At 34.6% G+C, this 63,317-nt stretch overlaps 5 protein-coding genes across 6 annotated transcripts; 1 reads left to right on the top strand and 4 right to left on the bottom strand.

Annotated features, from left to right (window-relative positions):
• Positions 1–8,502: 8,502 nt before the first annotated feature.
• On the bottom strand, positions 8,503–10,241 carry LOC132300055 (3-oxo-Delta(4,5)-steroid 5-beta-reductase-like). The gene is made up of 2 exons (XM_059796996.1): positions 10,066–10,241; positions 8,503–9,891 (listed from the first exon to the last, which is right to left on the bottom strand). Exons 1-2 carry the CDS (start codon positions 10,102–10,104, stop codon positions 8,761–8,763), a joined length of 1,170 nt encoding a protein of 389 aa, XP_059652979.1. The 5' UTR covers positions 10,105–10,241; the 3' UTR covers positions 8,503–8,760.
• A 2,521-nt stretch (positions 10,242–12,762) lies between these two features.
• On the bottom strand, positions 12,763–15,839 carry LOC132300053 (pentatricopeptide repeat-containing protein At5g02860-like). 2 transcript variants are annotated; one of them, XM_059796993.1, is made up of 2 exons: positions 13,140–15,839; positions 12,763–13,042 (listed from the first exon to the last, which is right to left on the bottom strand). In XM_059796993.1, exon 1 carries the CDS (start codon positions 15,679–15,681, stop codon positions 13,216–13,218), a length of 2,466 nt encoding a protein of 821 aa, XP_059652976.1. In that variant the 5' UTR covers positions 15,682–15,839; the 3' UTR covers positions 12,763–13,042; positions 13,140–13,215. The 2 variants fall into 2 exon arrangements, with proteins under 2 accessions (XP_059652976.1, XP_059652975.1); XM_059796992.1 differs by having other exon boundaries at positions 12,763–13,039; positions 13,140–15,838.
• Positions 15,840–17,064: 1,225 nt separating this feature from the next.
• On the bottom strand, positions 17,065–21,816 carry LOC132300056 (uncharacterized). Its single transcript, XM_059796997.1, has 2 exons — positions 21,405–21,816; positions 17,065–17,483 (listed from the first exon to the last, which is right to left on the bottom strand). The coding sequence occupies exons 1-2, from the start codon at positions 21,723–21,725 to the stop codon at positions 17,364–17,366; spliced, it is 441 nt and encodes a 146-aa protein (XP_059652980.1). The 5' UTR covers positions 21,726–21,816; the 3' UTR covers positions 17,065–17,363.
• Positions 21,817–31,544: 9,728 nt separating this feature from the next.
• LOC132300052 (classical arabinogalactan protein 9) lies at positions 31,545–34,384 on the top strand. The gene is made up of 2 exons (XM_059796991.1): positions 31,545–32,240; positions 34,101–34,384. Exons 1-2 carry the CDS (start codon positions 31,674–31,676, stop codon positions 34,182–34,184), a joined length of 651 nt encoding a protein of 216 aa, XP_059652974.1. The 5' UTR covers positions 31,545–31,673; the 3' UTR covers positions 34,185–34,384.
• An 11,086-nt stretch (positions 34,385–45,470) lies between these two features.
• Positions 45,471–49,303, bottom strand: LOC132300051 (uncharacterized). The gene is made up of 3 exons (XM_059796990.1): positions 48,400–49,303; positions 46,902–47,249; positions 45,471–46,808 (listed from the first exon to the last, which is right to left on the bottom strand). The coding sequence occupies exons 1-3, from the start codon at positions 48,841–48,843 to the stop codon at positions 46,185–46,187; spliced, it is 1,416 nt and encodes a 471-aa protein (XP_059652973.1). The 5' UTR covers positions 48,844–49,303; the 3' UTR covers positions 45,471–46,184.
• Positions 49,304–63,317: the final 14,014 nt, after the last annotated feature.

Below are 63,317 nucleotides of genomic sequence, written 5' to 3'. Positions count from 1 at the left end.
CTGCTTATCATAAATACTCACCATTGAAACTTGTTTTTGGTAAACAACCAAATATCTCTCACATACGAGTTTTTGGTTGTGCTGTATATGTTCCAATTACACCACCCCAACGCACTAAAATGGGTCATCAACGTAGACTTGAAATTTATGTTGGTTTTAATTCTCCATCTATTATTAGATATCTTGAACCCCTGATAGGTGATGTCTTTAAAGCACGATTTGCTGACTGTCATTTTAATGAGACTATTTTCCCACCATTAGGGGGAGAAAAGACACAGCAACAATGTGATCTTACTTAGAATGCCCTGAAATTGTCTCATTTTGATCCTCGCACAAACCAATGTGAGCGAGAAGTTCAGAGGATCATTCACTTGCAAAATGTTGCAAATCAATTACATGATGCATTTACTGATACAAAGAAAGTGATAAAATCACATATACCAACTGCAAAAATTCCAGCTCGAATTGCTGTCCCTGAGGGACCTTCTGTTAGTAATGCAACAAATGCATCTAAAACATGCCTAAAGCGTGGCAGACTAGTTGGTACAAAAGATACTGCTCCTCGTAAGAAGAAATCACAAAGAAAAACTGGCACTCCTGAAAAGGCCACCAAAGGAGCAACAGATATTATTAATCAATCTGAGACAATAGCCTTTGATAAGGCAGAAGCTCTTGATGAGTCTCAGGTACCTAAACATGATGAAATAATAAATATTGATGAGGTAAAGGCAACAGATGATGATGTGGCCCTTAATGAGGCACATGTACTTGATGAGGCAAAGGTACCTGAAAATGATGAGATTTCACTAAATTATGAAACGAGATGGAATAGAAATGAAATTGTTGTCGACAACATATTCTCATATCTCATTGCTCTTGATATTGATAAAGATGATCTGGAACCTCAAAACGTTGAAGAATGTCGACGAAGAAATGATTGGCCAAAATGGAAAGAAGCGATACAAGCAGAGCTAAATTCATTAGCTAAACGTGAAGTATTTGGACCAGTAGTCCAGACACCTGGGGTGTTAATCCTATTGGGTACAAATGGGTGTTTGTACGAAAGCGTAATGAGAAAATTGAAATTGTGAGATACAAAGCTCGACTAGTAGCTCAAGGTTTCTCACAGAGACCTGGTATTGATTATGAGGAAATATATTCCCCTGTGATTGATGCACCCACTTTTAGATTCATAATACATTTGGCACTCACAGAAAGATTGCATATACATCTAATGAACGTGGTTATAACATATTTATATAGATCACTGGATAGTGATATTTATATGAAAATCCCAGAAGGATTTAAAATGCTTGAAACAAAACCATGTAATATGTACTCAATAAAATTACAACGATCCTTATATAGATTTAAATAATCTGGACGAATGTGGTATAATCGCCTTAGTGATTACTTACTCAAAGAAGGGTATGTGAATAGTCATTTTTATTAACAAATCAGAATCTGGTTTTGTTATTATTGCAGTATATATTGATGATCTGAATCTTGTGGGAACATTGGGCAAGATCGAACAGACGGCCACTTATTTAAAGAAAGAATTCGAAATGGCATATCTCGGAAAGACAAAATTCTGCCTTGGGCTGCAGGTTGAACATTTTTCGAGAGTTATTCTCATCCATCAATCAACATATACAGAAAAGATTGCCATTTTCAAATACACAAGAATACTGTACTCTTTCTCCTTCGCTAGGGTTTTGTCCCATTGGGTTTTCCTTAACAAGGTTTTAACGAGGCATATTATTAATGTAGTATTGTGGACCACAAAGGGGAGTGTTATGTATATATAATGATGCGGGGTCCACAATGTATTGTGTCATCCATGACATCAAGGTTTGAGGCTTATAAAGGAAGATTGCATTTAGTGACTTCTTAGGGAAGCTAACCTTTGCGCCTATATAAGGTCATGCATGTGTGCTGCTTTGAGGTGTGTTGGAATAAAAGTTTTTCATTCCCCTTATCTCTCTCTCTCTCTCTCTCTCCCTCTCTATATGTGAAAGTTTTATTTCATTTCTAAAATAAATATTATCCTATAGGTATATATATATACATATATTTATTATACTTTCAATTTATTTGTCAAATTGTCACCTTCTTCTTCATTCACGGCCGCAATTGAATACTCTTAGGTCACTTTCAATTGGGCCCAAAGTCCAGATTTGGACCCAAGACTCAATTATTTGTGCCAGATATAAATACTAAAAATAATTTTTATTTATTTAAAAAGTATGAATGATAATGGATAATCATGTGCATTAAAAAAAAATCATGTGCATTAATTTTCAACTATATTTTTAAAAACAAGTAAAATTATTAGCTCCAGTTGGAGATTAGGGATACATTCAATATTGGACTTAATACTTAGACAATAATTAAAGTACAACATTCAATCAGTCAATATATTCAATTTTTGAATTATTTATCATTATTCAAGATTATATATAAATCTTCAAAACTAAAATAAAAGTGTACCACAACCAAGCTTGCGATTGCAATATAAAAAATCTCAATTCGTTAACATAATCAGTTTAATACTATTTTTATTTTTTGGAAATGGATCAGACTAATACTAGAAAAAAAGTTGTGTATCACTATTAATAGTAATAGTTTGGATTTTCTATGAACAGCCAGAAAAATCAGCCAAAAAAACATATCATATACTATACAAAACAATGACATACTCCTCCGTACAATTACAACCACCAAATAGATAGGATCATAAGACTAGGAAAAGATAACAACATAGAGCAAGAAAATAAAGCAGAGAGAGAAAAATAAAAATTGGACACTATAACGTGCAAGGTTAATCTTTTCCTTCTTTCTTGTTTCTATATATATATATATATATATATATATATATATATATATATATAATATCATTTAAAGCGTGACATAATGATCTGCCAAGCAATTCCTGTTGATGGAAAACAAAATCATCAGCTTAAAACATATTCGGTGATGCATGTGCAAGCCTAGAATTTCAAGGGCCTAATGCAAGTATTTTGTGTTGAATTATTTGCTGCTTTAACAAGTCCGACACGTCTTCGAACCATTATGCCGGGGTCTAAGGTTGAATGTTGAGGGTGATTTACTCTGGGTAGGTTTCTGTTATGAAAAACTCCCCTGCTTTTGTTATAAATGTGATTGTTTAGGGCACAATTTGAAAAAGTGCTCAGCAAACATTGACGTTTCTCCATCCAACTACCAATATGGCCCTAAGCTGCGAATTGATGGTCGTCCCGGCCGATCAATTCATAGTTCGAAGCAATCTCGCTCCAAGACTCAACCGCCAGAAACCTTCAGAGACAACAGAAGTTCTGTAGAGGCTGATGAGGGGCAATTTCGAATTTGTCCATCAATGTCTAATTCCTCTGACACCAAAGTGACCGAATTGGCTTATAGTCCACACGCATCCGCCAGTGCACATGGCCAGTCGCACTCTTTTTCAAACCATACAGCAGTGACGGTGGACAGTGTGACTCCCGTACCAGAGCGACATGTGGATTTTCACATGGGTGGGGATTATCCTACTAGGCTGGCGCAGAGTGGTCCGGTCATTTACTTAAATGGGTCAACCCATTTACCTCACTAGAACTTGGGCTGTCTTGGAGCCAGTACTATTTTTCGAAGTAGTAATCCTTTGTTATTCTCTACTGTTGAGGTTATCGAGCCCACATCTCTATCGACTTCTCTTCTTATCCCAACTGGATCTCTTTCACCTACTATCAATACTTCTCTCAATTTTGACACTTCTGTTGTCTGCAACTATTCTGTTCAGCGTTATTGGAAGAGGAAAGCTCAGAGTCAAATTGGGTCATTTTGTCCCTGTGAAATTGAAGGCTATGGTAAACGAAAACAACCATGTTTGGATTCAGATTCTCAAGCCTCGAAGCGCAGATTAGGTAGCAGGAAGGTGGCTGAGATGGAGGAAGATGCTAATCCTCTCCTTTTGGAAAAGGAGATTGTTGTTAGAACTAGTACTGTGGTGGAGAAAGCCAACCCTAAATGGCCCCACGGTGATCAATGAAAGCTCTAGTGTGGAATTGTCAGGGTGCGGGGAACCCCCTGACAATATCCCAGTTGAGGAGACTGGTGAATCTCCATTCCCCAACTATTATTGTGTTGTTGGAAACAAAAAATTGTACAGAGAAGTTGATCCGAATTCGTAATATTTTGGGTTCCCTTCATTTACATTTGGTGCCCCCTCGAGGCCTTTCGGGAAGATTGGCTGTGATGATTGCAGACGGAATTGATTTTTAGGTGGTCGAAAGTAATAAGTTTCAGATTACTTGCAGATTTAGCCATGGAGTGGCATCTGGTTTTTGGTTTTTTACAGGGGTGTATGCTTCGTGCGTTGACGCAACAAGGGCTAAACAATGGGATTACCTTCAAGAGCTGAAATTTCGTTTGGGTCCTTGGTGGATTATCATGGGTGATCTTAATGCAATTTTGCATTCCTCTGAAAAGAGAGGTGGCTCGCAAACAGAAGGGTGGATGCTTAGATCGTTCAAGAATTTCCTTTTGAGTACTGGTCTTATTGACCTGGGGTATAAGGGCTTCCCCTTCACCTGGTGCAATCAGAAGGGTGAGGGGAACACCATTTGGTCTAGAATTGATAGAGGCTTGTGTTCCAAAGAGTGGTTGGATTCATTCCCTCACAATGCAATTCATCATCTTTCTATGGAGGGATCGGACCATCGTGCCCTTCTATTATATCTAAATGAGGATCTTGTAAGAGTGCGAAAATAATTCTATTTCGATGCAAGGTGGGTTCAGCATCAAGACTTCAAAGAAGTGGTGAACCATGTCTGGGAATGTCCTGTTGCTGGCTCTCCAATGTTCACCTTACAAGAAGAACTCAAGTCTTGTAAAGGGCAGCTTAAAATCTAGAAGGAGTGTTGGGATAGCAATTCTGCCTTAAAAATAAGGAATTTGCAAGATCAACTGACAAAGCTGAAAGAGAATCTCAGTAACTTTGGCAAAGAGTCATGTTTCAGACTTGAAAAAGAGCTAGCAAAGGCTTGGCGGGAGGAGGAGTTATACTGGAAACAGAAATCCCGGATCAGTTAGCTTCAACATGGTGATAACAACACAAAATTTTTCCATCGAAAGCCCTTATTCAAAGGAAAAAAAAATAGTATTTATGGTTTGGAAGATGCTAGGGGGATTTGGAAAGATTCTAAAGAAAAGGTGAGACAAATAACAGAGCACTATTTTGGACAACTATATTCTTCGACATCTTTCGCTTCAACAAATGTGTCCTTTTCGCAGCAGATTCGTCCCATAATTACTGCAGATATGAATCTATCATTGACGAAAGAAGCTACTAAAGAATAGCTGCGTCCTGCTTTAAAGGATATGGGGCCCTTTAAAGCTCCAGGTCCAAACGGTTTCACCCCTCTTTTTTATCAAGTGAATTGGCATACTGTCAAAGTTGATCTGGTGAGAGCTTTTAATTCTTTCCTTCATTCTGGTTGTCTGTTAAAAGGCCTAAACCATACAAACCTTGCCTTAATCCCTAAACAAAGAAATCCCCCTAAAATGTCCCATTTTCGACCCATTGCTCTTTGTAATGTTGTGTACAAAAAAAATTTCGAAAGTCATTGCAAATCGCCTAAAACCCTTTTTAACACACCTCATTAGCGATTGCCAAAGTGCTTTTGTGCCTCACAGACTTATCCATGATAACATTATGATAGCACATGAAATTATGTATTATCTTAAGACTCACTCTAAAGGTGAGAAGAAGTTTATGGCACTTAAATTTGATATAGCTAAGGCGTATGATAGAGTAGAATGGGATTTTTTGCAACAAATGTTATATTGCTTGGGTTTTTGCGAGCAATGGACTAAGATGATTATGAGTTGTATAAGTAGGGTGTCTTATTCTATAATGGTGAATAGAGAACCTGGTGGTTTGATTTTCCCAACTATAGGTCTCAGACAGGGTTATCTTTTGTCTCACTATCTTTTCCTTTTCTGTACTGAGGCTCTCTCTATTCTTCTCCGCACCGCCGTTCAAAGAAACTTGCTGGAAGGTGTTTCCATTGGCAGAGGAGTTCCCCAAATTTCTCATTTGTTATTTGCTGATGACACTATACTTTTCTGCAGGGCCACCCTTAATCATGTATCTACACTGAAACAAGTTCTAGTTGACTATGACAATCTCACCAGTCAAATGATAAATTCTGATAAGTCAGGCCTTTTTTTCAGTGCTAACACGAACACTCATACAAAACATTGTCTCCCATCAATCATTGGAGTCACGAAAGCTCGATGGAATAATTAGTATCTTGGACTCCCGTCTCTTATATGGAGGTCCAAGAAAACCTCTTTTAAGTTTCTGGAAGACAAAATCTCAGCTCGAATCAAATGTCTAAAAGGAGAATTGTTGTCCAAGGCTGGTAGAGAGGTATTACTCAAGGCAACTCTTGCTTATATTCCTACTTATGTTCTTCAATGTTTTAAGTTAACTAGTCTGATGTCTGCCTTTTGGTGGTCTGGAAAGAAGGACAATGATAAGATTAGATGGGTTAACTGGGAAAAGCTGTGTGGCCATAAGAATGATGGTGGTTTGGGGTTCAAAAATTTGGCTGCTTTCAACATCGCCCTTTTGGCAAAACTGGGCTGGACGTTGGTTGTGGGTGAGGATTCCTTATTTAACAAGATTTATAAATCTAAGTATTTCCCCGACTGTGATTTTCTGGACGCTAGATGTGGATCAAGAAGCTCCTAGGTTTGGCGCAATATCTCAGCCTCTAAGGATTTACTCCGACGAGGAATTCATTGGAAAATTGCTACGGACTCTAAAGTTGACTGTTGGAATAACAATTGGCTGCCCGACATTTCAAATCCAAGGCTTACATCGGTTTGCAATCCAGGAAGTCCTTCTAAAGTTGCTGATCTGATCGATACAAATTTGAGGTCGTGGAAAGTTCATCTCATACAGAATATTTTTAATGCTCGTGATTCAAATCTGATTCTTCAAACGCCAATTATTGCTTCAGATTTGGATGATTATCTAAGATGGGGTCCTTCACATAATGGGAAGTTTTATGTCAAAAGTGCATACAAACTGGCTGTCTCAGAGTTTGTTAGGTTTAACGGTTATCAGTCTGGCATTGAAAGGGCTGAGTGTAGTCATGAGATGGAATTCCAAGGCCATTGGAAACACCTCTGGAAGCTTAAGGCCTACCGGAAGATTCAGTTCTTTTTATGGCAATGCGCGCATGATAAAGTTCCAGTGTTGTGTAACTTACGGAAAAGAAGCATTTCAATCATCACTACATGCCCACAATGTGGATTGTCGGAGGAAACTATTAATCATGTCCTCTTTAACTGTGAAATTGCTTAATTGGTGTGGAAAGCATCTCCGTTTAAGCTTAACTCGCTTGGCAATGATATCCCATGGAAGAGAAGATGGTTAAAGCTCTCATCTTGTTGGAACAACTCTGCTAATCCAACAGAGTGCTTCAGTTTGGGGGCGTTTATATGTTGGCAATTATGGAAGTGTCGAAATGACAAAGTCTTCAATGCGAGAACATCGGACTTTTTGGAGGTTTTGAACAGGGCTATGGACAAATTTGTTGAATTCAGGGATGTTTGTCAGAAGGATGCTAGGCTTACGGAAATGCCTGCGGCTCCTCCTAGGCCTGTGTTATGGTTCCCTCCGCCACATGGGGTGTTCAAACTCAATTGTGATGCAGCTTTTGATCAGTGTCGCAAGAGATGTGGTGGTGGATTAATTTTGAAGGACTCTTGTGGCAGACCGGTGAGAGTTGCTTTGTGCCTTTTTTATTTTGTCCACTCTGCTTCCATGGCAGAAGCTTTGGTTGTTCGTTTTGGGTTACGTCTGTTGTAAGTATGGGGTTACACCCGATCCATTGTTGAAGGAGACTGTAAGTGTGTTATGTCCCTTTCTCCTCCAGATTCTTCTTCGGCGATTGTGATTGAAGATATAGCTAAAATGGTTTTTGGTGCTTCTAATGTACCTACCTTTTCATTGAACTGGGTTCCTAACAGGGTAGCTCATGATATAAGTCAGTGGGCTCTTAAATGTAATCAAGGAGATCTTGCTTAGGATGTGTGGCCATCTTGGCTTTTAGTATCTCTTGAGGCTGATCTTCTTTCTGTTTCCAGTTTTTTTTTTTTCATGGCTTCAGCAAAAGAAAAACAAAAAAAACAAGTCCAACACGACTATCATAAAAAAATAAAATAAAATAAAAAAGAGAAAACAGAAAATTAAAAAATGGAGCAAGCCTTGTATTAGAATTTCTTGTCTCAAATCGAATCCCGTATGAGGATGGTCTTGTACTTATAAAAATGAGTAGACATGCATCCAACCCACTACAAGTGGCGTTGGAGCTTGACCCGATTCCTCATCCAGTTTAGTGATGTAAACATAATTATTGGTCTTTCAGAGAAGGATTAGTATCCATTTAGGCAGGGGCTGAACCAGAATGAATGGTTATTGTTTTGCCAAACAAACACAAAACACAAACATCTCAATAAATTTGTATCGCCAACAGACACAAAACCAACCTAAAATCTACAACTACTATTTATAGTTTGAGGAAGCAAATGCTTCTTTCTTTATTATTCTCTTCTTTCAACACATACCAGACATGGGGCTATCACCCCTGTTGTACAGTTTCTATATATTTTATACAATCATCAGAGTACGAAATATATATATCTATATATACATATATATAACAGAGATATTAACAACTCGATATCAATCTAAGGAACGATTCTGTTAGCTTTCATCTTATCGATCCAAGAAATAAACGATGATTTGGAGTTCCTAAATCCCAAGAACCCATGCTCTTTGCTCTTGTTCATACTATCCAACTTCAACTCACCACTCAGAATAAGATCAACAAACCACCACACTCCGACCTCTTCCAGTTTAGTAGGCAACAGACCATTCTCACTCACAATCTCATCCCACACTGGCCCTTTATCCTTCATCATCTCCTCTAAACTCATACCCAATCCATCCTCAAACTCGCAATACTCCACCCCGAATTGCTCAGCCAACACCTTCCACAAATGCTTCCACTTAAACACATCACCATTGCTACAATTGAAGGCCTCGTTCTGCGCATTTGGATCCACTGCTGCCCATATCTGATGCTCGGCAATCAAGTCCGCGTCCGATGCATCCGAGTACTCCTCCCACCCTGCCCGGTTCCCCGGAAACCTAAATGGAGCACCCTCTTGCTTACAAATTGCAGCATAAACACACAGGGAACCCACGAGGTTTATCAAACTATAGGGCGAAAACCCAAATATTATCGAGGGTCGATGAACAGACCACGTTAAGCCCTCCCTCTTCCCAACCTCTTCCCACATAATATCTTCGAGGGTATGGTAAAAATTGGGCACATCTAGCCTAGGAAGATCCTCATGAAACGGAGGATCATGGATTTGAGCTTTTCCCCACAGTTCAAAGGGACCTATATAATGCTTTCGACCTGTTTGAAGGCAAATATGCTGCAAATTTGGGGAATTGGGTATCACTGCATTGAGTACATTTCTCAACATTTGTCCATTTGCTGGACAATTTTCAATTTCAGTGTATCGATTAGCCCAAGTTACGTAGAAGATATGAGTGATGTCTTGGAGGGCTGAGAGCTTGGATTGGGTTTCTTCGGGGTTGGAGACGTCGCACTGGATGTATTCGATGGGGTGATCGGAGTTCCAAGGGGGGCGGGGGCGGCGGGCGACGCCGTAGACCTTCCATGGGCCGCCAGGGGTGTCGGAGAGGGGGAGGATCTCAGCTAGGCTGTTGCCAACGATGCCGGTCACGCCGACGATGAGACCAACGCTTTGGTACTTTGGTGGCCCATCGTCATCTTCCAATTTCTTCTGATAAATTAAAATGGATGAGATTATTGAATATAACAATACATATATAGAGAGAGAGAGTGAATTACTTGCAGATTTTTTAGTTCAAATTCACAAAACTATCAACACATGTATATATGTCTATATATAGAGAGAGAGAGAGGGAGAAAGGGATAATGGAACAGAATTACTTGCCTTTGCAGCGCTAATAGCTCCAGCCCACCACCAGCTCATTTTACTGTTCACCTGCAGCTATCTATTGTAGAAATGGGTATCTGTTGGGTGGGGGGGAGAGAGAGAGAGAGAGAGAGAGAGAGAATTGGAGTAGCTAACAGGCTGTGAGTGAGGTGAGAAGAAATGGATTAACTTTTGTGTGGTGGGAATAGATTGTACATGAAACCAATTATTACTTATGTATGATTTTTTTTTTTTTTTGGGGTGGCAAGCACAATCCTACGTATTATTACTGATAAGTGATATACAAACAGGCAATGCAAAAATAAAACAGTACACAGTACAAGACACCCATATCAGGACACACAACACCTAAAGCCCACAAGAGACATAACTTGGATTGGACCGAAGGTCCAGTTAAACAAACCCATGAAAGAAGAGCGCCAATCACAAGAACCAGAAGCTTCTCCCGGACCCACCGTGGCACATCCAACGTGAACCACACGCCAAAGGAACGACGTCAGCAAGACACAATCATCGAAAAACACCACCATCATCGGAAAACACCAAAAATAGTGGACACCGTCAAACGGCAACGATGGAAAAATATCTCACAAAAGGATTTGAGAAGGAATGTCATGGCCGAAAGAAATCTAATAGGGAGCATGAGCTCCCGAAAGTGATAGCAACAGGGCCAAGAACAAACCGAAGAGATCGGTAAACTCCAGATCTGATGAACTGCGAGGCTGGAAATGCTGGTGCCGTCGGGAAGGAGACGAAAGGCACTGAGGGACCCATGGAAACCCAACCGAACATCAAGCCTGAATCAAAGTGGAAGAGCGACGCAAAAGGGCCAATAGGGTTGCCGCCGGCCAAAACACGCAATCCATCAATCGAAACAAAAGAACCACCGACCAGGTGGTATGATATGACATATATTAAGTTTCAATTTTAACATAAAATTGACATATATTAAGTTCCACCAACAGAAGATATTAGATATTTTTATATGTTGGTACTTAAAACCAACTGCTACACATAAAATGCTTTAGCCTCCCAAAATAGATTTTACATGGAAACAACTCTTACATGAGAGTTTTACCAGCTTCTACCCAAGTAAAACATAGTAATCTACATGTTGTCTAAAACCTTTACAAATCACAAATGCAAAAATATCAATTAGCTTCAATTTCATATTCACATTCTTCAATTACATAATAAATGTAATGGGAATCATTACTAGAAGGTCCATTACGGCTGCTGAAACTAAAATCAACTTTTTTATTAATGAAATGACAAGTAGTTTACCATAACTACGACGAAAGGTCCTACTTCAATTAACAGAGATATTTTTGAAGTATTGGCATCCATAAAGAAGAAAGTAACATGGTTGAACAATTTAAGGGATTGTGAACACACAGACATAAAACCTTTAATCCGTAATAATGAATGTTCAAGAGCCACCTTTAAGCTTAGCTTAACATCGTGATATAACTCAGAAATCATTCTTTTTCCATTATGCAAATATGATATTTTTGCTAACATCATGCAGCAAAAGAAATCAATTATATGCCTGTAGGGAAAATCAGAACACGTTGCACTTCAGTATCTAAACCTCTAATTCACATTAACCACTGCAACCGCCCTTGTATACCGAGACAGTTTAACATTTCAATGAACCTAATGCTAACATCATTGAAGAAATTGCACATCCTGTTGATTTTCCAAGCAGCAATATCAGGATATGAATTGTTATCCCTCTATCCAATTCAATGCAGCAGTAATTCAGTATGTGCACTTAAAAAAAGAACTTCAATTATGGACAACAGAAGATTTTAAATTATCTAGAAAGAGAGAAAGAGAGACCACATTCTAAACATCCAGGTACAAGAAAAATCAGTGTTCATTCATTTTTCATATGACAATTTACAATGTTGGCTCAACTGCAAAATTTTCAGAAGAGTCAAAAATTATGGGGGTATTTAAAAAATTAGATAAAATGTTTTCCAGTATAAAAGAACCCTCCAACCACATGAAATTAATTAATAGAACAAAGATCAAGAAAATCATTTGAAAACCATAGAAAATATAACGCATAAATAACTCAAGATGATGAAATGATTCCCAATAACATATTACCTGCCTGACCCAAAAATGGATTTCTATTCTCTATTGGATGTGAATTTAATACAGAATCAACTCACTCCCATGTTGGAAAGGGCCAGAAGATTCTTAAATCTATACCTAACCTCTCGAAGTCCTTTCCTTTATTTATTTTCAAGCTCAACCAATAACTGGCACCATATTAGTACTGCAATCCCCACATGACAATTGGTGCATCTAATTTAAGTTAAGAGTCAATATTGCTTGCTTCCATACTACGTTTACATGTATAAGAGAATAAATTTACTGCTTCCAGGTAGGACCAGAAGATTGCCAACCGTGTATAAAACCTCCAAAAGGCCTTATAAAATGTTTTTTCTTTATCAGTGAGTAAAAGGCCTTCTTCGATAACTGGAGTAAAAGAAATATAACAGATATAGAAGGAGCACACGAATTCTATATAGCTAACTATCACTAGTAGAACCACGTCCAACTAAAAGATCCCACTCCAGGAAACTCAACCTAAAGATTTCATAGAATTAACACTTTTCCTATTAAAATATAAAAGTCGAATAAAGCACTGAATATAAAATTCTATCCACAAGATCAAACCAGTGAGAAATAAAATAGTAACAGATTTATATAACTACATACATACAACAAGAATATAATCGTATAAAAAAAAAATACATACATATAACAAGAATATAATCATATAAATAAAGTATCAGCCATCACTAATTAATGGCAGACATAGATTCCTATTTAGTGTTATATTGGTGATTGTACATACCATGAAGTTATTTAACTTTCCCATCATTTCCAACTGAGTAACACAAGACTTGATGTCAGCTATACAAGCCAAATGAGCAAGTCCTTCGCCATGTATCAGCTGCTGATCAAAAAAAGGAAAATTTACAACATCACATTTCTGCTTACTTCTTGCCACATTGATGCATAAAACAGGCAGAAGAAGTGTGAACGAAACTAACAGGATGTACAAGTTTCAGAGCCAAGGAGTACACAAACTCAGCAGCAATTGCATCAATAGAATTGGATCTTCGATGATCATTTCTTTGTTAATCGTTCTGATAATCTGCATTCTTCGTCCTTGGAAACATGTGGATTAAGCTTCCGAAGGCTATTAACAAACATTATTGCCTCATCCCGCCGATTGTGCTTATAATATGAATCTACGATGGAGTTGTATGTGCTCTCATTTGGTTTACAGCCATGCTTAATCATGTATTGAACCACATCAATGGCCTCCACAAACATTGCATCAGCAGCATAACTTGCAACAAAGGTATTATACGTGATGACATCTGGAATAAGACCAGAATCCCTCATTTCCGCAAATATCCGTGAGGCATCTCTCATCCGACCATTTCTGCAATAAGCAAAAATTACAGTGTTGTATGAAATTACATCAGGCTTGATTCCTTTTGCCAAAATATCCCTCAGTATATCTTCGGATTTCACGAAATTTGCAGAGCGGCTGTACATATACATCAAGCTATTGTAAGTAGTTAGGCTAGGAGTAAACCCACCCTCAATCATGAAGTTCAATATCTCACTTGCTTTGGTAATCATCTGCCTCCGTCCATATATCGAAACCATGGCATTCAAAGTAGTTATGTCAAGAGAGGAACCTTTTCTTCTCAACTCCAAGAAAGCCCGTTCTGTTTCCAATAAAAGGTCGCATTTGCTATTAACTAGAACAAGTGTTTTCAACAGCGCGGCATGTGGTTCAATTATGCCAGAGTATATCTCTTCTGCAAGAGCACACATCCGTTCGAGTGACTTCCCATTGGCATAAGCATGCAGCAAAGAACTGTACGTCAGCTCATTGGGTTTACACCGAACATATTTCATCTCGGAAAGTACTTTCTCAGACTGCTTCCAAAGCCCTCCCCGTGCCAGTGCTGCCAAGATAGTATTATAGGTGGAAAGGTCAGGAGTGACCCCTGCATCCAACATTCTTTTATAAACAGACATAGCTTGCTCAAAAGATCCACACCGGCTGTAGGCGCTAATTAAGGTATTAAAAGTGTCCCTCTCAGCTACAAATCCCGCTCTCTTCATTTCCTTGAACACTCCCGACACTTCGGAATCCAATCCATTCTGCCCAAATACTGCCAGAAGTGTATTCCAAGTAACAATATCTGGGGCACACCCGCATGCCTTGATCTCTTCAAAAACCTTCATCATTTCCGTAAATTTTCCCCTGTTACCATACATCTTAATAAGAGCATTAAAGGTACATATATTTGGATTAATACCCACACTTCTCATCTCCTCAAAAACCCTCATTGCAGACTCATCCTTCCCGGCCTTCTCAAACCCTGATAAGAGAGTTGTATAAGTAAATACATCTGGCTTAATCCCTTTCCCCGTCATTTGGGTTTTAAACTCAATTGCTTCCTCCAATAAACCATCCCTAGCACAAGCCGATATCAATGAATTATAAGTCACGCTGCTAGGCAAAAACCCATTAATCTCCATCTCCCGCAGAACTTCCATGGCTTCCTTAGGCCTCCGAGACTTTCCATAGACATCCAATAGCGCATTATAAGTTACTTTATCAGGCATAAAACCCGCTATCTTCATCTCTCTGACCACCCGATTAGCTTCTTCATACAATGCCCCTCGGCGACAACAACTTATTAGAGTATTATATGTATATGCATCTGGAGCAACCCCTGAATTCTTCATCCCCTCAAAAACTGCCATAATCTTATTCCACGGCATACCCATTTTCCCATGAACATTCAGAATCACATTGTATGTAATCAATGTAGGTTTACAACCCTCTTCCTCCATTTTCTTGAAAACCATCAATGCATCCCTATACTTCCCATTTTTAGCAGAGGCAGTTATCAAAGAAGTATAAGCATAAACATCAATACCAAAACCATCTTTATGCAGACTATGAAGCAAATTAGCTGCCGATGAGACCTGACCCTCTTTGCCAAGAATGTTTATAATTACAGCAACAACAGACCCACTCAACAGAAGTCGAGAATCATTCCGATTCCGATTCCGAACCCAACCGAACACACTCATAGCCAGGTCACATTTCTTGTAATGCCCTAAACCCTTAATTATACCCAAAATATCTAAAGAAAGAGACCCAATACACAATTCTGATTCTTCTTCTTGTTGTTCACGTGAATTGAAGAATTCATTTAATATTTGGTCAATCTGAGTGATATCAAAATCAGGGTCGACTAGGGTTTGGAGAATATGCTGACCTTCAGGGGAGAGACGGTGGTGAGACCATGGCTTGCCTCTGTTGGGGTCCCGGGATTTGCCGATGCGACGCCGTGTTCGGGTGAGAGGGGATTGGGGGTTGTGGGTATGTGAGGAATTGTGAGAGTTTTGTTGGGGAAGGAGGTCTTGAAAGAGAGGGGTGAGTGGAGGAGGTGGTGGTTGTGGAGGTATGGCATGGTGGTGGTGGTGGTGGTCTTGAAAGAAGGGTTTTGGAGGTGGAGGGTTTGGTAGTACAAGAGGAAGACCCATCTTATCTACCATTAACAAAGTAGACAGAGAGAGAGAGTGCGTGTGTTTTTCTTGCTCAACTTGCTTATGGCAGTATTGTGTAGAGTGTAGTCGCTAATGAAATATCTGACAGGTTAGGTTACATGGACGGCAGTGGAAGGAAAAATATCAAGAGGAGTGGAGGGATGGTTTGGTCCTTATTTCTGTTGGGTCATAATCATTTCAAATAAATATGTACTCATAGATGATGTGGCTTAATTTGTTATATTTGATTTACCCATAAATATATATACTTATCTATTTTGACACATCAAATTTATATAAAAATATATACACAACTATTAAAGATGTTTTTATAATTTTAAGATAAATCCATGTGAGTTGTTTATTTGCCTTCCACAAATATATTTTTGGCATTAACACCTTTAATAAGACAACATTTTTTTAGACCCATGGAGGTATTTGCTAGGGTTTCATTTTGTTTTTATCTCAAATGAATTCTACAATATTTCTACTTGAAAATATTAATGAAAACAAGTACTACCTCCGTCCCATAATAGAGGTCCATTTATAAAAATTATAGTTTTTAAGGAGACATGCAATTAATTCATTGTCTCTTTTTAAAATTATCAAATTGTCCTTTCTAATTTAAATATATATAATTACTAAATTTGAAATTTTTTAAAAAGATAAAGAACAATAATATAAATATAAAGAAAATATGGTTTGACTTTTCAAAGAAAACAACTAATTTGGGACATGTAAAATATGAAATAATGGACTACTAATAGTAATTTGGGACATGTAAATATAAAATAATGGACTACTAATAGTATGGGACGGAGGGAGTATCAATATTTGAATTTTTTGGAATGTTTGGTGAATTGGAGAAAAAAAACAGATAACTTTTATAGTTGAGACATGAATAGAGTTGGTGCTGACAATATTAACTCCGATATATTCAATATTACATGATTTGTGACATAGTTGTCTTAAAAAATTAGTATAAAAGTTTAATTTTTGATATAATGACAAATTCAAAAACAAAAATAATAAAGAATATAACTTTTGAGTCCTCCTAATTCTAATAGGAAGGAACATTATTGATCCCACAAATTTCAGTTACCTGGTTGCAGATCAAGTATAAATAGTTTCAATATTTAATGCAATTTTTAAACATTCTATCTATAATGATAACCCAAATGAAAATTTGATTAAAAAAATAAAATAAATAAAAAAAGACAACAATGATACATTCTTACTCGTCACATTCAACACCATCGATGCATTTCTAGGAGAGCATCCCAATTCAAAGGGTGTCATGCAAGTCCTGAGATGGAAATTTGAAGCAAAGCCAAACATGGGACATCACAACCATTCTAAACATGCCAATAAGGTGTGCATGCAAACATCAAATAATAAAACACCAGCTAGGGCATAAATTCTTGCATCGCAGAGTCTGTACAACAAAACACCAGATTCAGTAGAACTAAAAACATTGCATTCGGAAGCCTACACATTAATTAAGGAAGCCCAAAAGGGGAAACTATTCCACAAAATCCAGAAAGGGCAATGCCTGTGGATATAGGCAGACTTGAAAACCTTACCAAAAGCCCTACTGGTCTCTCTCTGAGCAATATTATCAGCCACAAACCCTCATATACATAGCAGTTTTTGTATGGTAATTAAGTCTAAAACCATCTCCTGCAGTTTGCTCATTTAAGAAAGTGAGGATTGATCAATCCGGCGATCTCAAGAAACCCAACACGCTCCTTCCCCGCAAATATACTCTTCAGCTTCTCATCGCACACTATGATCTTCTTGTTTTCAGGGTCCTGAAAATGGATAGAAAGAACAAAGTCAGCGCCAAACTGCCAACAAATAAATTAATGTAGAACTAAGTATTACATGATCTATACATTGATTCAAAAGGAAATTAAGAGCACGTGCACCCTCACATCTCAAAGACAAAAAATGTTCATTGTCACCAGCTAGCTTGACTGTGGAATAAGTTCGGAAAATCTGGTCAAAAGATCACAATCCAAGTAACTAGCCATCTAGAATGCTCCCAAAAGAACATGGAAATGCTGACATAAAAACTTCCATAACCACCATAATCCTCTAGAACAATTAATAAGCAGATAAAAGGATCAAAGATTAAACACAAAATTACATTCAAAGAGCAACAACAGGGCATAAAGAAATTATTTGTGAGAATTCTTCACCAAAATCAACCACTGCACAGTGGCTAGTTGCTCTTTATTACTTTAGTTTAGAATTTAGATCATAAAAAAGGTCTAGTATTAATATTGAAAGACACACGGTCATCCAGCTTAAACAGGATATAAAGGACACTCTTGTTTTTGCCTCTCTCTTTTCTTCGTGCTGCACACCTCTTATCTGGTCAATTTGAAAAGATAAATTTTGTAAATGGTCAACTAGCTATTTCCCACTTAAAAGGATTAAGTGACAATTAATCACCCTATCAAATATTCTTATGTGTCAGGTATCAATATTCACATCCTTTTCCTTTCATAAATCTCATTTATGCAAATAGAACTGACAGAGCTAACAAACTAAGAGTTAAATGCACCAAAACATGCTTCCTTCCCACTACTCACCTCACTAATAAATTTACAAAAATGCTCCTACAAGAGCAGAAGTCAATCACCTCACTGGGATATAGAGGCACTTGTGGTTGCAATGAAATTAATGGTGCAAATTTTTACACTCTTATACCTCAAAATAATACAGCCGCTAAGTTTTACTATCACTATTATTTGTCATATCAAATGATAATATATAAAGAATATGTTAATCACCGGTATCCTATAAGTAGAGAGTTCTGGTTGTTTACATTGTTCAGATTTTCAGAGTTTCCATCAGTTGAAAAAAAAAAAAAAGACATCAGGATACAATGATCAATACACAAAAATGTTGAAATCAACTCGTTCAATTAAACCTTCCTGTGTGACAGGTGGATGATCCATTGTAACACTGGAACCTTCATCTACTAAAGCATGATCCTCTTTGACTATTGTCTATTGCAAAATTAAAGCTGATTTTTCTACAATGGAACACTAGGTTTCCTTCCCACATCATTTGCATATAAGGCTTCATTTGCATATAAGGTTTTATTCGAGATTCATTATAACATCTTGGTTATCTAGTTACAGTTCGCCACACCAATATAGTTTCGATTTGTGAAAACTTTATATATTAAAAAAATTACATTTAGTATCTTTGACAACCTGCTGCGAAGTAACCTTTGAATTAAACTTTCCTCATGAGTTATATGTACAACCAGCCTTCCTACCAATCCAGAAGTAACAGATTTGAAATATCAACCTAACTGAACACCAGTTGAATTACAAAACTCATTAACCCTCTAGTCAACTTTGTTTAACTATGAAGAAGTGAACAACAGCTAACTTGTGGGATAAATCCAGTCCCACTAATTTTATTAATAAGCTATATTGACCAAAATTTTATGCATAAGGTAGCTAAGCATTTGGCCGCAGCAATAATTACTAAAGCATCCCGTCAACATGCATGCAACTTCAATAATCTCTTAAAAGAATTGAGGTTTATTTGCTAGGTAATTGCATATGAAAGCAACATAATAACAGGAGAAGCTTAATTCCTTATCAAACCAAGCAATCCCAAAGAATATGAAATTATGAATAGATTTTGCTTTCACAAGCAATGATATGTAGATGTAGGTATGGAAAGAAATTTATTATAAGCTATAGATAATAAAGCATTAGCATCACACCCAACTCTTTCAATAAAATTATTCCAAATAGAAACTATATTGCAAAGAGATTTAGAAATGAAAGAGTATTACCCAAGTCCCCATAATTGAAATGCTGAAAGAGGTAGACTAGTTATAGAGTATAGACCTAACATTTGTCATTCTATGTATAAAATGACAGCCCTCAAATTTAAATTCACATTCGTGTGCACTACAAATGGTTCAGATATGTGAATCATAATTGAGTGCATTTATGTGCACATGCAATATCAGTTTACAATCAATGGAGCTTTGCCAGCACGGTTGCAGGCTTGCAGCCTCGGACAAATTAGTATTGTAAGTCTGTGACAGCCACCATACTCAACCCATAATACTACCTACAGTTTGCATGCCATGCAAACAGCGAAATAATCCCGTGGTTATACGCATATGTGAAATAATCCAATAATCAACTAAATCATAGAGTAAAGAGGTTTTATTTTATTTTTTTGAAAAAAATATACTATAAATGCAAGGCACAACAAACTTTAGTTCTAAATAATTTTTATAAAAATGACTGTTTTAAACAAATTGTGCCACTCAAGTCATTCAACCCATAAAGCCCCCAGTACTGCAACTCAAGGAATGCTTTATGGTGCTGCAAAACAATAAAAATCGCTAAACTCGACTCATAGAAAGCACTGGGCAACTACAACCACTAGAATCATGATAAATGAACAGAAACTCACAAAATTTTCATAATTCATCCATGTTTTTTCTTCTAAAAATGAAGCATGGTCCTTGACTGCCAACATTGTGTGAAAATCCTACTTGGAATCATAAAAAGCCCTACCTAACTTGGTCCCATTAATCGATGGTGGTGAAAGTGCAGACTAGGTACATACCTATTTGGAATAAGAGCCACTTTTAAGAATGTACTTTTATTTAATTACCATTATAAATTCATCAAGCACGGAAAAAACATGTCTCCACTTCATCCTGCTCTCACATATGGATGACAGCACCATAAACTGCCACTAAATCATAATTAGTCAATCAAAGATAAGAACAAATTTTAACTTCCTCAATGTTTCTTGTACATCAACTTCCACTATCCACACAAAAGTACTCCTGGTTTAACTAAAGTCTCAAGTTGCAATTTGTCATGTTTAATCTTGCTCCATATGCTAAATCCTTTATGTGCTATAACTTTTCTACATAATTCTAAGCCTATGCATCTGCTAAAAAAAGGAAAGTGCCAACAATTAAATTTAAAACCCCTTTTTGCAAAAAGCAAGCAACTTCACTAAACTTAGAAAATCCAAGTATCACACATACATCCACCCAAACACTAGACGGAACGGAACTCTGACATACCAACAAGTAAACCTGCATTTCATTCATAACAAAAATACCTCTAAATATATAGTCATCAAAGAACCCTTTCTCTTTTTCTTTTTCAATTTTTTTTTTTTTTTTTTTGCTTTCTTTTAGGTTCTCATTCTCAACGTGGCACTTTTTGTTCTTTCAGTTTATCCTTCACAAAAATATCCAAAAGCTTATAATTCCAGTAGCAATGAGACCAGAATTCTACCTACACCAAGTTACCAACATAATTTAACCATAATATAAGAATATGCCCAAAGGTAATGTTTAATAAATTCATCCACATTAACAACAACCCCGTTTATCTAGACCAATAGAACCTTATCCAGATGAAACAAGTAACAAAAACCAATCCAAAACCCTCAGCCGAACGTTTTACAACAAAATAGCAGGGCTTGATAAGCTTAAGATTGTCTGTAATACAAAGGAGTTAAAAAAAAATCCCAAGTTTCATCATCAAGCTACATTAGGGTTTTAGTTGTTCAACATCCAGAAATAAAAAACCATATATAAAAACTCACTAGTCCCATAATAACAAATTACTCCAAATATATAACCAACTCTAGCTTGACAGAGAAATATTAGGGCTTCAAAAGCAAATAGAAGAACTGCGAAATGCATAAATACAGAAAAATACCTGAAGGTTTTCCTGTTTGATGTAAGCCCAAATCTGCTTGAGGGCTTGGGTGCGAGGGATCTCAGGGACGCCGCCGAGGAACGCTTGCATTTCCGGCGACACACGGCGGGGCTTCATGATTCCTCTCGGCTCCCGCTTCCCGGGAACAGTCGCCGGCTTCGACGCGGTGGCATAGGTAACCATGCGCACTGTGCGCATGCTAACACGAGCAGGAGAAGCAACTGGAGCTCCGACAAGCCGCAGAGACGAAGACGACGACTTGGAGAACAACGCCGTGTCGTCGACCAAGAAGGTAGAGAAAACCCCCAAAGAAATCGCCATTTGAGGCCTTCGTAGAGATGGTGGTGTTGCTTTCTCTCTCTAGAAATTGGGTAGTGTGTGGATAAGAGTTGCAAACTGTGAAGTGTGAACCCGCCTTAATAATCCTTTGATGTCTCATTTAACTTTTCCGTGTGAATTGACCGAAACGCCCTCCTAGGGTTTGAGATGAATCGGATCAATGATGGGTTTGAAATTTGGTCTTGGTTCAAATTTTGTGACAATTTCAGTCCATTCTTGGGCCGAAACTAAATGCTACACATTGTCACGCAAGACTGCTATGAATAAATGAGTCCTTTCTTTCTTTCTTTCGTTCGTTCTTCATTGGCAATGACCTCATTGGGTGGGTTTGGGATGGACCCCCTTTCCCAAACTTGTCCCACCAATAAATTTTTGTTCCCAAACTTGATTCGGAAGGTCCGGGCAGGGTCGCGGCTTTGCGAATTTTACATTCTTTTTCCAAATACCTTAACCCAATTAAGATGATCTCAAACTAGTCTCAATAGGGCGTGACAGGACGTTATATTGATATTCTTACCTATGAGAATTATCACTAGCCTATACAACCGTAGGTGAAAGAGTGCAAATTAACTCAGAGGTAACTTGCAAACTGATTTTTTTTTTTTTTTTTTTTTTTTTGGCAAACATCATAAACACCAAAAGCTTCCAAAATCACTGTAAATCAAACTGAGCACGATGGAGTATATCCAATGGAATATGAGAAAGAAGAATGTCCTCGTGAAGATGACTTCGAGAAAGTTTAGCAAGCATATGGATTACCTCGTTGCCATGTCTACGCACATGACTAAGTCGAAACGAGGGAACTTTCTGAAGTGCACACTGAATATTATGAATAATAGCCGCCATATTGACTGAACAAACATCGGCATCCAGAACAGCCTTACAAACAATCAAGGAGTCAATCTCAAACCAACAGCGATGAAGCGAAAAACGATGAAGTTAATAAATTGATGTTATCAACATTGATGAACAATATAATTGAGATCCATGACTTATTTTACTTGGATGATCCTAAGAATCATTGATTGGGGAAGTGAGGATACAAAAACATGGGATCAAGAGGTGGGGGATTTTTCTATTTTTTGACTTGATAATTATTGATACTTTATGACGTAATAAGGTAAATGCCACGTGTTGCTTTTTAATAGTTCCACGTGACGAAAATCTGAACCTGAACCATACAATTTAAACATCTTATTCATTCAAGGTACGGAACATCAAACTAGTTTGGTATCATCAAAGCAACAGGCATCTTTCTCTTTCTCTGTCCCTCACTCTTCCCCACTCTACCCACAAATATCTTATTGATGCTCGAAGCCAGATAGCAATACTTGCTCAAGGGTACATTAGAGTTGGTGTTGCCAGCAAATATCAATTTTTCATAGCTTATGTCTTGTTGCATGAATTGGAGTCTTGAAATTAAAATAAATTCGGTATAAAGTTACAGAAAATTGAACCAAAATTTTTTCAAATTTCACCAATTTCAATTTTAATTTCAATGCTCTAATTATATACAGTCCAACATAGTCATAACAAAAACATACTATGTTTGGAAGTATTGAATCGGTAATTTGAATATTGAATTAAACCAAATTTAAGTTATAGTTTAAACTGAATTTTCTTCGATTCCAATCCTAAGGCAATAATTAGGTACTTCCAAACACAACAGTATACAATTTCAATAATAAAAAAGTAAGAATAACATTAACATTTGGTCGCGGGGAAAAGAAAGAAATGAATTGTTTGATTCTATGAGGAAAAAAACAGCATAAGAATTCTTTTGTTTAAAAAAAAATTGCAATCACTAATTTTTTTTATCATTTCGAAGTCCAACCACTTTAGAAAGGATCTTTAAAATTTTGTATGGCACCAAATTAATGCTCCCAAACATAACATTTAAGTAATTGGAATTTTCCTCATTCTCCCTTCTAATAATCTCCCTCGCTTTTGAAACACATACAATCATACAAGGAACCTCGAGGCTGGATCCACTCCGGTGACACAAAATGTTTTGTGCCATGCTGTCATTACAATAACTTTACATGGCATGTTATGTAATCGATATATATATTATATTATGTTCAGTAAGCATCATGAGATATTGTACATCACACATTCTATGCCACACTTACTATAGAAGACAGTATATCTATATATTACATTACGTAAATAATATAATATGTTCCATAAGCGTCATGAGACATTGTACATATCACATTCTATACCACACTTACTATAGAAGACAGTTCTTCCTCTCCTTTCCTTTTGTCTTTTCATCTTCCTTCACCCAAAATTAATCATCTTCAAGGAAGGTTTAATTATAGAGTCTCTGTCAAGGGACATGAAATAAAAGATCATGTATAGTAAGAAAGCTACTTCTATCAACATTTTGATTCACATCCTCCACTTGATGGCTCATCTAATCTCTTAGCAACAAGAATTAAAATGGGCAATGCGAGTAAAACATGCTAAACTCATATATTCAACAATAACAACAACAAAGAGGAAAATATATACATATAATTACACACACACACATATATATATATGTGTATATCAAGCTCCTAAAATCTCCATTAGAAGGTTAGGAAAATTATTTTCATTGGACAATTAATTCTCTTTAGTAAATAAGATCACAAGTCAATCAGTCAGTTGGAAAATGGTTCATATGTCTACAAATATTGAAAATAGCATAGCACCAACTCTGGAGAAAATTATACTGAAATATGTAAAATAAATTCTTCATTTAGTCATTTACACGTGGTCTAAGACATTATATATTCTTATGCATGTTCATAAACTTTTTTTCCTTTTTTATTTTTATTTTTTTTTAAATTATTTATATTAAATCCATTCTTATTGATTACATTCACCTCTCATGAGCATCATATTTGTCACTATAAATTTTAGAAAATTACACAAATTATTTCTGGAAAATTTAGTTCCACATGAAATATGTGTTTTCTTAATCACAATTAATGTTCTAAATTAAGGATGAAACATTGAAAATGGAGCTAAATTTTTTTTATGTGAAAATATTTTGAAAATGATGGATCCGATTAAAACTAGACAAAAAGCTTCAACTCAGAGATTTTAACAGTTTATTGAATTCTTAATAGGCTGTTAAACTTGTTGCGATACGAGAAGATGTAATAGTTTATCAAATGCATATGTTTATTTGAAGTTATTCTCATTATTGAGCTCGAATTCCTCATCTCACATTCGAGGCCATACCATCTTGAATTAAGGTGAATTAAACGTCTCTACCCATCGGAATCATAAACAGTGACATGTGCGATCTTGGAATAATTGATTGATGAATTTAGATGCAGAAGGCAGATTATTTGATTTCACACACAATCATCTATTGATGCCCTTTAATATTGGTTTTGCTATGCATTCCAAGAATGAGAGAAAGGTTTTGTTAAAATTGAACTAAGTTTTTTTTAATTTTAACTTTAATTTCAATTCCAATTTCATATCTAATTCCAAGATTTTAATTTAATGTAGCCGTACATAATCAAGACTTTTCATTAGGTGGGAATTGGTTTCAAATTCAATCCAAGCACTAACATCTCTAATAATTCGATCTAATGAAAGTGTTGCATATAATTTTTTATGATATACAAGCTATTTTTGAAAATTTTAGTTCCATTTGAAAATTGTGTTTTCTTAATCACAATTAATGTTCTAAATTAAGGATGAAATATTTATGCTGTAACTAATTTTTTTTTATGTGAAAATATCTAGAAAATGAATGGATCTGATTAAAATCAAACAGAAAGTTTTAACTCCAGATTTTAATGGTTACCAATAGATCAGTGGTCTAGCGATACCATATCCCTACCGAAAGGAGGTTAGAAATTTGAGTCTCAGTGGAGGCGTGTATGTGTGAGTACCAATTAAAAAAATAATAATAATATGTTTATCAAATTCTTAATAGACTGCTAAACTTGTTGTGACCCAAGATAACATAATAGTTTGTTAAATTCATTTGAGGTGATTCTCACTACCATGCTCAAACTCCTCACCTCACATTTGAAGTTATATCATCTTTAATTAAGTACAAATTAAACGTCTCAAGCCCATCGGAATCATAAACAGTGACATGCGTGAGCTTAGGATAATTGATTGATGAGTTTGGATGCAGAGGACAGATTATTAGATTTCACACACAATCAGCTGTTGATTGTGAAGGAAACTATTAGGTCTGGCTCATGCAAGTTAAAGTGGAGGAGGTGAGGTCCATAAGAATCACAAGAAAGAAATAGGCCAACAGCAGGATGGTAACAAGTAACATCATCATTTATATATATATATATATTACCTAGTAGGACTGTTGAACTATTCATGTTGCATAATAGCATGACTGTTGAACCAACATCAATATCAATATCAATATCAATATGCCCCCATCGCTTTTACTCTACGCTGTTAGGAAATTGAGTACACCACCCTTTTGCTTGCCCCATAATAGTTTGCATCACGCTTTTCATACATTTCGGTATTTATTTTGCCCAATAATATATATATATATATATATATATATATATATATTATTTTTTATTTTTATTTGAATAAAAATGCCCAACAATTGACTCTAAGTCTCCCACCAACATAAAGACCAACCATTGCAACATGTCCTGATCACGCGGTCTCGATCATTATCGTGGTGTAATAAATTTGAATAAAATTAATATAAATTAACTTATACAAGTTGCATATCAAACTTGAAAAATAATAATATATTGCTAAATACGTCGCGTAGCGAACTATACAACAAATCATAATCATGATAGATAATGAAAGGTTATGCCACGTCCTAACTCATGGCCAGAATATTCCAAACTTCTCTACCTTGTACAGAGTGATCTAGAGTTGTAGAGACTTGCAAGTATTATAATATTAATTTAGAATTCTCTACACTAATCTAGCATTGCATTGTATTGTATTGTATTGTGATATCTTAAGATATTCTTTGAAAGGGTTATAGTACACTTTCTAGATTTCTCCAGATTATTTGATGACCAGTATCATTATGTAATTCTTGACCTATAAATATGGGTGAAATCTCACTAAAGCATGCAAGTCTTGTAAAACATTTCAAGTAAATAATGTTTTTGTAATTTTAATAAATAATGTTTCTATGTATTTTATTGATACGATAAGAGAAAATTATTTTATATTTGTGAATTTTAGAAATAGAACTGATTTGGTTTTCAGACAACCATCATATGTATTTGCTGGAAACTAAATCCTAAAATATAAATGAGATACGATATTCAAATTTGTCCCGCTGGTTTAATAAATCAAATTACAAAATTGTTTCGCAAAGATAACTTTTCTTATCTTTTCTATTTTTAAAAATTCAAACAAACACACATATCATAATATTACTTCTAAGAGAACACGAATATTCAACTTCTCTTTTAGAGAGTACAAACAGTCAACATCTACTTTTAAAAAAAGAGATCATATTATTTGAACTTGGGTATATTTTAAAAATTATTAATTGGTCAGGCTTAATTTTAGATCAATTAGACAACCTAACAAGCATCAAATAAAACTAATAATCACCTCGTAAAAATAAATAAATAAATAAAAAGCTTGAATGCATATTAGAATTCAAAATTTTTTTCTAGCTCAACTAACATGCTTAGCTTAATTCAACTCATTTAAAATCTATAATACCATATTATCTACTTCAGATTTAGATCCTTTGGATTACTTTTCTTTTTATATTCATGATCCTTGATTTTATGATTCAAAATACGCTACATCAATTTGTCTTTTATCAAGTAAGTGAGTAATTTATTGTTGTGATGTATTCTGAGTCATATAATTAAAGCATCACGAAATATAAAATAAATAAATAAATAAATAAAAGTAAAAGAGATAATCCATCTCCATATATTGTCCTCTTCTTTTAGGCTCACTAGCAAACATAATTAATCTCCAATTAGCTCAGACTAAGACATAGAAAAAGTGATATATAGTAATTGAAGCTAATGTCAAGTGGACAATGGAAGCTGAATTGGTTTGCAAGCAAAGTCTGATGGGTCATACCACTTTTTACTTTTCATGTTAGCCAATCAGATAAAGACAAGTCTGCCCAGCCTAATTATCAATCCCTGTTATTACTAATTTAGGGCCCACCAAAAAAAAGGCTGTGGTACAACTAACTACCATAGTGGAACTCATTGCCACTCTTTTCATTTCAATTCTTTAAAATTAAATACTTAGGTTGGTTACAAATTTTTAAATTTGTTTAATCCTTTGTTTGTTAAGAATGATGATTAAATGGGGAAAAGGGTGTGTTGAACATTATGATTATAACAACCTTTTTAATCAAATTTGTTTTTTTTATAAAATAAAAAATAAAAAATGTAGAGAGAGAGGATGTTTCTCATTCCATTCCTTTTACTTCTAAGTTGACAATGTGAATTAGTGGTCTAGGTAAAAAAAATTGTCCCTCCTCAATTGTAATCATGTAATTTGATTATCATCAACTAACACCACATGAGTTAATTCAATAAATTCTTGATAAAATCGTCACATAATTAAAAAGGTTTTCCCTTTTCTTTTCTTTTCTTTCTTTTACTTATTTTACTTTTGAATATGAAAAATGGTACCGATTAATGCTACGATACCCGAATCTATTTTTTGGCGACTCTAGTAAGTAGTGTCCAAATATAAACTCTTACATGATAATTAATAAACTAAAGAGATTATTGCATATAAATGTTGTTACTAGTTCATATTTACCATTTGATGTAGTCAAAGTCTCATAATTTTAAAAAAAATAAAGTTGACCAAAATATTGATGTGGACATGAAAAAATACTGTTTACTCTCATACAGGAACCACTTTTTTGGCACACATGTACCACTTTTTGTACATCAGGTGCCACTTTTGTTTTTCGCATAGAGATACTAATTTTTATTCACATAAGTATCACTTTTTGTGCATCAGGTACCAATGTGTCTAAATATGATACCTATGTGATGATATACAGTGTTTTTTCATGTCTTTATTTTTTTGAAACTATAAGACTTTAACTGTATCAAATGATAAATATGGGTCATTAGCACTATTAATATGTAATAATCCCTTAACCAAATGTTATCTCATATGCTTCAATCAGTACTTACACTTCAATCAGTTTTAAAAATTGATCAATATTTTAATCATTTTTCATTTGAATAACTCATTGTCCAATAGATTTAATAAATAAGAGTACAAGTTCGTTGTGAACATGTCAAGAAAAATTTTAGGGTCTATTTAGTACGCGTTTTGTTTTTGATGTTTTTGTTTTTGTCGAGTACTGTAATAGTGAATAGTGCAAAAAATATGTTTGGTAAAAAATTATTTTATTTTGCACAGTATAAAAACGTTTTCTTGAATAGTGGCCAAAAATTGAAATACTAATTTGATATTTTTACATATTTCAACATTATATCAGCGAGTACAATAAACAAAATTTATTTATTTATTTATTTATTTTAAAAAAATTCTTGAATGACATTTTTAAATTAACCATTATATTTTTTAAACTTACAACACTTTTTTACCAAATATATTTTTATATTTTTACTTTCAAAAATCTTACAACAAATAAATACTATCAAAGCCTTTAATAATCAATTAATTATATTTTGTTGTGTAAGTAAAAATATATTTATTTTAGTGGATATTATCAATATATTTTGGTATTTAATTCGTAAGTAATAATACTATGTCATTGATATTTTAGTAGTATTAAAATACTTTTTTGAATGCAATAATAGATTATTTTTTTCTTTTGGTTGAAATTCTTTTTACAAAAAACAAAAACAAAAACAAAAATTACTCAAGGATTTTACCTACAAGGCACGCATCACAAGAATGTAGGTCCCACACGCATTGGCGATGTTACTAAAAAACCAACTAAATTTTGGTTGATCACCGCCAAACTTAGCGCCAATCAACAGCTGCCATATGGCCCACCACACATGCTTCCTTCCTTGTATTCCAATACTATGTCGTCGATATGCATGTTTCTGCTTTTTTTTGTTTTTATCATAATGCTTCCTAATAAGTCCTCTTCCTTCATCAAGTTTAATTAGTACTATACAACTGTAAAACTCCTACATCAACATTTTGTGGACCCCATCACCAATCATCTCATCCTTTTCATTTCAACTCTTTATGTCATTACAATTGCGAAATCAAAAGTCTTCTACATGCATAAGAGAGTAATAAATTCTTCATTTTTATTTTTATATATTTGAGATTGAATGTGAATTTAATTGTTTAAATGTAATAATACTTTAATTTATAGTTAATAAATTTGAGTTTGAAATGAATAAAATAATATCCAAGTTTAAATTTCTATTTAGATATTTCTCTTATCGTTTAACATAAACAAAAATAACATTCAATTGTTATTAGTTACAAATTTAAACATGAATTCCAATTTGTTTTACAATTATTTAAAATTGGCTACACGAATCTTATATTTCTATTATGTTTTATCTAAGATCATAACTCTTGAACCAAACGTCATATTATTTATTACTAATTTTATCCACGTTAATTCATTTTCCCCTTAATATTATTCCTCAATGTGGACATTGTGTTTATTTAACTGAACATAAATTCGAGACAAATTTATTTGGAGACATTTTATTAATTAATTCACAAGCAAATAAGATTCTTTTATCTTACAAAAGTAAAATAACCGTCACAAAAAGTATATATACTAATGTTACATTTAATAGTATCGAACCTTGAATTTAGAATTAAAAAATAAAAAAATAAATAAATCAGTTCAAAATTTAAACTAAATTTATTTTAATTTCAATTTCAATTTCAAAACAGTTATTCCTGAGGTTTCCTGAGGTTAAATTAATGTGTATTTTTTCTAATATATTTTGGTGGATCTAATTAATCCATCTCACCTTAAAAACTCACTCCAAAGTGTTCAAATATTTCATTAACCAATTAACTGCATAACATAAATTAAAGACTAACTTGTTTAGAAACATTTTATTAATTCACTAGTGAATAAGATTCATTTTAAGTTTCAAAAGTAGAGTAATCATTCGCCAAAATCCACTAATGTTTTGGTTTTTTACGATACTCAATCAACATTTTAAATATAAAATTATTAAAATTTTAGTTCAGAATTTAAATTAAATTCAATTCAATTTTATATTCAAAGTACCTAATCTATATTGGAAACACTATATAAGAATTAACCAAAAAAAAATGAATGTGTGTTATTTCTAATATATTTTGGTGAATCTAGTTAATCTATAGGACCATAAAAATTCACTCAAACACATCTCATTAACCAAATAAGATTAAGATATTATCTATTAAATTGTTCACATGTAACAAAATTGAAGCTATTTTGGGAAAATTCACTTTTTCCATATTTAAACAAAAAACCATTTAAAAATTTCAGGACCAATATTCTAGACATAACCCATCTAATCCAGTAGTTGACTTGTGAGTTGTGACAACTCCAAATTAACCGACCCGTTTCTCACCTGGACCAGATGGTTTGAAAGCAATTTGCAAACGTAAGAACAACCCTAGATAAATTACTACAGTTAAAACTGCACCAACATTATATGTTGCTTCCGATGACGTGGCAATCAGATCTACAGTCTGATCGCACGAATCAGTGGGGTCCACTTGATCGGACGCTACAGAACACTGTGGATCACTTGGAGTACACAACATTAACGCATTTCCAAGACTTGGGTCTCTAGCCAGTAATAGAAACTCAGGCAGCCTATTTATACAGTCCTTTTGTTTCTCTATCTCTCAGCCGCTCGATCACACACACACACTCTCTCTCTCTAAAACACTCTCTTTCGCTCTCTACCTTGCAGTGCGCAGGTTAAGGTGGGAGAGAGTGCGCAGGTTAAGGTGGGAGTCACGATGGATCGTCAAGCTGCGTTTATGATAGGTTTTATCTGCATTGTCGTCGCCGGCGTCGGAGGTCAAGGTCCGGCGACATCTCCTACTGCAACTCCGGCACCTCCGACTCCGACTACACCGACAGCCTCTCCTCCAACCACCACCACAACTCCACCACCCACAACCGCTCCTCCAACTCCCACGCCTCCAGCGCCGGTCTCCACTCCTCCTGCTGCTACGCCGCCGCCAGTGAGCTCACCACCACCAGTGAGCTCGCCGCCACCAGTGAGCGCACCGCCTCCTGCCGTTCCTCCTCCGGCTGTCCCTCCTCCAGCGGTTCCCCCTCCAGTACCGACTACTCCTCCGCCGTCTCCTCCACCTCCGATGCCGGCACCTCCACCACCGGCCGTTCCCTCACCTGCTCCTCTCGCTGCTCCTCCTGCTTTGGTACCGACTACCGCTCCCACTCCGAGCACGCCCATAGCTCCTTCGCCGTCGCTTTTGAGTCCACCTTCGCCTCCTACGGGGGCACCGGGACCGAGTCTGGTGGTGGGGACTACTTCGCCGGCACCATCTGCTTCCGATCAGGTTAGTGTTTTCTGTCATTTCCTCGATTGATCTTCTCTATCGTGCGCACATACTACAATGCGCCACCCGATCTGTGCAGATCTGCCCATTTTAGCTACTCGCATTGTGTTTAGAGTTACAGATCATGAACTCACTTCACTCAACTAAGTCCAACTGACGATGTCGTTAAGGTGTAAAATGAGCACGATGCGTATGATAGTTTAGATCCGCTTTGATTTGCTAACGTCAACGGCCACCCGTGCTTCGTGCGTGCTAGTTGGCCCCTATATTCTCGTTTTCGGGTCTTGCGCTCACTAGGTCCAGTTGTGATCTGGTGAGACCGTGTTCACGTGAGCTTTGTGGGTTCCAAAAATCTGGTTAATTGACTTTTCAGATAGACACGTGGCACAGGGTGATCGGTCTTGCTGAGCCAATGTGATGCTCATGTCAGGGCAATGGGAAAAAGAAAATAGTAAAAGACTAGGCAATATGATATTACGATGGATAAGTACCTAACGTTGTCCGGGTTCGGTCCCAGCCAGCTAGCGACTGTACGATGGGGTCGGATATGGTGATTTTGTGGTTGGGGGTAACATTGAGAAGATAAAGGGTAGGGTACCTGTGATCTGGCACACGTGTGTATTGGAAGTCGTCCAACGCAATATAACACTCTTGTGTTCGAGTCGAGCTTAGGTAATAATAGTCCGTGTTGAACTTTCGAAAAGAAATGAAATTCTGAAAAGCCCTAGGTGTATCCGACTTGGATTCTCTCCAATGCACTCAGATTTTCACGAGTGTATCGCCAAATAACTGTCAATTTTTACTTTTTATTATTGACTGTGACATAATAATGTTATCATTGATACACCAGTGAGTTATCGTTGATCCGGGTAGGAGTGCCAATTCGTGTTTACAATGTTTGACATTTAACAATCTTGATAGGCAACACAATATTGATTATAGAACCACCAAGTAATTTGTTTCATAAACTAGTCAAGTTTCATGGTGTAACATGTAACTCTAGACTTAAAAGTTAAAACTAGTCAAAAGGGCAAATTGGTCCCCAAAGGGGCAAAGTGCGGTGTGTGTGGTTTCTTGTCAATGGAAAAGAAAAAATGGAATGCTTGTATCGGTAGGATTCACATATGGTTGTATAATCAAACTCTACAAACCAATTTAGTAGTAAGTTACCAATCCTTCATGATGTGTGAAGTATGAAAGAGAGTGATGTTTAGCTATCTATATCAAATTTGAAGCCTGCAAAAATTGTTCAAGAATTCGTCTTGACTATTCACCTATAGATTCTAAAGTAGTGATCTCAATTTGGTTTCACATCATTACATGAATTTTTTTGTAAATGGTATATGATCCATTAAATTTTAGGTTGAAGTTGATACAGATCATCATATTATGATATGTTTTAGTGCATACTAGATGCTCTTGCACCAAATTCATGCCCAAATAGGGGAAGGGCAACTGATCAACAACACTGGAGCATGCATTTGCTAGTCCGGTTTTGGCTTACCTTTATTTGATCTGGTTTTGGCTTAACATTAAATGATCATACTACTGCATATAATGTGGCATGATGATCAGAGTATTGCGGATTTGTTCTGCCATTTTGTGAATGGTTTAAGCTATTTGCACTAAACATTGCAACATAATACATGCTTCTTGATCTAGGGGTAAATCAGGTTACCATTATGGGGAGTATCCGTTGGTTCCAAACCCTAATTGTTTATCGAAAGAGGAAAAGCAACACGAAGTCCTCTCTCTTCTCGATCCCCTACCACATTTTTATGATTTTGATGTCAAAATGTTTGTGCTCTCGGTGTTGTTGCCACATCCTTGTCTCTAACTATGAAATTCACACTTTTGCAGAGCGGAGCAGAAATGATGTTGTCCATGCAAAAGATGATCGGGAGCTTGATCTTCGGATGGGGTGTCCTCTGTTTGCTACTCTAGAGAGATTTCCCTCTCACATTGCCTCCTGGCCATATTTCATGTGTTATTTACTTATTTACTTTTGACTACATATATTACTTGGCTGTATTTGGACTACTACTACACATTCAGTTGGATTCTTTGTGAGATTTTCGAGAGGAGCCTTTTGTACTGAGAGATTATTATTGTTATTTTGAATGGGACTATTGTAGTTTCCTCTCTCTCTCTTGTGATTTATTTCCTTTTCTCCTGCTATATTGTCTTTGTTCTAATGTGTTGTCATTACAAATAATATCATGCATCTGTGGGTGTGGGTGTGGGTTTTTTTTCTCTTTTCTATCTCGGATGTTGAATCAAATACACACGAGCACAATATTGCCATCAGGAGGACTTGAACGCTCAACCTCCCTGGGGAGGGGAGGATAAAGGGTTGTTTGGTTTATGCTGCATTTGTAGCTTAAATTAGGCTGAAATTTAAAGTAATTTGAAATGTCTCTCAGGTGTATATAATTGGTAGCTCTGTGTTTTCAATATAATGTACTCTCTCTCTCTCTCTCCAAATTTAGTGCCCTAACCACTGCTGGCTCTGGCATTACCACAGTGAATAAAAAGTAATTAATGTAGGAGAAATAAATACTGCACCAATTCACCATTCCATCTTCACTTCAAGTCCTCACATTCACTACATTGACCAACCTTCTGCAGGCATTCTTAAAAGAATTCAACTAGCCAAAATGTCTTTAATTAGTACTCATTGCCATTGCAATCCTATAGCCTACTTTCTGGTAGATCTGCATTAGAGAGCAAATTCGGGATGGAGCCAGAAATTTTCATTCCGGACGGAGCCAGAAATATAAAATTATAAAATAATTATAATAATTTTTCCAACGGGGTACCCTTCTAACCTAGGTGACCTATGGTACAAAGCACTTTGTGAGAGTTGAACCCAAGGTATCCGAATTTATGGTTCATCCAGAAGACCCGTTTATTCACTGGGCCACTCGTGCCGGTTCTTAGAGCATCTCCAATGCTAAAAGCCATTTTCGCATGCCAAATCTATATTTTGACAGGTGCTACAGTGTCAAAATGCTACATTTTAACAACTCTGCTCCAATCGTGCATTTAATGAAAAATGCTATTTTTTGACACAACCACTATTCTTTTTCAACTACCATTCCGACCACTACATTACCAAGTAGAACCTATATTTAATAAACACTTGAAACACTTCTAACACGAACCATGGAAATATTGAATCTAATACTAGAGTTGTACAATTGGAAGGTGGCCTAAAAAGGTAGAGATAACTTTGCAATATATCAAACTATCAATTCCTGACTATATAGCCCCCTATCCTGTGACTAATTATTTGTGATGAACTTGTCACTTAAACATTGCTATAAAAAATTTTGCTTTAATTTAGAGATTAAAATTTACACTAGAAAGATGGTTATGGGGCAAAAACATCATTACAACAGGACATTCCATCCCAACACTACATTACCAAGTAGAACCTATATTTAAGTAACATGGGGGCTTGCTGCAAACAGACTCATATATCCCACCTCTTCTTCACACGGAGCATCAACACTGACGCTCTAATATCATCAAACACACTTTTTATTTATTTTTAATCTCAGATTATGAAATTATTTCTAACAACAGCAACAACACTGAAATTGAGAAAGTGTAAATGTAAAAAAGATGAGAAAAATGAATTTCGAAATAGTTCCATTTATTTGATGGGAAAAAAAGAAAGCCAATCAACACTGAAATTGAATTGAAGACTGCAAAATACATATACACACACATGGAAATCAAATCAACACAAAACATATGCACAGAGAGAGAAATCTGGATCCCAAATACAAAGCCCATGCCGGATTTTAGAATGAAATTGAAATTCATTGGACAAAATACATAAAACGAGTATAAACAACAAATCTAACAAGAACCTAATATATTCCTGGTTGAATTGCTTAACAAAGACTCCAATTCCAGCTAAACACTTCAAAAACCCCAGTCCATAAACTCTGGGGAAATATACAACTGAACAGTAAATAATTGAATAAATTTTGCTAAATTCCCAATTGGGTTAGCATCTCAATTAAACCCAAAATGATAACAATAAACAATTGAATGAATTTTTCAAAATTCTCAAAATTAAGCCTTGCGAACAAAAATTAAAGGGAAAAAAAAAAAAAATTAAAAATCGAATATGGGATGATCATTCGTCCCAGTGGAGGCCGGCTACAGCATTGCAACCGTCGTCGGAAAAAACTTAGGAAAGTGAAAAAAAAAAATCATTTGGTATATAAATAAGAAATTAAAGATGATTCTGAGACACACACAAATGAAGTGTATATATAAATATATATGTAAAAATTGAGTTTTGATTTGATTGGGAACCGAGAAAAAGAAAATGAGAAACTTGAGACGAGAAAATTCAAAGGCGATCTTCTGAGATCTTGGAATTTCATTTTTTTCACTCTCTTAACATGGGGCTTTCCATTCAACAAAAAAAATCATAACGCCACAAGACTTACAGATATCAAATTTGTAATGGAGAAAACAATCTGCAAACGAACGCGATCAGCTTTCAACAAACCCTAGAAATAGCTTCCTTCTACAGTTTCAAAGCGACGGAGGAGTGGCTCTGGTGTAGGCGAGTTGTCTATGGTTTGAGGAGAGTGTGTGTTGTGTAGGAGAGAGAAAGAGGGAGAGAGGAGGGCAGGGCTGAGGACGAAACAAAATGATCGGGATGCGGCTGTTCTCTTCTCTCTCTCTCTGTGTTGAACGAAATATCATTTCTTGTGCTAGAATTGGCAAAACAATTGGCAAAGGTTAAAATTGGCGGCCTAAATAACATTCCATTGGAGAGCCCATTTGAAGCCCATCTGCTATATTTTACAAATAGCAGCCCAAATAACATTGGGTTGGAGATGCTCTTAGTCAAAGTTTGTGAAGAGTAAGAGTTCAAAACAGAACTAAATATTTGAACCCCAACTCTGGACCACCAACAATGCCTGCCTCAGTTTAAAGTAGCAGCGACAATCAACGTCCCATTGTGGTCTCTCAGAACCAAACCACCTGCAATTTCTGGCTTCGAACCATCCACAACAGAATCAATGTTGGTCTTCAGCATATCGAACTTAGCTTTGCACCAAATTCAAAGCTCAACATCAGATCCCACGGCAGCAGAAGCTGATGAATTCATTACTGGAGGCTTCATGAAATTTTTTACTCCAAAAACTGTTCAATGTTGGTGCGGGGTCGTGTTATAACCCGTTTACGACCCAATGACCCGTTGAATATTTTTGATCCCTTTTTTGGCTTACAGGTTTAGCACTCTATTGTAGCCTGATATATAAATGTGCTTAAGGTTTGGAGTGGGATGATTGAGACACTGAAGAGAAAGATAGTGAGATCGAAAGATTGGGTTTGAGGGTTAAAACTTGTAATTTCCTATTTTTTGTATGGTGAAAACTTTCGCCGAATCTCTACCATAGATGTAGTTTTTGTTAAACCATGCTAAATATTTATGTTCTTATGTGTGGTGTGATTACTTTTCTGGTCGTGTGTCTTGATTTGTTCTTCGCTGCGTCGGAACAATCTGATTGATTGCAAATGATATAATTAGCTCAATTGACCACTGTTCCGAGTTGGAAAACATAGGCATTCCGTGCCTTCCGTTAATACTACAAAAAGTAGCAGCTAGACCTTGGAAATAAACACAATGGTTGTCATTTTTCCAACCATGAACAATGTTTATATTATTGTTATCGATGATGGTGGTGTGGGGTCTCTTAGAGCGCATGCAATCCCTTTGTGTTGTCCCACATTCACCGGGCAATTCAACGAGAAAATTGATTCAACTACCAATTACTCCAAGGACAACTACCTATCTGCACCCCATACAATCTCAATGGACAAGCTTTTGAAACCATGGAAGCTCTAAGACAATCATCCAACATATGCTTCAAATTTTCTCTATAATACTTGGAGCAATTTTAAAATTTTCTTTCATTGTTTGAATAGCAAAATATTTGAGAAATCAGCTTTTTTTTTTCCCCCAACATTTAGCCCCATGATCAATGATATCCGAAACCCAAAGTAGCACAAGAAGCAGGACTGATTATTATTATAATTTATTATTATTTTTTAGCTCTTGAAGAGACTCAAACTCTAGACCTTTTACTTTGAAATGAGAGAAGATACCATTAAGCCCCAAAAAATGATAGTTGAATTGCTAAGGCCTAAAACACTAATCCAAAGGAGATAACCTTTACATCTCCAGTTGGGTGACCACTAATTTTGGTATGATGGAAATGTCATTATTGCCAAACGTAGCATATGCAGGTAAGAGTAATTGAAATTTCATGGTATATTCCTAACCTTCGAAATAATACTTTCTCTTTGGCATTACCCATAACCTAGTTGATAGAACGTCTAGCTTTCCGAACTCGTCTCCCTTTCTCTAATTTGTCGGGAAACAAATAAATAAATAATACTTTTTCTTTGATGCGAAACAACAACAGCAATTTAGTACATCTAGTATCAAATTGGACCTTTTATCATATGACCATTGTCTTTTGGGTTGATAGCTTCGAAATGGGCCTCATACACTCCTATATAGTGGATCTTCACTACTTATCAAAATAAAATATCTTTAAATACATGATAAGTTTATCCACAAAGTGGGCCAATTATTTATTGTAGAGGTATATATTTATGGACCCTATTGCAAAAGATAATATTGGGTTTAAATATAATTTGGGCTTTTTATTCTTTGATATGGGCAATAACTCATGCTGTCCAATTCATGAGCAAGGTTTATGAACTCAGGCCCTTAAAACATAAAAATTGATTTTTGGGGTAAGAACAAATTGGAAGGTGTTGAGGCCTCTAACTCTCTAGACATACATGCCCAACTACACTAACAAATATGGGCTTGTTAATAAATTAATACAAGCCCAATCCATATACGGGAACCAGTTTATTAACAAGGCCTGTTGATGTGTGGATTCAGTTGCTACTCTCTCTCTCTCTCTCTCTGTCTCTGTCTCACACACACACACATACACACACAAAATAGGTCATGAGATTCAAATGTTTTCCATACTAATTTGCAACTCCAAGTTACTATTTGTGTGTGTGTGTTTTTTATTTACTATTTGGCTGACAAAGGTTATGTCGGCTCTCTTATAATATTTTATAATTCACTATATGATACATACAGTCTCCCATTCAGCATGCACTGAACATTGAACATTTTACTATTAGTTCAATATACTAATCACTAAGACCTTTACTTGATAGCTAGAAACTTAGATGTAATGATTAGTCAACTATCCATGACCACCAACATTTTGTTGGTGGGATCTAAATTTTCTTCTTATTTTGTTTTTATTTGGGGTAGGTAAAAGACTGCACAAATACTGAGACACCCACACCTATCTCTCTCTCTCACACACATACATTCCTCCAAAATAAATAATAATAATAAAACAGTAATATTCTTCTACCATTGATTTTATTTGTATTTTGGTGAAATAAACAATATATACAAATTATGATAGATGAAGAATGTGCAGTTAGGCCCTGAAATGAGTTGAATGTGGTGTGTGTTTTTGGCACATGTATGCTTTGGACCAAAGCTGACCCGGTTCGGATCATGTAAATGCATTACCCACCCATAAATGTATTTATGATTTTTTTTGGCCCAACCTATTTAATTTGTAGCAGAAAATTAAATGGGGTTGACCAAAATCACAATCCAATAAATGAAAGCAAGCACACCTTCTTCGTGTGTGTGTGTCAGTGTGTGTATTTCTGGACATTTTTGCACCTTCTTGGTTCACAAGGACGGTCCTAATATGGTAAATACTCAAAATGGCATTCTTATTCGTTGAATCATTTAGCGAATTGTATGGATGAGAGAGTGTGTTAATTATTATCATCGTGAGAACGCTTTTATTATAACGTTGTTAACGGCATTCAACAAATTTAATAGACGAGGTACGAGTTTAAAAGCGAGTTCATTGTGCCAACGTTAATACGCTTGACGAATTCAATTGGCAAGGTAAGAGTTTATATTGTGTGAATGTCCCCACTCTATATTTAAAGAAAAAAAATAAATAATAGATTGGTGGTACTAACAATAATGTACACTGACACCGTCATAAATATGCAACTATTTTTGCACAACTACAATGGGGGAAGCTTCCTTTGCCGACAGCACACAAAAACACACAGAGACACAGAAAAAACACACACATGTATACATTTATTGTGTATGCATACACTTATATTTGCGTGGGCAAGTTATAACACTCTTCCAATTTTGTAGTATGCATTTTAGAAATGCTCAACAACTACTTTGATGGGATAGAAAAAATGGGGATAACAAAGTCAATCCAGATACCAATTCCATATATGAGGATGATGAATGGTAAAATATTTTGATGTGAAGAAAACTAGGGCTAAATAATATAACACAAAATACTAAATCCAGCCAATATACATTTGTATATACACACAAATGAAAAGAAATTTAGTATTAAAAATTCCCAGCACCCGCGCGCAATTTATTTATTTATTTTTTTTTACCTAACAAATTAGGAAGAGAGGGGACTCGAATACTAGCACATCCACTTCGGAGAGTTGAACGTTCTACCAACTAGAGCACCCGATAATGTCCCCAACTTATTGGTCCATGTATTCAATTTTGGCTCTACAAAACTACTTATTCCATTTGAAAAGTCAATGTCAATCATTTGATTTTTTTTTTTTTTCTGCATAAAACTAAACTTTAAAACAAATTTTTAATTTCAAAATCAGACAACACATTAAATTTATGTCTCTTTCAAAAGTTGAAATTTCGAAAAAATACTGATAAATTGAAACGGATGGAAGGGCTGTGTTACATTGCTTTTTCAAAATAGTTAAGTATTTATATTGGACACATATTACTCAAGCATATATATGAGATATGCATCAAATATTTTTAATTGAACATGTACTTAAAAAACATACTCAATCATTCAATTATATTGTATTACTTACATGAGTTAAAAACCTAAATTGAAATTGGAGTAAAAACATTACTTTATTAGGGAAAAAAAAAAAACTAATTAAATAAAATGAATATTTATCATTCTCAAGTGTCATTTTGTTCAAGATTTGACATATCGATGCATTGATACATAATCGTACCCTCACATATACCCGAACCCAAACAACATAGAGGAGTAGTAACAACATCTTATTTATTTATTGTTATTATTATTATTATTATTATTATTATTATTATTATTTGCATAAAATTTAAATTGAGGTTAACATAGTGGTGTTGTTCCCACATATTCCATGCACGAGATGCCTTTCAAGAATTTGGAAAAATCAATCGTGTGGTGTATGTTTGTTGAGAAGGATACTTAAACCAAAGGAAGTTTAAATGATAATTCCAAAGTCAACATTAGAATCTAGAGGAAAGAAGAAAGATGGGCCTAATGTTAAACTAAAAAATGTAATTTATTATATGCCATTTTCCATTAATAATAAATCTGTATAGTTTTTGGTTCCTTCAACAACTACATACATAACCTTACTTCCCCAAACAATTGAGACCAGCTTACTCATTTAGTCTTGACTCTTGACTTTCTAGGTCAGTAGTTCTTACTTCTTCAGTTAGACGGGGTCACTCAAATTAATTAATTGTACAATATTCAAATTTTTTTTTTTTTTTTTTTCTTCTTTCCACTAAGGAATCTAATCATATTTAAAATAGTATCAACATTATAGGTTCAGCTTCAGACTTGGCTGAAAATTGTGATCTCGAAAAGCTGAGCACAACTCAGTTTTGGCTCATTTATAATCAAAAATAAACTTAATAATATGTTCATGTTTGGATTCAGTTTAGCCTATATTTATATTTAACATCGCTTTGATCCTCAATACCCCGTCCCTGAGAGTCTATTAGAATAGATTTCGCTATCCTGACTTTTTTTTTTTTTTTTTGACATTTATGAATGATAAGGAAGAAAAAAATACATAGGCGGCTAAAAGGATGATTCGTTAGTTATACGAGTTTATAAAAAATTATATTTATTAAGAGCTTACGTTTACGAATTTATACAAGCCTATATTCGTAAATTTACAAATAATAACTTTGTCTAAAAGATTAATACACTACATAGTTAGCTTATTCACTATTTTTTGAGCTAATAAATATGTGCTATAGACAGTTTATTTATTATTTATTTATTTTATATGAATTCTGGGACTACATGTTAGCTTTGGACAAGAACTAGGACCCATCACTTGTTAGTATTTATGATTTCATTTGAATCAAATATGGTATAGGGTCCCATGATATCAAAAAGATGATTTGGATGAGTCTATTCAGTCGTGGACAATACTTTGGAACCAAGATCTAATGTGCTATGTTGCAACAATACTTTATAGTATTTAGTATATTATAACAGTATTATTACTTTGAATTGACATTATTTTCAAGTTGCAATATTATTATTCCAAAAAAGGCACAACACCTTCGAAATTAGGTGTTACAAACTCGATCTTAAAAGTGTGCAACATTTAATCTAAAGATGAAAATAATATTAATTTGAATTGCAACACCATTGTTTTATCGATGCAACTTTACGAATTAACACCCTCAAATTAAAAAAATTTACATTGTTGGGTACTATATAGTCCTGACATGATTACATAAATAGATACATGTGATTGATTATTTTTTTTTATTTTTTATTTTATTTTATTTTTTTCACTAAGGAATCTAATCATATTTAAAATGGTTTCAACCTTATAAGTTCAGCTTTAGACTTGGCTGAGAATTGTGATGAGCTCGAAAAGTTGAGCACAACTCAGTTTTGGCTCATTTACAACCAAAAATAAATTTAATAATATGTTCATGTTTGGACTCAGTTTAGCCTATATTTAATATCGCTTTGATCCGTTCAATACTGAACCCCGTCCCTGTGAATCTATTAGAATAGGTTTTGCTATCCTGACTTTTTCTTTTTCTTTTTCTTTTTCTTTTTTTTTTTTTTTTTTTTTGACATTTATGAATGATAAGGAAAAAAAAAAATTCATAGGCAGCTAAGAGGATGATCAGTTACTTATACGAGTTTATAAAAAATTATATTTATTAAGAGCTTACGTTTACCAATTCATACAAGCCTATATTCGTAAATTTACAAATAATAACTTTGTCTGAAAGGTTAATACACATACTTTGCTTATTCACTATTTTTTGAGCTAACAAATATGTGTTATAGACAGTTTATTATTTATTTATTTATTTTATATGAATTCTGGGACTACATGTTAGCTTTAGACAAGAACTAGGACCCATCACTTGTTAATATCTATGATTTCATTTGAATCAAATATAGTATAGGGCCCATTATATCAAAAAGATGATTTGGATGAGTCTATTCAGTCATGGACAATACTTTGGAACCAAGATGCTATGTCGCAACAATACTTTATATTATTTAGTATATTATGACAGTATTATTACTTTGAATTGACATTGTTTTCAAGTTGCAATATTATTATTCCAAAAAGGTGCAACACCTTCGAAATTAGGTGTTACAAACTCGGATCTTAAAAGCGTGGCACATTTAATCTAAAGATGAAAATAATATTAATTTGAGTTGCAACACCATTGTTTTACCGATGCAACCTTACGAATTAACACCCTCAAATTAAAAAAATTTACATCGTTGGGTATTATATAGTCCTGACACGATTACATAAATAGCTACATGTGATTGGTTTTATTTTTCAACTAAAACACATACCTAGTTGAAAAATTAGACATTTTTATTAACCAAGTCACTGAATAGTGACCCTGAATATTAATATTAATTATGTTAAATGAACATTTGATCTAAGACGGTAGTCATATCAAACCTATGTCCTACTAATGCACTGAAGGAAAAATTAAAAATAAAGATCTGGAAAAGATCCGACCCTACATGAGATAGCTATGGTTTTAGAAAGTAGCAGACCAAGAGGATGGCCAATGTGTTTGTTCAAGCTACCCCTTTTCATATGGGAGCTAATGGTGCTCACCAACGGAACTGGCTTGAAGATTTGGAACTAGGGTTGACTCTCTCAAATATTCACTCCTGACCTATATCACACACATCAAATGATACTCAAGCTATAAGGTATAAAGAAGATTCTCGGTTTTACTTTCACATTTGGAGGGATGCGTTTTATGTTTCGAACAGACTTTCAAGTTGCAATAGAGTAACTTTACTATTCAGCAAGTAAAGAGTATCAATGTCACATCCCATATATATATGTGTGTGTAAAACCTATAGGAGAGATTAATACAAATGCATTTATACCCCCAACAAAAGTCTAATAATAACAATAAAGATTTTGACAGGTAAAGAGACATCCACATGAGGTGGAAGGTTCCCTACATCAGCTGTTACAAAGATTAAAAAAAAAAAAAAAAGGCCTTGGGTTGAGGTAGACTTGGGGAAGACCAATTCTGCAAAAGAGATGACTAGTGCCTGACCAAAGATAACATTGAAAAAGTAGAGAGATAAGGTGTGTTAGTTACCACATGGTGTTTGGGTAGACCAGGAGATTTTCACCACCACATGACATGATCTAGTCATATTTCTCACACCACTTTGGCCTCAAACCCCACTTGGACCCCACTTGCAAACCAACCTATGTCCACCTTCCAAAAGTTGCAGAAGAGACCAGTCATGACTCATGAAGAAAAAGAACCAAAGGCACCCTCCTACTGAACTTTCCAACTAGCCCTAGCCCTAAAAATGCTGTCAAGCTCAATGCCAACAGCACCACCACCAAATCCGGATCCCCTCCGGTACTAGATCATGTGCCTCGGTCCTTAATCCCTAGCAGTGTCATCGAATCAGAATCTCTTAATCCCTGGCAGTGTCATTGAATCCGAATCTCCTCAAACTGTTGCCATGCATGGGCACAGAGCACAACACATGAGATAAAATGACACACAAGCTAGAGTCAAAACCACAGTATTCGAATAGATACCAATGTACAAATGTAACAATTCACAGAATAAAAGTTGTACTAACTTCAAGAGATTTACAATAATTAATATACCTAGATTGAGCTAAAATCCAAAAATTGAAAAATAAAGAACAATATTGCAACAGAGCCCTTCAATAGATAATGGGGGGCACATAAGGTCTGTTGCTCAAAATCCTATCAGAGAAGATGTCAACATTCAAGGAGATTGAGATGTACAATTTACAAACACCAAAAAGAAACAAATTAAGGAAGATGCTCATCTCTTTTATTCATAAGCATTCAATATCTGAGCGACACAATGTTCTGTTCACTACATCTTTTTCTCAGCAAAACTGACAAAGTGCCACAATAACATCAGAAAAAAGAAAAAACATATCAAAACACATTAGGGTTAAAGTAAAAAGGGACCAAAGAGTGTTTTATCTTCTCTCTTACTCTGCCCGGTTGCATCAGATCTAGAGGAATCCCTTTCTCCTTGCCAGATCCAGAAAAACCATAACATCAATTAAAAAACCACACCAAAACTAAAACCACCACCAAAACATAGTAGAATCAGATAACCAAGACGGTCATGTCAAACCCATGTAACAGCGTGTTCTTGGCACCACTACATCTAGGCAAGATAATCAGTCGAATCACATAAAAAGATCAATGGCGAAGCTTCGCCACTTTCCTCCATGCATGGAAGGTAAAATAAAAACAAACCTCCATTTGCCCCCGTCATTGGGAAAAATGAGCTCCAACTCCGTAGTTGGACTCGGCGTTGAGAGTATAAATATTTATCAAGGTCCAGGTAGGACCAGTGAATGATTATACTCTATTTACAGATTAGTAGAAGCACAACCTAAGTCCTAAAATTCGTCAATGGCTCCAACATTGTAACTTCTATAACGTCGTGTTAGTCCATTAAAACTACCTAGTCTATGAACAGTTGACTTAATTTTATCCCAACCTTTGTTAGACTTCCAACTTCCAAACCCTGTTATTGTTGCTACTGTCATCTTCCTTCTCGAGTGCTGCCACCTTGGCCCGATGGGATGCAAGGGCAATCGCGCTCTTTACCCTTTCATCTTGAGGGAGTTCACAGGCTTCACTGATGGACCCAGATCTTAAGTCAGCTGGGGGAATGAAACAATCTAATGAGAGGCCAGGTACGTTGAAGGCAACCTCTTCGATTGTCCAAGCTTCTTCCATCCTTGTTTTGGAATGGCTCATTGCTCTCTCTCCGAACCTAAAAAGGGTCACCACGGAATGCCCAGAGTGAGCAATCATGAGTCCTTCAACAGGCCTGTAATCTTCAAGGAATGAATTGATAGTCGTCTCCCAATAAACTGCATCACCACCATTGGATTGAATACGAGTCAAATGGGAATCCTCCATGTGAACAAGAAGTCCAGTCTTCTGGCTGAAGTAGCCAAACAAAGCATGTCTTATGATCTCCGCGGGGCCTTCACTCCTTGCCTTCAAGGTCTGAGGATCAGCACAGAGTTTGAGAATGAAGCAATCTTCACCATTGATATTCTTCTCTCCAATACACCTAGCATCCGTAAACATACTGGCAGTGGCTCTTGGGTCAAGACCCTATAAAAAAACAGAGACCATATCTGGAGATGATCAGAGGAGTGGTATAAGAAGAATCAATTTGAGCAGATGACATTATGAACAAAGTGTTACCTGAAGGGCACGTCTTAAAGGTCTAACAGGTCCTTTAGCAGCATGGGCACCGAGCCATGGCGTGTGCCTCCAGACAAGCTTGCCATTGCAGCCTGCATGAACCTTGCTTCCCCCCACGGCAAGCTCCAAGTACCACATGTCTGGATTCATCCGCCAGAGCACAAATCCACCAGATTCAGCAGCTCTTGCAGCAGTCCGATTCTTCACTACCCCTGCGGCAGTTTCAATCTCGGAAGCTACCATCCTCACCTTTCCCATGGCGTAAGCGTTGCGAATAGAGTTCTGCACTTTTTGCCCTCCAGATGCCGCAGTGTATTGCTGCAAGATGTATTGCGCAGATGAAGTTTCCTGCAACACCACCACAGTAGAACAGACTGAATTTCAATTTTTTTTCAACCATATTACTAATAAGATGATAAACCAATAAAGAAGCAACAAAAATATGGTCTATCATCGCATCAGTTAATCACATCATGGTACATCAGGGAAAGAATCCTTCATGGGCTGAGACATTGTTCCTATGGCTAGCACATTGACATGGCTTGCGTAAGAGCAGTTTTAACTAGTGAGCTTTACAAACCTTATTATTCTCTTTTTCAACTTCACTTCTTGTTAACAACCTAAAACCTGCCTTTTGTTTTCCCACTCCTCTCCTGTACAAGAACGGGAATCCATATTGACTGGATTTCAAGTTTGAATCATGCAGATTGGTACAATTTGGAATATTTGAGCAATGAAAAACAAAAAAAAAAATATCATTCAAGCAGCTTTTTCTTTAGGTCCATAACACTAGTCGCCCAGGACCTGGATAGCGCATCATTTATTGTTAAGGGTATCCTTGCAACCATTTTAAAAACCTTGCAATGATCTATACAAATGTGGTAAAAGAACTTCACTATATATGTCAGTTTTGTGACAGCTAAAATACTTGGGTTAATTGCAACACTCATCCAATTCCATTCCCCCAAACTGCAATTCAATTATTTTTACCAACCCAAAACACCAGAGACTTGGTTCTGCTAAAACATAGCGAAAAGAAAAGAAACCAAAAAATTAAATCCTATTTTTTTTTTTTTAATTAGTGAGGAAATGGAAAAAGAAGACTACATAAACATAAAAAATTACAATAAAATAAACAAAAATAAAAATAAAAACTTTTCAATCGATTAAGCTAATACAGCTGATTTGAAATACAGGTATGGTACACCTAATGATTCATTAAACCTTAAGAAAAATAAGCAAAACTAGTTAATTAAATCTAAACAGTCAAACAAAATGGAAAAGTTTTTAAAAACCAAACAATACAAAGAAAATGAATGGAAAAAAAAAAAATGTATTCTATACCTGCAAGGTAACCAAGTATTTTTCATTCCGATTTGCGTCATTACATCACTAGAATCAGTACAAAAAATCAAACAGAAGACAGAAATTTGCTAAAAACATAAAAATAAGTTAGAGAGAGAGAGAGAGAGAGAGAGAGAGAGAGAGAGAGACTCACAATGGGAGTGTCCTTAATGCTTAGGTGAGGCAGAGGGTCATTGGTGCTAACGTGCACCGGGGCGAGTGGAGCACCCATCACAGCCAGCAAAAGCCTCATATCAGATCGCTTGCAAGCATTCGAAGCCACCGACGGAGTCCTAGACAGCTGTCCCTTCACCCACTGCCCTAAGCCCGAGCCAACCCGCTTCGAATCCCCGACTTCGCCTCCGTCCGGATCCGGACCCTCCATCAGAGGGGCCAAAACCTCCCCTACAGGCCTCAAGCTTCCGGATCTCGCGATCAACGCCTCAGGACTCGTCAGCTGGCGGTTCTTCCTCCGACCAAGTAACGCCGCCATCGGCGACCGTGACCTCGCCGGACTATTACCGCGTAACCTCGCCGGCGATAATCCCCGAACTACCTCCTCCTTCAGAGCCGAGAAAAAGCCTTGTTTCTTCTCCATTCCGAAAATCGAACTCGAACAGTGAGATTTGAGTGAACGAAATCGAACACTCCCTTATCTCCCTCTCTGCAAACACTTTCAGAGAGAGAAATCAAATGTAGAGAGAGAAAATGAAGTTGAATGCGATTGAGTTCTCCTCATAGACGATTCCGAGTTTTCAACAACACCATTCAATCACCATAAACCCTAATCAACCAAAACTGTCTAATAACAATCAACAGAAAACTAAGAAGAACTGGATATGCGTTGGTGAAGTAGACAGAGAGTGTGAACAGAAGCAGCCGTTTTAGAGAGAGAAAGTAGAGGGAGAGAGGGAGAGCGCTAATGGCGACTGGTTCGAGAGGTGGTGCTTTTAGAGGAGAGACTAGAGAGGGGGTTTGATCGCGACTTTTTAGAGAGAGATGGTGGTAGTGCGAGTGGAGGAGCGAGAGCTTGGAGAGAGCGTGGTGTTTGTGCGAGACTGAATTGGTCACTATTATAATAAGGAATATTTAAAATTTGGGCTCTGTATACGAAGCGGTAAAAAAAGTGAAGCTGCCATGGAAACAAAGCACTACACTCCCACGTGATTGGAGGATTATCTCCGCAAAGATTTTACTTTTAACTGCGCGTGCAGTTCACTGAGCAAGGGTGTTTTAGTAATTTTAGTAATTTATTTATTTTTATGGTAAAAAAATCAATGATTATTGATAATCAAGAGCCCTAAAAATCAGAGAGGTTGTTGTTCTTGCTCAATATAATTTTTTTTTACGTTTATATTCTACTAAACGAAAATACGAAAGAACAAATGTTTTCACACCCAATTTTTTTTTTTTTATAAAATGAAAAAGACTTTTTTTAATGTCAATATATATATACACACACACAAGAAATTCACACTTTCGTAAAAACAGACTCAAACCATCCTATTTTAGAACTAGAAAAATATCAATGTTGCATTTCCAAGTAATTGTGAATATTAACCCAATCTAGGATTTTCAAATGTTGTTTGTTCTTGAAAAAATAATGGAGAATAAAAAACTAACAAAAAAATAATTGTGGAAAATAATGGAAATTGGGGTGATTTTGAAATTTTCATCTTCTACTATCTTACATAGTTAAGAGAATAAAAGGAAAATAAATAAAACTATAAATGAGGATAGAAAAAAAAAAGGAATAGAAAATCATTTTCTTAATGGAAAGTCGACAGTTTTTATTTATTTATTTTTGCCCTTTTTCAAAGTAAGTCAAATGAGTATTGACTTGTGCCTAAAATGTAAATAGTGTGATAAATTTTCCAAAATGGGGAAAGGAAAAGAAGTACTAGTAATAACTAGCTGGTAATTAGTAGTAACTTTGTGTTTATATTGTTATAGGACTCAAATTTATTTTGGGTGTTTATAATGATGGAGCAATTTTCGGTCAATTAAACCAAGTCAACAATATCTTAATTAGAGTTAAATGGGATCTTTATTCTTCCCAAAAATTAAGGGGAATTTATCACTTTTGTTTAAATAGGGCATTCAAAATATTTGGTTCACATAAGGCTCTAGTTTTTTTCTTTTTAAGGCAGAAATGTTAGGGATTAATGGAAAGAGTAGGATTCAAACACGAGCTCTCAAATGCCGAAAGTAACCCAACCATTCAAATAACACTAAAACTGTCATTATGTCATTTGATTAACATGTTATCAATAAGCACATTAAATGTTGAATGTAACTTTGCCTGATCTCATGTATTGGTCCATCTAGGGTGAATTTTAGGCCATATGACATGCCAACATTAATGAGAAGTAATGAAATTCATGTCAAACAAAGGAAAAAATTTCAATACTTTATAGTACATGACATGTAATCGGGACAGTTTTTAAAAATTCAGATAATATAAAACAGTTTTCAGAGAACAAAAAAATACAGTTTTGTGAAAACAGACCTTTTTATAACTAAATTTTCAGAAAATAGTTTTCAAAAAATTGAACAAGCAAAAAATTTTGTACAATTTTTTATTTTCAATTTTTTGTTTTTAAAAAGTTATTTTTAAAATTACAAACCAAGCAGATCCTTATATACTCGATAGCTCGAGTATTTAATACTTTCTTCTCACACATTTTAAACATGGGCACAGGAACAAAAATTGGAGCAGTTTAATAAGCGATGTCATAATATTTTTCGATCATTAGATTTTGATTAGTATAAATTTTGAGACAAAATGTGAGAGAGGTACACTTAGGTTACAACTCTTGCTCATATTATGAGAATATTGAAGGTCAAGAATTCAAATGACTTTACCAGCGACTTGTGACACAATGTTAAAATATCACAACATGGCATTAAAAAAAATAGACCTAGTCAAAATTCAATAATTAATTATGTAAATAAAAAAAACTAAGATTATAAACAATAATATTTTTTAAAAAAAGTCAAAAGTGATAAAATCAAATAATAAGTTGAGACTTATTCAGCTAATAAATAGTTAAATTGTGATTGATGACACAAAATCAATGATTTGAAGTGGGTGGTTAGTTCACCAATATATTTTTCACCTAATGTCAGTTTAGATTCAGATTCCATTGTGTCAAACGCAGTCTTGGTGTGTTTCATAATTCATATAGTAAGCAATAATTAATTATGAAGATTAAAAAAAAAAAAAGATTATAAAAAATGTCTAGAGTGTTAAAATTGTTCAAAATCACAAGTTAAGACTTATTAAGCTATTTAAATAATGGTTGATGACGCAAAATCAATCAATGATTTGAAGTAGGTAGTTCACTAATCTACTTTATAGCCTAATGTCAGTTTAGATTCAGATTCCATGATGCCAAACGCGTTAAGTTTCATAATTTCATATAGTAAGCAATAACAACACTGTCAATGGAGTACAACTGTGAAAAAGAAAAATAAATAAAATAAATAAATAATACTTACCCTAAATAATTAAGAGTAAATTATATTGATCTCCTTTGAAATTTCGTCTATATATATTGAGTCTTGTTTGTCAAATTACTCTAATTTTTCCTCCAAGATTTGTTGAAAAGGGAACCCCATGCGAGGCCAGTATAATTTATCCAAAAATGTTCCTTGAACGGTGGAGACTAACAGTAAAATATTTTTAATTTTATTTTTATATTCTAAAAAAATTTAGTAATACAAATTCCAGGAATAGAAGGAAGTGATGTAAATTATTAATATTTTTTGTGAATTGATGTAAATTATTTTTATTATTATATGCAAATTAGTACAATATTTATCTTTTTATCAAGTTTCAATTAGGATTCTTTGTAAGACATCAATAAATAATAATTAATTAGCTAAATTCGTTTAAACTTTGTTCTCTAATTCTTTCTCAAATAAGTTAAATCAGTCTAAAAATTAATTTTATTCAATACTACTTCTCAAAATTAAAAAAAAAAAAAATGAAAACACAAGTTCTTTTAATATAATAAAGAATACTTGAGCATCAATATCGTAAACAAATGTTTCATTAGAAATAAAAATAATAATTAATGACAATTGATGAGAAAATTGAATGAGACCGTATCTTAAAAAGAGTGATCAAGTGTTGCAGATTCAGATTAAGTTTTTCGTAAATAACTTGTAACCAGAAACAATGTCTTACCCCATCCTCAATCGATTAGTTGCCTCCTGTTCCTCCGGTACTTTCTTCTCAATCGGAAATTAGGGTTTTGTTAGGGTTTTGGACATTACTATTTATTACTTTATAGTTGATATATAATATATAATTTTATGGTAACTTATGTTTATGTTTTAATTGGTAACTTATGTTTGTATTTTATTATTTATTTATTTATAACTTATAATGATTAACTTATATTTTTATTTTTATTTATAGTTTAGAGCATCTCCGATCGTTGACTGCTACTTAGTATTAGCAATAGGTCTGAAAAAGTATCTAAAATTTTAATATTTAAATATTTGTACCTGTTGAAGTAAGGAACCATGTCATATATGTTCGGAATAAATTCCATTTTGAGAGAGTTGAAAAAGCACTATCTCGTTGAAAAGGTTCTATACATCTGTCATTTCTCAACGCGTTTATATATATATATTTTGTAAATATGATTTGTCATAATAGTTTTATAAAAAAGAAATTGGATTATTTATTTTTTACCTCCAACAAATTTTTTTTTGATAAATATATCCCCCAATAATAACCAACCATTGTAACCTCGCATAATTTTTACAAACCTACTTAATGTAGCATTTAATTTGTTAATGGAATGATAAAGAGGGAGTAGAAAGGGAATGATAAAGAGTGAATAGAAAAGAAATATGTTGATATGGCTGTATAAAAAAGTTGATTAAAATATACAATAATTTACATATTGATGATGTGATGATGTATCTTAACAAACTCACAAAAAATTTACACATTATACATGGTTGTATATATTTATATCAAAATATATTTTAAATGCTCTAAAATACAGAATAATTTTACAGATTGGAGTTCATTAGACATAAATAATAATAATAATAATAATACATATTTTACACGAACACTTTAACATATTTAACTGGTAACTTTAAGATAACTTATTTTATTATTTATTTATTTTTAACGATAATTTAAAATTATTGACACATGGATATAGATATAAATATTATGTAACGCATACCAAAGGTTTTGATCATTGTGGTCCCAATTAAAAAAAACCTGAGTATTTAATAGGGCTTCTTTGACCATTTGATATTTCTCTCGCCTTCAATACTTTGCGGAGCCCGTATTGGGCACTATCTACGTGTGAAACCTCTTAACTGCTTACTCAAAGAGAGGAAATTTTTGCACATGCATATGTGATCGAATTTTTGTTCATCCTTCGGAAGAAAAACTAAACTTAATAGAATTTAGGGTAAAGTGCAATAAATCTCCCTCAGTTATATCCAAATGAGCACAAAATTTCTTTAAATTTCTAAATTAACAGAAAATCCCCTTAAACTATCTTATTGGTTAAAATTTACCCAATCCGGCAATCGGAGATTAAATTTTAAACCCCTGCATGTCACGTGATGGATTTCTTTTCATTAAATGACAAAAAAGCCCTTACGATAGTTAAAAGACTTTAACACCCTTTTTGTTCATACGTAAACCATGTATCATTATGCTTGGTGACGAGAAACTAAGGATCCGGAATGATGATGCGATTCCGGCGAAGGCGCTGATGCTACGATGAGGGTAAATTTTGTAGATTCTCCGAGCTAGGCTTGAGCGAAGTAGTTTGCAAGCATTCTCATCGCAGCGGCTTGCGACATCGCTAACAACCCTGTGTGCTTCACCAGCGTGTCGGCGAGCTTGAGATTGTCTTCTTGGACTGCCTCGGCGCAAGCCATCAAGCTGTGGACAAGTAGGAATCCTCTCTTCTGCAAATCCACGAACACCACCAGCAGCCGTGGCTCCACTGTGGCAGCTCCAATTTCGGGAATTGGTGATACAGGCGGCATAATTCTCAACCCCAATCACAAGCAAACCAAATCGCAAAATTCTCAACCCCTCACCAAACCCAATCACAAGAATTGATTTGCAAAATCCAATCGAAAATGTACCCAATCGCAAAACCCCATGAATATTTTTTCACAATCACCAAGCAAATCCATCACAAAATTCTCCATGGCCAAACCTAGGAAGGAGAATTGTGGAGCGTAGGGTAGTGCTCCAGTTGGTTTCTGAGAAATTCTACAGAAAATCAAGATGAGAATTTTAATCATATGACACCTAGGAATTAAATTTTAAAAAACCCAATATAATACCAAAACAAGAAATTGGGATTTAGCAGAGTTCAATGACAAAATCAAGCTCGCCGACGCGTTGGTAATCCGGCGGAGTCGTCATCGTTTATTTATCTCTCTTGCTCCAGTTGGCAATCCGGCAGAGTCACAATTAAATATTTTTCACTGTTCACCATCTTCTTCACAGCACTGATTAAAAAATAAATAAAAAATCCTCTTAAACACCTAAACTGCAAACACACCATTATATCAAAACACATAGAGACATATATATATATATATATATATAAAACTGTTCATCATCTTCTTCATAACGCACTGATTTTAAAAAAATCCATGTAAACACCCAAAAACACCTCAATCACACTCAATATCCGTTCGTGGGCACAAATCATCTCTATCAGTCTCGGTTTGTCGTGGTCTCCTCTCCCTCTCTCTGTCTTTGTTTTAAAACTCAAGAAATCGAAGTGGTGCACGAATCATCTATGCACGACGTGTTCCCAAATCGGTGCACACTAATTCGAGCCGGCTCAGTCAACTCGTCACCTAATTGTTGATCCTCCTGCTCAATCACAGCCTTCATGCCCGTGTGCAGCAAATTGCTTAAACGCCGTCGTAAAATCTGACACCAACGGCTTCAACTCACCCCGACTCAACACAGCAACCATCTTCGAGTACATAAAGTGAATGAGTTGACTCAGCGGCAAAACTCATGGTAACAGAATCTTGATGTGCTCACTCTAATCAGGTTCTTCGTGAGTGAAATTCTGGTATTGCCCTTATCGTCATCCTCCTGAAATGCATCGTGGTAAACCCGTTCATCAGCGCCGTGGTGAGCCGGAGCGAATGGTCAAGTTTTAGTTTGGAGACTCGAATCATTGGTGTTGATAGTGGCGGCGGAACCGGCTCGGAAGAGGCAGTTGGTGCCGTGGTGAGTTCGGAGCTAGTAGGTGAGTTCCAGTTTGGTGATCCGGGTCATTGGTGTTGATCGCGGCGACGAAACCGGCTCGGAAGATGCAGTTGGTGCCGCGGTGAAAGGCGGTTGTCGCTGAAATATCTGATGGCATTGATGATGATGACGACGAGGGCTTGTGGGACTCTGTGATACATATGTCGATTTCCTATTGGTTTCGGAGATTACAATTTGCCACCTCAATTATTTAGCTAAGAAACTACCAAAACTATGTCGTTTTAGTGAGGGTAAATGCGTCTTTAAATTAGTTAAGTTCAATATTTCAAAAACTACGTTGTTTTAGTAAGGGTATATCTGTCTTTTGATTTTTCCGATCAACCCAACTGCCGGAATGGGGTAAAATGCAACAAAATAATAGTTCAGGGGGGTTTCTTGTAGTTCAGGGGTTTTTTTTGCAAAATCACAATAGTTCAAGGGGGTTTTTTGCACTTTACCCTAGAATTTATGTGACCCTTCAACCCTCGTACCAATATATATATATATATATATATATATGTAATTCTATATGTATAATCCCTTTTTATAAAAGATTTTCTAAATTATAAAAAAAGAAGAACAAAAACTTGATAATTTTCTTTTGGTTCATGAGCGGTGTATAACCCAAGAATTATTTGAATGCTGAAAAAATTAAAGTATTTCTCTATAACTGAATTAAAAAATAAGTAAAAAAAAGTAATGAAATAACTAAATTGTCCCTCTTTTTATATATATAATATAGGGTTGTGGGCAAAAAAAATACTCTTTATGGTATGCATATAGAATATATAACCTCTGTACGTTTTAAACTTCATTAACATTTAATTTTGGTATAAATATGGATATGAATGCTGAAAATAGTAAAGTATTCCTCTCTACAATTGAATAAAAAATAGTTCAAAAAAACTAATTAAATGTGACAAGTGTGTGTATATATATATATAAAAGAACATTATCGGAAGAGAAAATAGTATTTTTAAAATTTTATACCTTAAAAATGTCATTTACAATGCATATAAATAAATTTTTAACCAAACAATGATACCAAGACCTTTTTTGCCACATTTTTTCAAATTTAACAGACTTATATATTCAAAATAAAGGATATGGGTGTTATTTGTCCAAAATGTAAACATTAGGGGTGTTTTTTTTTTTTTTTTTCTCACTTTGCCCTTATAAGTGTTTTTTCAGAATTTTATATCTTCGAGTATCTCCCATCGTTGTGTGTGTATATATATATATGTTTTTTTTTTTTTTTGTGTAAATCTGATATGTAATGATAGAGGAAATATACTGATGTGGTTGTGTAAAAAGATTATGTAAAATACACAATAATTTTATACATTGGTGATATGACAGTATATGGAGATAAAAAAAAAAAAAAAAAAAAAAAATTACACATTATATGTGGCACTTCAAACCCTTTTTTGCTTTTTTTTACACTTAACGGACTTATATCACAATATAAGCCTTTTTTTTGCTCATTTTTTAAAACTTAACGGAATTATATATACCCAAAAATAAAAAATATAAATTTTATTTGTCCAAAATTAAAATATTAAGGATGTTTTTCTCACTTTGCCCCTTTTCTTTTTCTTTATACTTGTTTCTCACGGATCACTACACATGAGGAATTTGTAGATAGTAATTTCTTTATTTTTTATGTTCTACTAAAAAATTATTACTATAAGAAATAAACTTTTCCTGTTTAAAGATGGAAAATTGGAAATGAAGACTCATAAATTTTTAATTTTTTCCCAATTGAATATTGAAAAAAATTCTTAAAAATCAAAGGCTAGTTAGTTGAGCAAGTATTTTGGTGACAAATAATAAAAATTCAAAGTAAAAAATAGAACAAATTATGTTAAATCTAGAAAAAAAAAAAAAAAAAAATGTTGTTGATTGTATTCACAACATTTTCAGATCACATGGATGATCTAAGATAAAGAGTGGGACAGCTTAAATATATATATATATAAAACTTTTGTATTTCAAAAAATAGCTTTATGTCTATTCTATATAAATACTTTTTCTTTCTTCGTAAAGAGTCAATTCATTCCGTTACATGACATGAATCAGATGAGCGTAATGGGTAAATTATGAGAGGGACCGGACAATGTTGATTTTTTAAAAAATAATTTTAAAGTAGGACAACACTAATATTTTATGAATATGTAATTAAAAAATAAATTGACAAGAATATATTATTAAAAACAAAACTTATCTAGGTGTAGGTCCGTGGTTTATAATGAACTTTTATGTACAACCCATTTCGTCTAACAAATAAAATTGAATAGTCTCACAATGGTCACTATATAAAACATTGTTTGATTTGGTACCCAAATAAAAATAAAAATAAAAATAAAAATAAAAATTGGCTAACAAAACGCATGGTCTCTCCTCACCTTTAAAGGTTGTGATTTTTCAACCATTTGGTTTAATATTTGGTTTGTTTGTTTATTTGTTTTTTTTTTTTTTTTTATTTTTATTTTTTAATTTTAAGCAACTGATATAAATTAAAGAAATTACACTTGTGGGCCATTTGGCCAGACAACCCAATTAATGGGAGAGTGACCCTAAGACGTTAACGGAGGTTGCAAGTCAAAATCCATCCGGTGAACATTTCATAGTTTCTGGCGTCATATCCGCCGGTGAGATCCTCAATCCGGGGTCTGGAATGAGGGCGACAGCAAAAAGGAGAAACGCTCCAGAAGGATTCAACTTTTTATAAATATATATACTCTTTCTATCCCAAAATACATATTTTGTTCGGGAAATTCAACTTTTTATGATATTGATAAGAATGAAGTTTCAAATACGTTGTTACTAATGCTATATTCAGTAGGAAAGAAAAAAATTGAATGAAAATAATTAAAACTTTATATTTTCTTCTTTTTGTTTGGTTGGACAGAAGAGAAGAGAAGAAATTGATAATTTAGTATGTTCCTTAAAAGAGAAGGAAATATAAAGTTTTAATTATTTTTACCATTATATTCAATAATATTTTAATCTATAAAACTTGTATAATTTCGGATAGTATTTAATTTAAAACTTTTATAATAATTCACATGTCTTTCTTTCTTTCTTCTACCCATTTTTTTACGGATAAAAATTTGTAAAGTAAGAAAGATATGTCTTATTTTCCTTTTTTTATTTTTATTTTTTTTCCATGCCCCTTTTCCATGCCCCTTCCATTCTTCCTTCCAAATATAGCATAAAAGACAAAATAGTAATCCGCAACTAGTGCAGTCGTTTAGTTAAAATTAGTTTAAGAATGTTATAAAAAAAGTAATTTTAATTTTGGAATGAGACATCTCAAAATGAAAAGACGGAAGGAGTATACATTTCTTACTTGGTTGGTACTCACACACATACCTCCATAAAAGTTTGAACAATTGACCTCCTATTAAAAAATAAGAGTCTAAAACTCCTATGCAAGCAATTGTATTGTTTGCCTTTTCATTAAAAGTTACCTTTCGCATAAAGCTTTTAATAGTTTATTACCCAAGAATCAAAGATATAAAAAAGATTGAAGGATACCTAGTGACCGTTATAGTCAAGCAATAACATTGCCATGATTCACACATGAGGTTGCCAATTCAAGATCATTCCCTCTCTCTCTCTCTCTCTCTCTCTCTCTAAATATATATAATTTTGAATCAACTTTAGTGTTTATAACTTTATGTTAGTCTCTATCCAAATATATATATATATATATATAGTTATATAGTAGTATATGTTTAGTGAGAGTTGTTTAGTGGAGAGACTAGAGAGTGATGTGAATGGGAATGGGGTTTATGTCCCAATGTTTGTGGATTTGCATACCTAATTTTGTGGAAAATGACCACCACCAGCTCAAGGAGAGTCTCCTCTCGTGTGAAAGGCCAAAAGTTCCCGTGTTTGGGGGCCCAAAGAACGCGTTTTAACTTTATTGCCATTACATTATTGTAATGTTGGATACAGCTAACTATATTCCATTTAACGGTTTGACCCAAATGCACCTTTTACATCTTTTCCTTTATTTTATTTTATTTTATTTTTACATACAGGCTAGAAAGTATGGACACTATTACAAAAGGGTCGTACCAGTGTCAGATACCGATAATTCTCGAACACTCATTAAATACGTGTCTGACAATTCATATATGTGTCCATAAATTAAAATTAATTTTATTATTTTGAATACTTCGTAGAGTGGACTTGACCGAAGAACTTCCTTTGATTTGGTTGGCGTCATTGGTTAAATCATCAAGGGACAACATTCTACAAGTATGGATATATCACGTGTGCCCTGCGTGCTACCCTTTGCTTCTGGCCAGGATTCGACTCAGGTACAAAAAAGACTTCCTTCAACTAAAAGGTCTTCCATTTTGCCGTGACCTTATTCGAGTACACTTTCTGAACACTTAACCGACATTTTTTTGGACACAATTCTAAAAATTCGGGCAAAAGTCATCACAAGCCTAGTAAGTAGTTAATGAGTCTCATGGGACGAGTTTTAAATTTGCACGGGAAATTGCATTTATTCAAGATTTACCTAAAGAGACTCAATACTTATTCGTCATCCCCCTGCTGCTTTATAATGGAAGACCAACCCTTCCTGTAGATTTACCCGAATTAAGGGGCTCAGTCAGGGGCAGGGTCTCATAGTCTATTAGGTGGGCATCCAGATCCATACGACAAGAATGCTGCTTTTCAACCATGGTACCATAGCATCAAGCAATTCTTGGTTTTTAGGACCTGCCAACCCCAATGCGAAGGGCAAGGCTTTACTATCGGTTTTTCGATATATGAGAGCATCTCCAACGACATGATAAAACACTCTTTTATGTAAAATAGACATTTGATGTTTAAATTTTTTATATTTTATTTTATTTATTTTTATCTTCGGCAGTTTGTTAAGATACATCACTAATGTGTAAAATTTTTTATACGGTCACATTAACATATTTTCTTCTGTAGAGTTCAGGCATTACACTGATTGATTGTTTTACACATAAAATAATCGCTTGAACTAAAAATAAATAATTCAAAATTTTATTTATACAATTGATAAATCACACGGGTAATTGACAAATCAAAATCCTTTTCGGTAACTATTTCTTATTATTTCATGCGGTAAGTCAACGTAAATTCCACCACTTGGGATGGTCATGTTCTCTATGGATCCTATAATAAGTGATGAAGCATATCTCATCGTCCTAAACCATCACCAAAACTCAAGCTTCAGCCCTTTGAATCATATATTTTACCTTTCAAAAAAAAAAAAAACTCAAGCTTCAGAAATTTACAAATTTTATGTTTAATTTTGTAATTTTGTAAGGGTATATATGAAAGTTTGAGTCTAAATTTATATCTAAAGTAGCAAGAGTATATATACAGTAATTTAATAAGGGTACAAATGAAAGATTTAGTGATTTGGGATTTAAATAAAATAAAAAAAATAAAAAACTCAAAAGTAGGACTTATTGGTCCTAAAGGAATGTTTTTATGACTTATTTGTCTTTTAATGTAAAAAATAGGATGTGGTGGTAATTTTTTTAAAAATAAAATAATTGGTTGACAATTAATTATATAGTAACAAAATAATAATGTACAAATAAACTGAAAATCCAATTATTACTCCTGCAATGTGTTTTAGTTGGGAGAGAATGGATGATGCGAAGGAAAAGGGAAATAGAAAGGACAGAAAAGCTCTCCTTTATTTTGATGGAAAAGAGTGCACGATTGAAGAAAGGATAGAAGGATAACACGAGGAATGTGAAATTTCTTCTTCCCAATTCAAAAGGAAGCATCTTTTCTATCCTTTTGACCTTATTTTTCATTTTCGTCCTGTCCTTTTGACCTTATTTTTTATTTTCGTCCTGTCTCGAAAAAAGGCTTGGTAAAATAGATATATACAAGGGCGGAGTTAGTGTGTTTAGATGGGGCACATGTCATCTGGTCTGACCTAGCCCGCATACTATATTATATATGGTTAGTTCCTTAATTTCTTTATCAATATATAAATTTTTTATATAATTGCCCCTTAAAATTATTTTAATTTCTAAAATTCTCTTTAATTTTTCATTATTTTATTCGCTCTCTTTAAATTTCCTTACAAAAAAGTAAATTTTCCTGCTTGAAACTTGCTCTAATTCTTTTTCTTTTTAAAATTATGCCATTATTTTATTTTTCTTCTTTTGGTACCTAAAATTCTTCTTCTTTTCTTTATTATTTATTTATTTTGCACCGTGCCCCCTGAATTAAGATCAAGGCTCCGTCCCTATTTGCGAGCCCTTTTTTAAAACTTTACCTGTGTGCCAGTAATTACTCGGTGGATGTGGAACACCACTAAAAAATCCGACACTACCATTGTCGACAAAAAAAAAAAAAAAATCTTTCCCATTCCTTTCTTCCCCCTATTTAACCAAACAAAACAAGGGAAAAGACTCCTAATTCCTTTCAATTGGTATATTACTTATGTTTTTCTTAATATCTAATTTTTTTTTTTTTTGATGTGTCACACCAACAAAATTTTGGTTGCCTACATATACAAAGTAAAAGCATGTCATGTAAAGAAAGATTAGGGTTGAAAGAATCAACTAGTCCCTAGTGGGAGATCCATGTGACATAGAAAGATGGTTAGAGATGGCCTTACGTCACCAAACAAGTGATAGAGATAGAGAATATATTGTTATAAATGCTTATCTTTTTGTAGGCCACACTTGAGAGAGGGGTCCCAACCTAGTCATGGTTGGTTGTGCTAAATTTTGCACAATGCACATGTTCCACCGTTTGTTTCTTTGTTTTGTTTACTATATATTCTACTTTATGTTGACAATTTATCAACATCTCTATTCATTTTTTTTTTTTTTTTCATTTGATTTTTTATTTTTGCCTTTCCTTTTGTCTTCAAATAACATTGTAGCATTGGTAGGTAACAAGCTTACCTACCTCAGTAGATTCAAAATCTCAAATTTCAATCTAGTCTGCGAGTCACATATAAAATTGGGGATTTAGCATGGTAATCACTATATAGAGTTAAGTGGGATTATATGAAATCTGGCTTTTTATTGAGTTCATTAGCCTTTCAATTCGATGCTCAACAAAAAAATAAGTGAAGTTTCGTCGTGCAGTGACAAATGGAAAATTCATGGGCATAGATTTTGAAGAAAAAATATGAATGTGAAAGGTGAGTGCTTCTTTCTTCTTCTTTTTATTATTATTATTATTATTTGCTTTTAATGGGGTAAGAGGTTTATCAAGGACTCAATAAGTCACGGGTAATCCAAATATTAAGTTGTTGATGTTATTATATTTATTTTGTATTTTTGTGTTATTTATATTTTATGTATAACTAAATATAATTGGAATCAAAATCAAAATGCTCTGATTTGAGTTGTTAAAAAGTCGTAGTATTTATTGTGTATGAAAATGTGCAGAAGGTCATTTTGGACAAAAAAAAAAAAAAAAATCTAAACTCAAATAATTTTTACAAGTTGGTAGATTGAAAAACTTGTTATAATTCGTTGGTGATTTTCTAAATATTTCATTAAATATATGCCTACTGTCAGTCTAATATCATGAGAAATAATAAGGGGCTTGCTTAATTTGTAATTTTGAGAACAGTTTTCAATTTTTAGATAATTGAAAACAAAAAACTGTACAAAAATTATACTTGATTCAATTTTCTGAAAATTCATTGACGAAAATGTTTATTTTTAAAGAATTGTCTTTTATAGTTTTCTGAGAATAATTTTTTATTTTTTGAGTTATTTAAACCTATTTTCAAAGTTACAAATCAATCAGACCCTCAATAA

Source organism: Cornus florida, unplaced genomic scaffold (assembly GCF_030987335.1).
Source record: "Cornus florida cultivar Cherokee Brave unplaced genomic scaffold, ASM3098733v1 CherokeeBrave_3.0.0_Hap2_Chr03, whole genome shotgun sequence".
In the NCBI taxonomy this organism is placed as follows: domain Eukaryota; kingdom Viridiplantae; phylum Streptophyta; class Magnoliopsida; order Cornales; family Cornaceae; genus Cornus; species Cornus florida.
The sequence above is the reverse complement of the archived record's forward strand: the minus strand, read 5'-3'. Positions and strand labels throughout refer to the sequence as shown.

Coding starts and splice junctions, on each gene's coding strand:
- LOC132300055 (XM_059796996.1), bottom strand. CDS start 10,104: ATGAGCTGGTGGTGGGCTGGAGCTATTAGCGCTGCAAAG. Junction 9,892..10,065: donor GAGCTATTAGCGCTGCAAAG/GCAAGTAATTCT, acceptor TTAATTTATCAG/AAGAAATTGGAAGATGACGA.
- LOC132300053 (XM_059796993.1), bottom strand. CDS start 15,681: ATGGTAGATAAGATGGGTCTTCCTCTTGTACTACCAAACCCTCCACCT.
- LOC132300056 (XM_059796997.1), bottom strand. CDS start 21,725: ATGGCGATTTCTTTGGGGGTTTTCTCTACCTTCTTGGTCGACGACACG. Junction 17,484..21,404: donor TCAAACAGGAAAACCTTCAG/GTATTTTTCTGT, acceptor ATCCATTTTCAG/GACCCTGAAAACAAGAAGAT.
- LOC132300052 (XM_059796991.1), top strand. CDS start 31,674: ATGGATCGTCAAGCTGCGTTTATGATAGGTTTTATCTGCATTGTCGTC. Junction 32,241..34,100: donor CACCATCTGCTTCCGATCAG/GTTAGTGTTTTC, acceptor ACACTTTTGCAG/AGCGGAGCAGAAATGATGTT.
- LOC132300051 (XM_059796990.1), bottom strand. CDS start 48,843: ATGGAGAAGAAACAAGGCTTTTTCTCGGCTCTGAAGGAGGAGGTAGTT. Junction 47,250..48,399: donor GCATTAAGGACACTCCCATT/GTGAGTCTCTCT, acceptor GTGGTGTTGCAG/GAAACTTCATCTGCGCAATA. Junction 46,809..46,901: donor CTTTAAGACGTGCCCTTCAG/GTAACACTTTGT, acceptor GTTTTTTTATAG/GGTCTTGACCCAAGAGCCAC.